The sequence below is a fragment of the Lissotriton vulgaris genome, chromosome 7, assembly GCF_964263255.1.
Source record: "Lissotriton vulgaris chromosome 7, aLisVul1.2, whole genome shotgun sequence".
NCBI classification, from domain to species: domain Eukaryota; kingdom Metazoa; phylum Chordata; class Amphibia; order Caudata; family Salamandridae; genus Lissotriton; species Lissotriton vulgaris.
Genome location: NC_141695.1, coordinates 1,652,944,910 through 1,653,016,998, shown reverse-complemented (window position 1 = coordinate 1,653,016,998; position 72,089 = coordinate 1,652,944,910). Strand labels below are relative to the sequence as shown.

The 72,089-nt window shown below is 43.7% G+C and overlaps 1 protein-coding gene across 1 annotated transcript; it reads right to left on the bottom strand.

The window, feature by feature from the left end:
• Positions 1 to 33,557: 33,557 nt before the first annotated feature.
• On the bottom strand, positions 33,558 to 60,698 carry TUBB1 (tubulin beta 1 class VI). Its single transcript, XM_086932641.1, has 4 exons — positions 60,320 to 60,698; positions 51,934 to 52,042; positions 42,189 to 42,299; positions 33,558 to 36,964 (listed from the first exon to the last, which is right to left on the bottom strand). The coding sequence occupies exons 1-4, from the start codon at positions 60,374 to 60,376 to the stop codon at positions 35,877 to 35,879; spliced, it is 1,365 nt and encodes a 454-aa protein (XP_086788767.1). The 5' UTR covers positions 60,377 to 60,698; the 3' UTR covers positions 33,558 to 35,876.
• Positions 60,699 to 72,089: the final 11,391 nt, after the last annotated feature.

The following is a 72,089-nucleotide window of genomic DNA, read 5'->3' as shown; positions in this document are numbered from 1 at the left end:
CCGGACTCTGACTTGCTGCCCGAGACCCGGTGGCCTGTTCCTTTCCCTATTGCTACCCCAGCGATGCCATTTGACCCGGTGCTTGGAGCTTTCCATGCCCCTACAGAAGTGGAACGGTTCGAACATGTGGAGATTGGCGATGCACCTACAAAGTCGGAATCTTTGGAACTGCAATTGGCGGAACATTTCAATGCTTTTCCCGATTTGGAGACGTTTGCTCGTAATTGTGATCTGTGTGGGACTATGTCGCACCCCCTTCCCAGATGGTCCATCAAGATGGCGGATGGGATAGTGCCTGGTTTTAGAGTTGGGAAGGGGCATCGTTGGACTCGAGCGTCTACTTTGGGACTTGCCATCCTTTCTTCGACTAATAGACTATGTTTCGACAACTTCTGTTTGACCTTTGACAATTTTACGGTGGGGCGCTCTTTATCGGAGGGGATTAGCAAAATTGATCGACGGGGCCAAGGCTGAGACGGTTGTTTGAGGTTTCACAATATAGATTTATCGGTAACGGGACTGCTTTATTTGGTTAACGGAATCCGGGGCGGGATTTCTGGTCTCCTCTGATGTACTGTTTTATTGTGGTCTGCTTGATTGTGTTAACATTGCAGGGGATTTTTCGTTAAGACGGGGAGGGGGGGAGAGTCCGGGAATGCATATGACATAGCCCTCCTCCATTTCTCCTTTTTGGGCAGGGTTTTAGTCCCTTCTTTCTTTCCCTTTTCTTTTTTTCCCTTTGTTCTTCTATATTTCGGGTTCATTTACGGGGCGACAGGCACGCTGCTAGGGGGGTAGGCCGTAGTCATCTGCAGGGGTGCAGGGTGGGGGGTTGGAGGGGGGGAATTTTTGTTTTTTAACTATTTGTTTCTATGGCCTTTTTTCTTCTTATCTTTCCTCGCCTTTTCTTTTGTTTCTTCTTTTTCGGGTCAGCGTAGTGGGTCTATTCTTTTGTCAATTGTCGACTTTTTATCTGTGCCTATTCTTTCACGGTACTTTAGTACCATTGGGCGGGCGCTCTACTGGTGCGAAGATTTATTGTATGCTTGTTGATCCTGAATCGTATGCCTCAGCGCCACTGTTTTGAATGATATGTTTTGCCCGCCCTTTATGCACCTTAGTGATATTGTATGGCACCTGATCCTTCTATCTTTATATTATAAAATGGAACCTTTATTATCCTGCTATTCGTATAGTATGCTATGCTGCCAGTTTTAATTGAAGTTGTGCTGTTTTTGCCTCCCGGAAGGCCGAGTCTGGTTCTAATTGCCTGATTGGAATGATATTGATTAGCGGTCAGCCCTGGTGGTTGTAGGCCCATACTTGTAACTGGTTGAAGTATCAATAAAGGTTTTCCCAAAAAAATAAAAAATAATAACACACATATTTCATATGCAGAAAAAGTATAAATCCACAATTTCAATCTTTAAATAAAATTCTTGTCTTGTTTTATTCAGACTTCTTCCAAACAGCAAACAGCCAACGCGTTTGTCGCTTTAGATAGTAGTCCTGCGACTTTCTCAAGGCTGTGCAAGATAAACATACAAAATTTGTATTGTATTTCTCCATAGTAATTACTCTTTCATGATCAAAAACACAATATAAGATTCCCACAATCGTAGTACTTGTTCAGCAATTGTGGTGAAAAGAACCATTCGCTGTTTTGTTCTTTTAAAAGTATTTGCCACAACATAAAAGCAAATACTTAATTTTATATACATCAGAGAACCACGTGATGGAGAGAGCGGAAACAAAATGTTTCCAATGGTCCATAAGATCTCAACCTTATCACCCATAAGAGGAGCTATTCAGCAGAAAATTTATAGAATCTCAATAGTAAGCCCTTGTTAGAGACCCATGCTCCAGTGCTCTTGATATCCAAAATAGTGATGTATTGTTTCATGCAAGACAAGGAGAGAAGCACTGTGGATACTTAAGATGCGTAGCATAGAGTGTGGTCTCAATATCGACCAGGAACTACACTATTTTCTGGGTGATAATAGATGATTTACATTATATGTATTCAAGAATGTTTTGTACATGTTACAGTATGCAGTTATCCTCTATGATGTATGATCTTAGATTTTGAAAATGTACAATTCCTATTCCCACATGAAAGATGCCTTAATGACCAGGTTTGGGTTAACTCCTGAAATGTATAGACAGAGGTTCAGGGGTTGTACTAAGATTCCTGGGGGTACGTATGTGGAGTATGTAACCTTTTTCTACAGAGCACTGGATGGATGGGTAAAGGATAGTAAGGTGTATGATTTTCAAGGGCTTCTTGATTTAATGGCATGGGAGCACTTGTCGCTTCAGTGTTTTCCTGAGCTACTCCAGCACCTGATTGACAGCAAGGTGTCCAACCCGAGGAAGCTTGCTGAGGAGGCGGACTGCTGGCTCAGCACTAGGGTCCAGTGGGAGACTCAGCCAAAGGTGGGCAGGGTCCCCAGCAAAAGAGTGGGGGGGACAGGGTAAACAGAAAGGGTTCCCTAAAGACCCCCAAAGTAATCCCCAAGGGAAAGGTTCTCAGTCTCCCCCACCGCCGAAGCAGACCGGGCCCCTACAGGTAGACCTGTTCCAAGAGGGCCCTTCAATTGTTACAGGTGTGGTGACCCGGGTCACATTGCCACTGACCCTAAGTGTCGCCTGTTTGGTAAACCAGCACCCACTGGTGCTCCCCCTGGCAAATGGCTAGTGTTAATTTTGGGGAGGAAGTAGCAGTCCCAGGGTTTGGAGATCCTGTCCAGATGACCCTAGTCTCTTTAAGAGACAGTGAAATGGTCCCTGAGAACTATCTTCCCACTAACACTAAGAAATATGGGCAGGTGGTGACCATCAATGGTAAGAAAGCAGAGGCTCTTAGAGATACAGGAGCCAGTGTGACTGCAGTGAGGCAGCACCTGGTGTCTCAAGAGCAGGTTGTACCCCATGCCTACTGTAGGGTTGTCAATGCTGACAACTCAGAGAGTCAATGTTCAATGGTTCAAGTTCCCTTTGAGTGGGGGGTGGGCTCTGGTACTCTGCAGGTTGTTGTGAGAACTTCCATGCCTGTAGACTGTTTGCTAGGGAATGATCTGGAGGACTCCCCTTGGGAAAAGGTGGAGAAAACAGCTCACCTGAGGATGGTGGGTTTGCCTGACTGGGCTTGCGTGACCACCCGGTCAATGGCAGCCAGTAGGGGTGCTCAAGAGATCCTGGAGCCTGAAGGAGAGGCCCAGGAAACGACTTTGGAAAAGGTGATGGACAGAGTTTCTGAATGATGCAGAATACTCCTACCCAGTCAAGAGATCAGGGCTTGATCCATCACCGTTTTTTAGCTCACTGCACCATCCCAGCTCAGAACCTGGCTATATGCAAATTAGTCTGTTCCTGTCCCAGTGCATGATGGCAACAGGGCAAACCAAACTACCAAGCCAATTCTTATACTGGGAAGAACACAAGCTTCCGGGGACCGGTTTCTGGCATTTCAGCCGTCGTCGGCCCGGCTTGCTTGAATCCTGATGGTGCAATGAGCTAGGGACTCACGTCTGAGTATACCCTCCCACACTTAGTGTGGATAAAATCAATTTTAGAAAAGGCCCAGGAACCGGCCTTAGAGAGAAGGCGCAGGGGGCGCGGGAAACCGGCTCCTGGAATTCCCACGGTCCAGGAGGAAGCAGACCTTGAGGGGGATGCCCTGGAGCCTACAGGGGAACAGATTGCTGAAGTGGGGGACCTGCCTGAGCTGCCCCAATGGCAGCAAGAAGGAGGCCCCTCCAGGGAGGAATTCTGCAGGGAGCAGAAAGAATGCCCTTCTCTTGTGGGTATGCGGCAGAAGGCTGCAGACCAGGCCAATGGTGTTCAGTCTGGAACACATTATGTGTACTGGGAGAATGACCTCCTATATTCTGAGCCTAAGGTTGCTGAACCTGGGTTAGCCCGTGCGCTGGTGGTACCCCAGAAGTTCAGAGCCTTCCTACTGGGGCTGGCTCATGATGTCCCTTTAGCAGGACATTTGGGGATGGACAAGACTAATGACAGGCTTGTCACCCACTTGTATTGGCCCAAAATGCACAGGAGCTCAGATACTCACTGTAGGACCTGTCAGACTTGCCAGACAAGTGGTAAGAGCGGAGGGAAGCACAAGGCTCCTCTGCAACCCTTCGCCGTGGTCAGTACTCCATTCCAGCGAGTGGGTATTGACATTGTTGGCCTCTGGACCCCAAGACAGCCATGGGCAACAGGTTCATCCTGGTCTTGGTGGACCATGCCACCCGGTACCCTGAAGCCATCCCTCTGAGGACAGTGACTGCCCCCGTGGTGGGACGGGCACTGATGGGAATTTTCTCACGAGTGTGATTCCCTCTAGAGGTGGTGAGTGAGAGGGGCACCAATTTCATATCCAAGTATATGAAAACCCTTTGGCAAGAGTGTGGTGTAACATACAAGTTCACCACCACTTACCACCCCCAAGGAAATGGGTTGGTTGAGAGATTCAACCAAACCCTAAAAGGCATGATCATGGGCCTGGAAGGTCCAATAAGGCGTAAGTGGGAAGTCCTCTTGCCATGCCTTCTCTTTGCTTACCGTGAGGTGCCACAGAAGTCCATAGGGTTCAGCCCCTTAGAGCTGCTGTATGGTCACCCAGTGAGAGGACCTCTGAGTTTGGTAAAGGAAGGCTGGGAGCAATCTCCCAGGAAACCTCCCCAGAATGTATACAGTTACATGCTGGCCTTCAGAAACCAAACCAGGCGATTCAGACTACTTGCTGAGGCAAATCTGGAAGCCAGCCAGGAAGAGATGAAGCAGTGGTACGACCAGAATGCCACTCTGGTAGAGCTTCAACCTGGACAAAAGGTGTGGGTCTTGGCCCCAGTGGAGCCTTGTGCACTTCAGGATAAGTGGACAGGTCCATTTGAGGTTGTGAGCACAAGAGTCCGGTCACCTACTTGGTGGAAATGCAGTCTCCCAGGAACCCTTTGAGGGTCCTACATGTTAACCGCCTTGCGGTCGTGGCGTTCAGGCTGACAAGGATACACGTTCCCACCGTCCGAGTGCGTTTCCAATCAAGTATACATCGTGTCTAAAGTGGACCCAGTCTTCTACCCTTCGATCACGAATGACCACTAGCTTCGACATTATCTTGAGCAGGATCGCAAAATTCGTCCTGAGAGGGATGTGACTAGTCTTCCTTGGTTGACATTTGAGTGAGAAAATAACATGTCGTTGCGGATTTGCGTTTCCACACAACCTGCTGCTTTACTGAGAACCACGTTGATTGCTTGCCCCTGAAGACGGGAGTTTCCCGAAATGCATTGGGCCTACTTTAAGTTGTGACAAAGTTATAATGTGCACATAATCGACTGACAGTTATGTTTATTTAACTCTGTACAACAGCATTATTACAATGATTTTGTTTTGGAACAAGCAAATACCACGTTTATAAATGTTATTATGTGATTATTGAAAATGTAAATGAATACATAAACAGAATCAACATTTTTTCATAAAGTGCAACTCTTGATTGATTATTGGAGATTTAAACTAGTTACAGTTAAATGTTCTATCATTAATATACTTTATAACACGTTGTGCGTTTGGCATACTAGTGGTGTTTCCACCAGAAGTTATTTCTTTCCCAAGGAGACACCTATCTCACAACTGTTCAGAAAATAGTAAAATGTTGTGAGATTAGGTTGTCCTCTAAGCAAAGCTTCATATTTTGCTGTGTGGATGAAGCTCACTTTAACAAACGTGTTTTGGTAAATTGAACATTCTTCTTCTAATTCTAGTATAAAATAAGGTTTGTTTGACATCTGGAGCAGGAATGTTCTCCTTTCAACAAGAACACTGCAGTGGAAATAAAGCAACTGTTGCCCCCTCAGTTCTTGACTCGCTTTGTTGCGTTTCTGGGTGATGTTTCATGCTTCCCACACAATTGCTGCGTAACATGTTTTTAAAACAGTTGGCTCTGAATTGTTGATTGCATTTAAGACTTTTTGGAAATGTGTCTGCATTTTTGGGATTAGTGTTTTCAAACTTATTTAGGGGCATCTCAACAGTTGTCACCATTATAAGGTGTCGTCATAGCCATCAGCCTTCTAAGCCAATAAGCTTGAACACCAACCCTCTATATCTAAGTTGGCATCACTGTCGCCAAGCGAAATCCGTCTGCTTGGTAGAAGACCTACTTTCCAGTCAGAGTGAACATTGATCTCTCTGGTTTCACAGGTTTCAACCTCATTATGCGAGACCTTTTCAGTGCTTTGACTCTTATCAGACTCGTCTTAAATATTCATTTGGAACAACAAGCTGTGCTTTCTCTAGATCATTGGGATTTTATTCGGGCAGTGATTTTGATATCAAGTGTTTTGCAATGCTATGCAATTGCCTATCCTTAAAGCTGTTTTGTTTGAGTCACCACTGGTGCCGGAATGTGCTGCAACTAACATTTGTGGGACTACCGTTTGTACCGTTCTTGGATGTGTGAATCACATCACAGCTGTTGCATCATCAATTCCAACTTTGGTGCCTAATCTGTCGCCGTATTTACCTACAGCATCTATAGCTTCAAACTTGAAATGTATTATAACATGCCCATCTACAGTAGTTGTGCTGGCTAGTCTTGTATCTGCGACTTGTTCTGATACAAGAATAACTTGGAAAATCTAATCGACTCTGATTATGAATTCCATCTTTGTCACCTTAGATCTGACATTCTCAACTATTGATGTGCCCTAACTTTCGGAATGAAACAAACACAGTAAAACGTAAGAAAAGTGATCATGCTACTGGCCCTTATGAAGTTGTCGATTGCCAGCTTTTTGCTTTTTATACCTTGTAAGATTTTGTTAATATTTGTGCCAAGCTACATAGTCAAATCTGGCTCATCAGAATTGATGTGCCCCGGTATTCAATACTTGCGAGGGAGGTAACTCCTCAGTGTTTCAATGCTTATTTATTATTTTTGGAAAAATGGGAATATGGCAAAACAAATCTTTGAACACATTTTTGATATTTATTTGCACCAACAGATATATGTATGTATGTGTGTGTGTGTGTATATGTATATATGTGTATATATATATATATTTATATATATATATATATATACACGCACACACACACACACACACACGCACACACACCTGTGTGTGAGTTTTCATATATACATACATTCTAGAGTTAGAGATAATACACAAGGGGGCATATTACCAAGCAATAGCGATAATTATCGCTATTGCTTGGTTAGAGACAAAAATTTACCGCTGCGCTGCAGCGATTTTTACCGCAAATAAACCTTGGTATTACCAAGGTTTATCGCAAAAGCGATAAAAATCGCCGCAATGCATGAATATCGCTGAAAAGTCAGCGATATTCATGCATTACCGAGCTAATGCTCTTAGCCATGTTATCCACCTCCCATTGGATAACATGGCTAAGAACTGCTCAGGGCAGGTGTTAGCTTTTGGAGATATTCGCGCTTAGCGCGAATATCTCCAAAAGTTGGTAATAGGAGATAGCGATGTTTGCAACTGTTTTCAGTCGCTAACATCTTGGCACGCCCACTTTGCATATCATTAGTGATAAATATCACTGACATGCAAAGTGGGGCCCAAGATGGTCGCTATCTCCTACTAGCTGTCGCTAACTGGTGTTAGCGACAGCTAAATAATAGGGAGATAATTTTATCTCCGCTTTCTTGGCTTTTAAAGCCAAAAAAGCGGAGATAAACCCCCTTGATAATATGCCCCCAGATTTTGCAGGTCGCATGGTCTGAGGATGCCATTGGGGTTTTCTGGCAATAAAAGATTAAATAACTAGGTTGAAGGATGAGAGGTTTATAAATGTTACCAGAATGGCAATGGTTAGACCTAGATACATTTGGCAATGAAATAATTTTCATATGGCGTGCTTTTACTTTGTTTTAATATGGCTTCACAAGGTGCAGAAGTGATCACTGTCTGTTTGCGTTTTAGGTTGTGCAAAGGCTCGGACATCATCCTCAAACAGAACCTTATAAGAAGTCCTGTGTATCATCTTTAATATGGGCTGTCTGTCTTTGTTCACTTTAATTATCAGTGAAGGATCAGCAGGGCAATTGTAAACCGCATTTTAAAGTGTTTTCTTCTAACATTTACCCTTTAAAATATCTACTGATAAGGGGAAATGTATTATCTAATTTTTGTACCGGCAGGAACATTAAAATACTGGTTTTGCTGGTTTAAATCTGGCCAGGTACCATCTTTAGTTGGAGGCCTGTGTATACAGTGACAAAATGGACATGGAGCTGTGATAGGATATGAAAGGATAGGTATACAGGGTACAAATATTGTGCATAGGTCAGAAAATAGTATAGCCCAGATTTAGTAGGAGTCACCTAATGATGATGTCATCAGCAGCACTTGGACTAACTCTAGCTATTGTGCTAGGCGGGGCAGCAGCATCTTGTCGCAAAGAGATTTGGGCATGGCACAAAGACCAATTTTCTGCACCAAATATCTTTTAGGGTGAAAGTTGATCAGTCTCTGCTGTTTGCTAGTCTTTGGATTGCATGAGAGCCAGCACAAACCTTTAGTAAACCTGGGCGTAAGAATGGTCCATCACTGTTGTCCAGTCACCATGAGCCGACGGCTCTTAATTGTACAGCCCAGAGGAGAGCTACTGGATGTTCAGTGCATCAGCTTTGCCCATCTCCACTTAGCCACCCCTTCAGAGCCTCATCAAATAAGCAGGCTGTAACAGTGTGACAGGAAACAAACTCACCTCCCTGAACTGACTAGCTGAGGGATCTCTTTTCTGGCAGGACACCTTTAGCAATGTAACCTAAGGGGAAGCTTAAGGTTTGTTGATGAAGCCCACACCTATCCTGTGGCCATGATCCACTACACGCATCCTGTGGCAATGGGTCTGCCAATAAAAGGCAACGGTCACCACTGCCAAACTGGGAAGAGAAACCAGCCGTGGCAATTCCACTTGATCGGCCGAGGGAATGGAGGGGTGGCACTGAGAAGCTCTAGTGGCGAGCACCGCTGTTGCTTCAATTTTGTTACAGGAGCTTCCACCCCTCCGGCCCACCGAGGAAAAGCCCAGTGCCTGCTATGGCCAGTCCGGCCCTGAAGGTCACAGACCCCTCAGTGATGGAGAGGACAGAGCTGCCGACTTTCGAACTGTGGAACCAGTTTAGCATCCCAGCCTCAGATCAACGTCCTGATTCTGGGCAAATCGCTTAATCTCCTTGTGCCATAAAGAAGTGTAATATAATCTGGTGCACATTTAAAGCGCTCTAATGCCATTGGGCCAAGTTCACACTATATAAAACTGCCAGAAAAAGGGAGCAGTGGGTCTCTGTTGCTGACTTTGTGAGGCCTGAGAGAGCCCCATGCATTGAGGGGGCTACTGTTACACCACTGCCTGAAGCCTATAGGTGCGGCAGTCCACTAGTGGCATGCAAGTTTCTGTCTCTGGATACACTTTGTGCACCATATTCAAGGGACTTATTGGCAAGTTAAATATACCAATTAGGAATAGGCTAATTCAACCATCTTTAAAGAGGGACACAGGCCTTCTCCACCTGGTTAACGGGGGAAAAGTGTGCAGAGTTCTAAAGGCTTTAAAAATATTGGATCAATCTCAAGGTACACAATCTGGGGTGACCATGCATAAATGGTGGCGTTCCAGTACAAAAGCTATGCTTGACATCAAGCATACAGCCATGCACTTTGGTTGCTGCACTGCAGTGTGTGAAAAATTAGTAAATCTGCTCAGATTCAGGGGCATATTTACAAGATATTGACACAGCGCGGTGCTGCAAGCTATCTTGCAGCACCGAGCTGCGTCATTAGGAAAGTGCAGGGATGCATTGTACTTACAACAATATGATGCATTCCTGTGCTTTCCGCTGGCGCACAATAGGCTGCCTATCGCCAAAGCAGGTACCCTTGTGCCATGGTGCACAGGTGCCTGCATTGCAGGGATGATTGTTATTGTGTAGGAAGGTACACCTTACACAAAAACAATTATTGATGGCATTTTCCCCCTATGTTTGCTGAGAATGCAGCACACATAGAGGAAAAAACGAGGAGAAATAAATGTATTTGTTCTCGTTGCGCTACTTTTACGCCTCCCCTGGGGAGGCATTAGAATATTATATGACGCATTCCAAGGTTTACGAAACCGTGTTAATCTGGGAATGCATCAGAATCTTTAGGTATTGTGTGGGCACAACCCACACCAATGGAGCGCCCCTTTCACCCAGAGTAATGTGTGAAATTGGGCCATATTTAAAAGGCCATGAAAAGCCACACAGTGTGGCTTCTGAAATATGGTCCAGCACACTGCACCTTCGGAGCGTCAAAAAAAGTGATGCTCCAGTGGTGAAAGAATGCTTGTAAATATGAACCTCAATGTGTTGCACCACATACCTATCATGTGGAGAAGTGTGGCTCAGGGGTTAGAGGCGGCAGACCCGGAAGCTGAGATCGGCCCTGGACCAGGGTTCAATTCCCCGCCTCGACTGGGCTTGGGCTCAATAATTCCACAGACTCGATAATTCTCGCTCCGGTGCCTACTCGACTCACGGGTTCACACTCTGCGACTCTGGGCAATAGCTTGCTTAATCTCCACAACGGCCCCTCGCGGCGGGATGCCTGGCTTTCACCTTGTGGATACCCTGCCGGGGTTATCGCACAGGGGAATACCAGGACGGGTTCCCTAAGCAAGCGCTTAGATGCCTGCGATGTGGGTGGTTTGTGCTATATAAATACATGTACATTTACATTTACATTTACATTTACATACCTTCCAAACAGACCTTGCCTGGTCATTTGTTCACCCTCTTTGGCAGCCATGCACACAAACTTTTTATTACACAGTGGCTCCCTAAATAAGATAGCAATCCAAAGCCTGGCCACCCAGATAGGTGCATCTGAGGAGTACACCTTTGCATAGCTGCCTGCAGCCTGCCTATGCATTTTTAGTACTACACGTTTTTTCCCACAGTCCTGCAGCACAAGGCTGTGGGCTGTGTTTGGTCTCTTTTGCAAGCTCTGCAGAATGCACAGGTTACTATCGTGACTAAACCTATTGAAAAACTTGTATCATATATTTTATTTTAACATGTAACGTGTTCCTGAAGGCAGGTGTATGCCTCCGTCCCAGTCCATATTTTTGTATCAAGAAGACCACTAGCCTTGCAGTAGAATATATTCTGTATGTACTATAGTTTCCCCTTTCTGCTGGCAAATTCTGCTAGTGCTACAACGTGTTGTGTTGCAGGGAAGCAGTGGGCTGTCATCTGGCTCAAAATAGCAGGAGGCGTTGTTCAGTAAAGAATTTGCACAGTCATTGGGGTTTTTCCCTTCCTTCAACCCGTTCTTATCTTTATGCGACATGTTTCTGCTTCAGAGTTGCCCCTCTGCTCAGTAGGAAACAGTCTCTCTTCCTTGCACTTTTAATTCTGTGTCGCAGTGAGGTGGGCACAGAACGTACAGTTATCATGGACCAGAATTGCTCATTTTCAATAACCTTGCAAAGTGAGTGCTCTCCAATATGGCGCGACCTACCTTTTATATCCCCTCAGAAGTATGCGGCAGGCAGGGCCTTTTGCACTGGTGGCGCCCAGTGCCACAATCATTTTTGGCGCCCCCACACCATATGACCGCCTCCTCGAATTCTGTCACTACCACCAGTCAAAAGTGCCCCTCATCTCTCCAATAATAAGTTACTGCCCAACACAGCGCCCCCCTGAGGTCGGCGCCCTCTCCACAGGTCAGCGGCAAGTGCGGCCGCACCAGTCGCACTGCCCTAAAGCCGGCCCTGGCGGCAGGCAGCGCACACGCTCCTTCATTACAAGAGAGAAAGGCCTGGGTGGAAATTCGGAGCTGTCTATGAAAGGCGGAGGCTGTCACCCGACTGGCCGAGCTGAACCAATGTGTGTCACGTCACGACAGTTCCCACTGCTTCAGGTGGCAGTCAGCGGTAGATGCAGTTGAAGTGGATGAGCCAAAGACCAAGGCTGGTAGCCTTAAAACTACCTCAGGCCTCTGTAATTTGCAACAGACATTACTGCCACTTCATCTCACGCTTGCACGCTCCTGCGTTCTCCCTTTCTGATGGTTTTGTCGTCTTTCTGATCTGTGCGTTTTTCTCTCTCTTGCACGTCCTAAATGCGTTTCGGTTCGAATATTGAAAATGTGTTGCTACTCCTGGGGTTGAGGTGGAAGCAGCTGTTTAAGTGAGCAGGTACTGTCCGGTACTGAGTACCTGTACTTTTTAGGTCTCGCGCCTGCGATGCATATGGCAAAGCCATATGCCATCGATGCATATGGCAAAGCCATATGCCATCGCGCAGGCGCGATACTATAGTTGCCGGAACTGCTTCCCAGGAGACAGGAGATTTCACAAGCACGCTCTGGAAAGCGATCGGCGCCGGCCGCGCGCGCGTGTTTCCCAATCTCCTGTCTCTCTGGGAAGCACACAAGCAAGCCCAGCAAGCCCAGCAAGCCCCGCCAAGGTAACTTTGAAATAATCTTTATTTCTTGTTTTCTATTCTAACTGGTCAGCATGTTCTTTCACAACCGTATCCTTCTCTGCATATTTCTGTCCGTGGGGCTACAGAATGCCAAACATCGGAGGTTTATAGCCTTTCCTAGTTTCTCTTAACTTCTTCCCACACACTTCGGCCTTTCGTCCTGCCTAAGCCGCTCACACTTTTACCCTGCCTCCCCCTCCGCCCATCACAACATTCTTGCAGGTCTCCCCCTTTCACCACTGTCAGCCATGCCCTACGGCTCCACCCTGGCTCCCTCTACTCAACCACACATCCTTCGACCATTGGATCGTTCCACTCCTCCCCCCACCCCTTAACACTTTCCAACCGCTCATTCCTCCCCAAGTAGTCACTCCTCCGCTTTTCATCCCTCAATTTGTGCACTCACCCATCAGCCCTCCGCTCCCTCCTGCAGTCCCCCATCCACTTATCGCTCTCACCTCTGCACCCACCTCTCTCACTTTTCTTAACTGCTTCTCCTAATCATCTCGCCTCCTCTCTCTCCATTCTACCCGTCAATCACCCGACCAGGACTCTCGCCGGTCTATCCGTCAGTCCCTCACCTATCCACCGATCCCTCACCCATCTACCCTTACCCCAGGGCCGGCTCTAGGCTCATGGTGGCCCTGGGCAGGGAGCGTAGGTAGGGGGCCCCGGAAGAGGGGTCCGGGCGGGGTGGATCGCGCAGGCCAGTAAAGAGGGGAGGGGGTCAGGGAGTTTAGAAGTGGAACAGAGCCGGAGGCCGCTAAATCCCTGCCAGGGGCCACCACGCAAATATGTATCCATCCTCAGAGGATTATTATATTAAGGTTATATATTGGCGTGGTGGCCCCTGGGGTTTGGTGGCCCTGTGCAGGTGCACAGTTTGCACATGCCTAGAGCCGGCCCTGCTTACCCTTCCCTTACGGTGACTATTACTACCCCAAACATCTCTTCCCCACCCGCTTGTTTCTTTCTCAACTCATCCACCTCTACCTCCGCACTGTCCCAATCTGAACTCCTCGCCCACTGTTCTTTATTTCTCTCACTCATCCGTCCGGTTCCTTTCCCTCTCCTGGTACCTCACACTATTGTTACTTTCTTAACTCTGCGCACTGTACCCCATCCCCAGCCTCCGCACCCCTCTCCTATATGTCACGCCCACCTCACTATTGTCTTCCTCCCATCTTTGCACCCTCTTCTCATCACTCACCCTCCACCCATCTCTCACTTTCACCCTCTCCCGTTTCTCATCACCTCCAACCTCTTCTCACCCCTCCGCCCTGCTCCCACCTCACACCCTCCACTTTGTTTCGATCACTCACCCCTGCCCCCCTCCCCCTGTTCCTATCTCTCACCCACCATGATTATGCTTGTTTTTCTTTCTGCTGCATGGTGGTGGGCACGCCCAAGGGGTTACGTAAAAAAAGACCATGCCCTTCCAGAACCCTCACCATTGGAGCTGTCTTATAAGTAACAGCGACAAGATTTCACGTTTTATCTGAAATGTCTCCTTAGGGAAAAAAAACACATCTGTAGTGGACCAGAGGCGTGATACGCCCACTGCGGAGATCTTTGTGGTCACGCCTCCAGACTCCAAACCTTTAAAACACATGTGTGGGGGACTTTCAGCCACAGGTTCCAACGCAGGTAAAACATCTGAGCCGGTAGCCCCATCTACAGTGTGCAAGTAGCATGTTACAATGCGAGTCACTGCTCAAAGTTTCATCTTACCTCAGTTGATAAAATAAGCACTACTGCGTTGATTGGTAGAACCGGTGGCTATACACTATTTACGAAGGTTAGGTAGGAAACTGAAAAATCGGCGGCAGTGGCTCGCGCAGAATCAGTTTTTAGGTGTATCTATATTATTTTGATATATTATGTTGTGTCAAAAAATCGAAAATAAACACTTTTTCCTATAAATGCATTTCTCTTCCTACCAGCAAGCAAGCAGTTGTTTTCCAGTCTCTGTCACCGTGTTCATATAGGACAGTCATAACCTATGCAAAACCATTGATTTTATTTTTGTTTAAATGTAATTCAGTTCCATGTCAAGCCGTGTGCTTCCAGCCTGCAGGCGGCTGCACCGCTCTGCGACCAGACGTTTGAAGCCCATGTTTTGGGCCAAGCAGGACCCCGTCACATTTAAACACAGCCACGTGTATGGGAAATAGATAAAACAACAGAATGCGTCTTGTGACCCTAGAACTGGATGTACAGACGATTCAAGGGCTTCCAAGGGGTTTATAATCCTGCAGTGCCGATCTAAATCTAGCTGCTATGAAGTGCAAATGCGTCATTCATGCTGAAGTAACCAGGGCCTTCCACACATTGGACACTGCGCTGCCTCACACACACACACTGCGCTGCCTCACACACACTGCGCTGCCTCACACACACTGCGCTGCCTCACACACACTGCGCTGCCTCACACACACACTGCGCTGCCTCACACACACACACTGCGCTGCCTCACACACACACTGCGCTACCTCACACACACACTGCGCTGACTCACACACACTGCGCTGCCTCACACACACACACTGCGCTGCCTCACACACACTGCGCTGCCTCACATACACACTGCGCTGCCTCACATACACACTGCCCTCTCTCACACACACTGCGCTGCCTCACACACACTGCGCTGCCTCACACACACTGCGCTGCCTCACACACACTGCGCTGCCTCACATACACACTGCGCTGCCTCACACACACACTGCGCTGCCTCACACACACACTGCGCAGCCTCACACACACACTGCGCAGCCTCACACACACACTGTGCTGCCTCACACACACTGCGCTGCCTCACACACATACTGCGCTGCCCTCCCTCACACACACTGCGCTGCCCTCCCTCACACACACCCCGCTGCCTCTCATACACACACACTGCGCTGCCTCACACACACACACACGGTGCTGCCTTACACACACACACATTGCGCTGCCTCACACACACTGCGCTGCCTCACACACACACACACTGCGCTGCCTCACACACACACTGCGCTGCCTCACACACACACACTGCACTGCCTCACACACACACACTGCGCTGCCTCTCACACACACTGCCTCGCACGCACACACTGCGCTCCCTCACACACACACTGTGCTGCCTCACACACACTGCGCTGCCTCACACACAGTCACACTGCGCTGCCTCACAAACACAGTATGGAGTCACACACTGCTGTGTGTCACTCACACTGTCCTATCACACACACTGCGCTGTTACACACACACTGCCCTGTGACACACATACTGCACTGCCTCACACACACACTGCGCTGCATCACGCACACACTGCCCTGCTACACATTGCACTGCCTCACACACACTGCGCTGCCTCACACACACTGCGCTGCCTCACACACACTGCGCTGCCTCACACACACTGCGCTGCCTCACACACACTGCGCTGTCTCAACACACTGCGCTGCCTCACACATACTGCGCTGCCTCACACATACTGCGCTGCCTCACACACACTGTGCTGCCTCACGCACACACACTGCGCAGCCTCACACACATTGCACTACCTCACACACTGCGCTGCCTCACACACACTGCACTGCCTCACACACACACTGCGCTGCCACACACACTGCGCTGCCTCACACACACACACATTGCACTTCCTCAAACACACACACGCTGCCTCACACACACACACTGCGCTGCCTCACACACACGCTGCCTCACACACAAACACTGCCTCACACACACACAATGCGCTGCCTCACACACACACACACTGCACTGCCTCACACACACACACACACACTGCGCTGCCTCACACACACACACACACTGCGTTGCCTCACACACTGCACTGCCACATAATTGCCCAGCTCCTAATGCAACATACACTCCAAATACCACTCAGTGCCACATAATTATATGCTACATAATTACACTGCACTCAATGCAACATACACTCCAAACAATACGACTCAGTGCCACAAAATTACATATTACATAATTACACTGCACTCAATGCAACACACACTCCAAATACCACTCAGTGCCACATACTTACACGCCGCATAATTACACTGCACTCAATGCAACATACACTCCAAACAATATGACTCAGTGCCACAAAATTACACACAACACAATTACACTCTACTGAATATAACATACACTCCACACAATACCACTCAATGCCACATAATTACATGCTACATAATTACACTGCACTCAATGCAACATACACTCCAAATACCACTCAGTGCCACATAATTACACACCTCATAATTACACTGCACTCAATGCAACACACACTCCAAATACCACTCAGTGCCACATAATTACACACCTCATAATTACACTGCACTCAATGCAACATACACTCCAAATACCACTCAGTGCCACATAATTACTCTACTGAATACAACATACACTCCCCATATTACCACTCAGTGCCACGTAATTACACCGCATATAATTACTCTTCTCAATGCAACGTAAATACACTTCACATAATACCACTCAGTGCCGTATAATTACACACCTCATACTTACACTACTCAATGCAACATAAATACACTCTATCTATCTATCGCACTTACTCTATCTATCACCATCACTCTATCTATCTATCGCCTTCACTCTATCTATCACTTCGCCACAGCATCACTCAGCACCACCACAGCATCACTCATGGGAAATACAACATCACTAGGCGCTACCACAGCATCAATGAACGCCACAGCATCACTCGTTGCCACCACAATATCACTCAGCGCCACCACAGCATCAATCTGTGCAACCATTCAATAACTGGTTCAAATATGTTCTCTCAATGTTTCAAGCTTTATTACAAATGTCATAAAAAGATGTTAATATTTCACTTCTGTTCTTGGATTTTCGTCAAAATAAAATAAAATTAACATAATCTTCACAACTTTTTTTTACAAAAGTTTAAGCTATTGCTCTTATAAATTACAATAGTTTTTATTTAAGTATTAATTATTAAAAAATGTAAAAGCCATTGTTATTTGAAATATCAATACATCTAAGTCACGTAAATACAACACATATTGCATTACAAATGCTATAGGTGTCACATTTGCAAACGTTACAACTATTGGCATTGTAAATGACAAAGCTATTAAGTTTGCTATTTTCAAAACCAACACATAAATAAAAAATGTGTCATTTACAATACTAATAGCTCAAACTTTCCTAATGCGAGACCTATTACATTGCAAATGCTTGTTTCATTTGAAAGAGAGAGTACATACACTTCACAGCACCACTGCAATATATTTAATGGGGGAGTAATAGCGCTTCTCAGCAGCTAGCAGTTACTCTGAATAGTAAGGGCCCGATTCACAGAACTAACTTAAGACAAAATCCTAAACTTACTACTTTTGGTATTCACAGAAGTTAGGATTTTGTCTTAAGACAAACTTAAGTCTGTCTTAAGTTTGTTTTAAGACAAAATCCTAACTTCTGTGAATACCAAAAGTAGTAAGTTTAGGATTTTGTCTTAAGTTAGTTCTGTGAATCGGGCCCTAAGTACCTGCGCTTCTATATTTCCATTTAAAGAATTTTGTAGAAGTGGTACCTAGAGTAGTGTTGTAGAAGCACTGTAACATACATTAATGGCATGTAAAACACACAGGCATATTTACAATATTTTGGCTTAGAGAAGCGCCGCAAGCCTTCTAGTTGCGCTGCCCTACATCAAACAAAAAGGGCAGGAATGGGTGGAAGGTACCAGATACGGCACATTGCTGTCCTTTCTTCTGGCACACAAACTGCAGCCGAGTGGTAATGCAGGCGCCCTTGCACCATGGTGCACCGATGTCTGTGTTTTGGCCTGATTGTTTTTGTGTACACCTTCCTGCACAAAAACAGTCAAAGGAGATGCTTTCCTCGTTCTATGTGTGTTGCATAATGTAATGTAAAAAACACAGTTGATGGACAGAATGTAGAACAATGTCATACATTCACCCCAGTACAAGGATCTGGGCCTAAATCCATCGTTTTTTTTGCACTCCACACCACCCTGGGTTAGACACTGGCTATATGCAAATCAGCTCTGACCCTGTGCCTCATGGGAACAGTCCAGTCCGAACTACCAAGCCATGTCTTTCCCAGACCGGAATCAAGCACCCAAGGACCGGTTTCTGGCTATCAGCCTTCATCAGCCTGGATAGCTTGACTCCAGTGGTGTGGAGAGCCTGGGACTCACGTCTGAGTATACCCAGCACACTCGGGGTGAAAATTGCAAAAAACACAGTTGATGGACAGAATGTAGAACAATGTCATACATTCACCCCAGTACAAGGATCTGGGCCTAAATCCATCGTTTTTTTTGCAGGCTCTCCACACCACTGGAGTTAAGCTATCCAGGCTGATGAAGGCTGATAGCCAGAAACCGGTCCTTGGATCCTTGATTCCGGTCTGGGAAAGGCATGGCTTGGTAGTTTGGACTGGACTGTTCCCATGAGGCACAGGGTCAGAGCTGATTTGCATATAGCCAGTGTCTAACCCAGGGTGGTGTGGAGTGCAAAAAAAACGATGGATTTAGGCCCAGATCCTTGTACTGGGGTGAATGTATGACATTGTTCTACATTCTGTCCATCAACTGTGTTTTTTGCAATTTTCACGCATAATGTAATGTAAACATTTCTCCTCGTTATGCCTGCTTTGAGAAGGTGTTCGTTTTGGCGCATCCCCAGATTCACGGTGTGTTGTAAATCTGGGGCAGTATGAAAAACCATGGATTGCCCCTTCCAAGCAGAGTAAGGGATTGCCTTACTCTATATTTATAAGGCAATGAAAAGCCACACAAGGTGGCTTTGTGTTGTAAATGTGAGCCAGCACACTGTTTTTGTGACGCTCCAAAGGCGTAATGTGCAGCAGAGACATTGTAAATATGCCCAACAGTCTACTAACAGCTTCCCATGGTAATGCCAGCTACTATCTCAAGAGTACCTTTCCACACGGTCAGGACAAGCTTTTGGCATGGGCAAGTTAGGCCCAGGCGCCATCTTCAGAGGGGCTTACAGAGCTCTTTCTCTCTATTAAGGTCCTGCACTTTAGTTTAAAGTCATTCTAATTATTTTGAACGTGTGCCAATTAAACACCCAATCAGCCCCCTCTGTGCCCTCCCATTTACTTGTAAATCTGCCTCAAAGTGTACAGCAGCTGGCTAGTTGGCTTGCCTGAGTTGCATTGCGTCTTATTCTGTCTAGTATGTTCTCTAGGGCAGAATTATTATTATATGACAAAGCGCAACGCAGTAAGACAACTTGCAGCGCTGCGTCAATTGGAGAGGGTGGGAAGGCATCCTATCCATCAAGTTATGGTACTTTCCCGCTCTCTCCCCTCCGCTGGCGTGCTATGTGCTACCTAGTTCCAATGGAGGCACCCTTGCGCCATGCAGCATGAGTGCCTACATTGCAGCCAGGATTGTTTTTGTGTAGAAAGAGGCACCTTCCTTCAGAAAAGCAGGGGCATATTACCAACAACTAGCGATAATTATCGCTATGTTGGCTTAGCGGCGATATTTTTATCGCCGAGCTGCGGCGATTTTTATCGCTTAGGAACCTTGCTATTATCAAGGTTTATCTCCTAAGCGATAAAAATCGGCCGAAATGCATGAATATCGCTGAAAAGTCCGCGATATTCATGCATTACTGAGCTAATGCTCTTAGCCATGTTATCCACCTCCCATTGGATAACATGGCTAAGAACTGCTCAGGGGCAGGTGTTAGCTTCTGGAGATATTCGTGCTTTGCGCGAATATCTCCAAAAGTTGGTAATAAGAGATAGCGATGTTAGCGACTATTTTCAGTCGCTAACATCTTGGCACGCCCACTTTGCATGTCATTAGTGATAAATTTCACTGACATGCAAAGCGGGGCCCAAGATGGTCGCTATCTCCTACTAGCTGTCGCTAACTGGTGTTAGCGACAGCTGGGTAATAGGGAGATAATTTTATCTCCGCTTTCTTGGCTTTCAAAGCCAAAAAAGCGGAGATAAACCCCCTTGATAATATGCCCCGCAATCTCTAAAGACATTTTCCTCTTTCTAAGTGTGCTGCAAAATGGAGCACACTTAGAAAGAACAACGAGGAGAAATAAAGATATTTCTCCTTGCTGCTCCTTTATCTGCAAGGTGTACAATTTTGACACATTCTTCGGTTCACTAGTCATGGTAAATCTGGGATTGCGCCAAAAGCATTGGTGGATGCATGGGAACACCCACGCTCCACCCAGGTAACACCTTTTCGGTGCAGAGTAACGCAAAGCAATGATGTGCATGGCTTGATCAATCTGACTTAAGGATTGCGCTGCACTTGCGTCACCCTGCACGACGCAAGGGTAATGCAATCCTTTGGTAAATCTGGGCCTCAATGTTTTTGATATGTATGATGTTGGTGCATTGGTGTTGTGTAGGCAATGGATGTATGTTCGATGTGTCTAGTGTTGTGTTGCATTTGGATGCAGTATCTTAGTTGATAGTAAAGTGAATAATGGTGTGCTTCGTGGCCTGTGATTGATGGATACCCGTTAAACAGTTTGTCTGTGTTCTCCAACTTTAAGGTAATGAGAAAATTAAAATGTTATCTATATTGCTGGGTGCCATATTTTCAGATCTCCACTTCTGTAGCAATATGCAGGCAAACAGTCTCAGCATAATAACATTGCTTTTAATGATTACTTTATTAATCGGTGTATCCTTTATTAAAAGTGTTTTGATTTCTAATGAGCTCGGTCTTTGCTTCATCATATCCAGAAGTCGCCCATTGGGCATGCTAGGCTCTCAATCATCTGTTGTGACGGAAATTATTGACGTTCTACACATATCTGGAATTCTCAATGAGGAGATGACGTGATCGGATCGGGTAGTCTTTGAAAAGTTTGGTAGTCACAGGTAAAGTAGTAAAGTAACTGAGCTTATAAAGCGCCTGGTTACACTAGCCAGTGTGTCCCCGCGCTGTACCGCTGAGGAACCCATCCTGGCCTGTTCCTGTGAGGCGCCCACTCCTGGGCACCCCAAGGTGAAGCCAGGCATCCTTAGCGATTAGGGCCAGTGTGGAGATTAAGCAAGCTATTGCCCAGAGTTGCAGAGTGGGACCCATGATTAGAATAGGCACCATGGTGAGAATTGTCGGGTCCGCGGACATTGAGCCCAAGACCCGCCGAGGCGGGAATTGAACCCTGGTCCCGGGTCAGATCTCTGCATCAGGGTCTGCCGCTCTAACCAGTGAGCCACACTTCTGATAGGGATACGAGATACAGGATTCAACCAAAGGCCCTGCTCCGTGCCCAGCAGCCACTGATCATTCCCCTAGGCGAGCAGGAACTAGCGGCGGGGTGCTGGCCCCAATACGTGGCCCACAACCAGGCCTTTTACTTAGCACTCAGTGACAAGGCTGCCAGCATTTCCTATTGAACACCGTGGGCAAATGGATTCAGCCAAGGCGGTGTCCTAAGGCCTTGTCCTTTGCCCAAAGGCCACTGGGCCCAGTCACAAGCCATGACTCATATGACATTATAGATTTTTTTTGTTATATTAACTGTGACGATATTTGGTTGCTGACAGTCGTGCTGCAGCCTTACAATTGTTTTAATGTTGGTGAGGAAATATGTTTTAGTGAGTGGAACTACAGTACCCTATCTTGTCTATATACCTTCTGTGAGGACTTCTAGCGCCTGACAGTAGAACTCTAACCTGACTTCTCCCTTTAGAAACCAGAGGAAACCGAGATGCAGTGTCATATACCCAATGCACAAGTTATTCAATAAAAGTAAACAAAAACTCATTAGCAAACCCCACACCCTCCAGTGCACAAATGCAATTACCAGCATTCTCGAAGAGCCCCAGAGACATATGTTTAACTCTTGGACAGGAAAGACATTATCAAGTGAAATGTATTGGTATTGTTAGTTTAATAATGCAAGCAAGCTTTGGTCCTTTGTGCCCTGTTCTTTTATTTCTTCTCTTTACAAATTCCAGATATGAACATTGCCAGCTGAGACATGTTTCATCTTGATTACGGAGTTAACAAGGATGTTGGAAGTTTATACATCATCATTTAGAATTTGCTTGTCAATTAGCTTGTTATTCAACAAGTTTACCGACTTGACATCTTCACCATATTATGTATATGTAGACTGTGATTTGGTGTGAGTAGTTATGCCTTTAATTAAATAGAAGTTTTGATGTGTTACCAGTGCCTTACCATTGCAATGAATACCTTCGAGGTATTCCAAAATTCCCACAAGGCAATGTACATATGGCATGTATTAATGAACTATGTACAAATTACATGATGTTTTTTGTTAGTTTATGCATGTTAGTAGTTACCTTTATATTCTCAAGTAGGATAGAAATAAAGTATCATGTTCAACATCTCTATTTAATGTCTACAAGAATCTGGATCAATTCACAGTCAAACAGTAGAAACCTTTCTTCTCTTTATAACTTCGTCAATGACATGCGGGCCCAGATTAGCAGTGCTGAGTTGCACAAAGGGGAAAACAGAGTGCAGAGCAACATTCACTGAGAGGGCCTGTTGCTGCTGTAACAGCCTGCACCAGTGCATACACAAGCTGCCTTGCGTCACGCACAGCCTCACACCGTGGCAGAGAGGAGAGTTTGCATTATGCAGAATAGGATTTGTAATTGAAGCATACCATTCCAGTACAAATTGCTTTACATAAACAATAGCAAAAGGGTCGGGTGCACTGGATGTGTGCATGCTGTGCACTGCAGTACAAATGCAATCCATTGGTTTTCTGGAGAAATGAACACATTTCCTTTTCTTCATGCCTGCCTCAAGTAGGTATTCATAGTTGATGCAAAGCCTGGCCTGGCTATCTTAGGAGACAGAGCTTTGTAGTGAAACCTAGGGGTGTGTGCTGATCTACCACTGCAAGGCCCCCTTGACACAAAATAAAACAAAGGGGCATATTACCAAGCAATAGCGATAATCATCGCTATTGCTTGGTTAGAGACAAAAATTTACAGCTGAGCTGCGGCGATTTTTACCGCAAATAAACCTTGGTATTACCAAGGTTTATCGCAAATGCGATAAAAATCGCTGCAATGCATGAATATCGCTGAAAAGTCAGCGATATTCATGCATTACCGAGCTAATGCTCTTAACCATGTTATCCACCTCCCATTGGATAACATGGCTAAGAACTGCTCAGGGCAGGCGTTAGCTTTTGGAGATATTTGCGCTTAGCGCGAATATCTACAAAAGTTGGTAATAGGAGATAGCGATGTTAGCGACTATTTTCAGTCGCTAACATCTTGGCACGCCCCCTTTGCAAAAAAAAAAGCGGAGATAAACCCCATTGATAATATGCCCCAAAGTGGCTTAGGCACTATAAAAAAGTGCAAACATGTTTTGTGCTGGATAGTAGATTGAATGCCCCACTTTGCATGGTCTTGCATCGCTTCAATCTGCACTGGCACTGAAGCAAAGTCATAGTAAATCTGGTCTCTGACTGCTAATAGTGGTATTGCAAACGTGCATCTGCATTAAACATCTCTGTTCGTATCTATTACTCCAGAATGTGATTGCAGGAGAATGTCATCTATATAACTCTGAGTACACAAGGGGCAGATTTACAAGCCCCTTGCAACACATTTGCACCACTGTTGCATCTGTGACGCAACGGCGGTGTAAACCATGCGCCACATTGTGACTTATTTACAACGTGATACATCTAGGCAGATGTGTCACGCTGTAAAGCACTGCGCCACATTAAACCTGATGCAGTTTTCATGTTCCGTCGCAGGGTGGGCGTTCCATAGCAGGAAGGCCTAGAAAAAGTGACGCAGTGAAATCTACAAGACTTCACTGAGTCAGTTTACGACGCCGCTGCGTCAAACTCTTACGCCTGCTTGAAGCACCACGTTAAGTATGGGCGGCCTCTGAGCATTGCAGGAGTTTTGTCACATTGCGACACAACTCCAGCAATGCGCCGCACTTACGCCACAAGATGCCACACGCATCTGCCTATCCTTGCGCTGCATTGTAAATGCGACGCATTCGTGGTGGCACAAGCGGAGAATTGCGTGTCGCATCTATTCTGGCGCATCCCTGATGATTTGCAGAGATGCGCCAGACCTTGTAAATATGCCCCCTACTTACGAACAGTGGCACTGCAGACTTATAGCTACATTTAATGTCTGTGAGGACATGCTGTGTTTTACACTGCACCAGCCTTTATTTTCTTTACAATCTCAGCACAGAAGAGACATGTAACTGCTAAGAATGATACTGCAGACTGTAGTTCCCATGCATTCACTAGGAGGAAATCGATGTAGGGAAACCACAGCCGGTATACACTATGGGGCATATTTATAAATATTTCACGCAATGCAGTAAGCCGCCATGCTGCACTGCGCTGCTTGAAAGGGAGATGGCAGGAGTGTGCCATATTTAACATTATATGGCGCATTACTGACGTCTGCCTTCACCGGCGCACAAAATTCTGCCTAGCGCCAACGCAGGCACCCTTGCACCACCCTTACACCTTTCTACACAGAAAACAGTCCTCGGGGGCATTTTTCTCTTTCTATGTGTGCTGCAGGGAGGCGCTGTATTCAATCTATTGGAAATTAAGTTGCAAAAGAGTAGATCACTTTCAAGACGAAGAAAGAAAAAATGAAACCTTGGTTGCGGCACTGGATGCTGTTGCAAGCCATATTGACTTACCTGCTTGTCTATGCACCTTATATCTACCCTACCTCAATTATTACCTACTACTAGACTATGCCTAAAAGCATGTTAAGCACTCCCCTTTTATTACCCCTTGTCTTTGTAAAGCGCTCTGATATCTGCAAAGATCTTGTTCGCGCTATATAAAACTTTCTAAATAAATAAATAAATAAATAAGACGGATTCCAAGGTTTACCACTGACAGTAAATCTGGAATGCGCCACAATCCATGAATGGATGCGTGAAATACCCTCACTCTACCCATGGAGCGCCTCCCTGAGGACGAGTAACGCAAGGCCGGGCCTTGTTCTGCCTTGCATTACTCCACAATTACCAAGCCACGCTTGGCCATGCAAGGTGGCCTAGCATACGATGGTAAATATCATTTCAGGTGTTTTGTCGGTTTTGCGTCCCCTTGCGTGGCACAAGGGCGGCGCAAACCCATGATAAATATGGGCCTATGTATCTTTTGTGAGGATTTCTACTTAGTGTCTCAAAGACTGGACCATTTAGGGGGAGATTTACAAAAAATTCATGCAGTGCAGCCCCCCACGACGCTGCGTTGCGTGACAGGGAGGGAGCAGGAGAGCGCTGTATCTTCAGAGATATGGCTGTCTCCTCCACTTTCCCTAGCGCTGATTACAGCTGCTGTGCGCCAAGAAGACACCTTAGCGCCATAGCGCAAGGGTGTGTGCATTAGTGTAGCATAGGTTTTGTACAGGAAGGGTACCCTTCCCGTGCAAAATACGATGATGCCCAGACACAATGCAAAGTTGTTCCCACTTTGTATGCACAGTGCAGCACGCATGCAAAGTCGGTAAAGGAAGGAGAAATTACAGCATTTCTCCTTCCGTGCACCTACATGAAAAGGGCACAGTGTGCTCACGCTAAACTCAATCAACTGTATTTACTAAATTGGGTTTAGTGTGAGAAACCTTGGGTGGGTGCATGGGAACACCCATGCTCCACCCTTGGTACGCCCCCATGGCACTAAATAATGCGAAGCAGTGCTGTGCGCTGCTTCGCACTACTTTCCCTTTTTTCCAGCGCTAAATAAGTTACAAAAGGTGTGTGGTTTTTAACTGGATACTTACTTATTTGCCACTCTCAAAATATATTGCACATCGCAATGTGTGTTGGGAATCTAAGTGCCTCTGAAATCCATTGTCTCTGCAGCAGTGATTGGGGGTTTGTTCTCCTTGTTATCAAATCGAAAGAAAAGTAAGGAACCTTCTACTTTTAGCTGCCTCCAAATACCGCTAAGGTAACAGCAAACAGGCAATGGCCCACAACTTTCTGTGATCACGAAGCAGGTGTGTTAGCATTCTATAGAAAGCTACAAGACATACAACTAGACATATATAATAATAACGGGGCATATTACCAAGCAATAGAGATAATTATCGCTATTGGTTGGTTAGAGACATAAATTTATCGCCGACCTGCGGCGATTTTCATCGCAGATAAACCTTGGTATTACCAAGGTTTATCGCAAATGCGATAAAAATCGGCCGCAATGCATGAATATGGCTGAAAAGTCAGCGATATTCATGCATTACCGAGCTAATGCTCTTAGCCATGTTATCCACCTCCCATTGGATAACATGGCTAAGAACTGCTCAGGGCAGGTGTTAGCTTTTGGAGATATTCGCGCTTAGCGCGAATATCTCCAAAAGTTAGTAATAGGAGATAGCAATGTTAGCGACTGTTTCCAGTTGCTAACATCTTGGCACGCCCACTTTGCATGTCATTAGTGATAAATTTCTCTGACATGCAAAGTGGGGCCCAAGATGGTCGCTATCTCCTACTAGCTGTCGCTAACTGGTGTTAGCGACAGCTGGGTAATAGGGAGATAACTTTATCTCCGCTTTCTTGGCTTTTAAAGCCAAAAAAGCAGAGATAAACCCCCTTGATAATATGCCCCAACATTATTATTTAAAAATGCAGCTCTAGGTAAAACTGAAGGGTTCTGTCTACACTGTGCTGTGCTGGCTTTCAAGCACATATGCCACACAGCTTTACATCAAATCGACAATTTGTTGAAATCATCAAGTACTTATTTTTCCATTCTGTATCCTATTTACAACGTAACATATTTTTCGATTAGCACCAAGACAATGGTATGTCTAAATTTCTCATGTTGCTTAAAGTTAAATGCATAATATTCTTGATATGGGCTCTGATTACAGGTGGTCAACAAATTGCCACCCTGGCCGATCGCATTTATCACACCTCGTAATTACCAGTTGTGATAAAGGCATCATTTGTTAACTTTCGGCATATCACACCTGCTGGGATTTCACTTAGGGATAAGGCCTGCTATTTGCCATCACACATGCATATTGATGCATTAAGCCTCAAAATCTATTTGTGTTCCCCAAAAAGTTGCACTGCGCAATAATGATCGCATCCATTAAATTCTGAACACCTCTGTGTTGGATTTTATCTGGTGTGACAACCATCGCTTCAGACAGGGCCATGCATGATTAGACGCATGGACTTTGTGGCTACAAAATGTTTAAATCTATATGAAACACATCATGTAATAACATCAATAATCTTTTTATAAAAACAATAAATGCTTATTCTTTACTCACAAATTAAAAAAACAACATTAAAACAAACCCTACTATTTTCACTAAGTTGATATGAAATATAAATGAAACATAAGTTATCTAGTCCAGTTCATAAAATCAATGTAAGTTCTGTTCTTTACACCATCTTAAAAACATTAAAACCTTAATCCCAGTTTTTAGGTCGAGCTGGAGAAAGCAATGCGAAGCATTGCGTCCAGCTCGACAACTAATGTCTCCCGCCTCCTGGGAATCCGAGACAGGGGTCTGGCACGCGCGGCGATTGTTGTCTGTGGGCGCGCACGTCCAGCCCGGCGCCGTGCACATCTCCTGTCTCAGATTGCCAGGAAGTCAGCCATGCCTCTCTCAGTCGCGCGCGCACACACACACACACACAGCCACACTCACACACACAAGCAGGCACACAGACATGCACGCACACACACACACGCACGCACACACACACGCACGCACACACATACTGCATATACACACACACTGCATATACACACACACGCGCACACTCCCCCCTCTTACCTCACCGGGCTCTTGTCGCTGCGCTGGTGTCATCTCTGCACTCCAGCTCCTCTGCCAGCACGACGCCGCAGAAACACACACACGCGCGCACATACATGCACGCACACATAGAGCCCCCCGCGTACACACATGCACGCATACACACACTGCATACACACGCGCACGCTCACACACACACACGCACACGCGCACACACCCCCCCACGGGCTCGCGCACACACACACAGCCCCCCCCTCACCCCACTCACCGGTCTCTTGTTTTAAATTCCCAACATTGGATAACTGTCCAAAAGCATTCAAAAACTCAATCAGCTATGGGATGAGGGGACATGCTAAAAGCAGCTGGACGAGTCCAGGCCTCTATTAGCGCGTGAAACGTAAAAATTCGGACAAACGTTACCTATGTGCTTGGGGGGCACTCGCTCCTGTTCGCGCTCATCCAAAAAAATCAGGGGCGGGAAGACGCTGTACGTGTTTTCGACTGTCTAGCCAAACGCCAGCCATATAGTTCAAACAAAGAACTAGAGCTCCTACCACTTCTACTGAGACTTGCACATGTTTTGGGCCTCTTTTGAAGGTCCGTGGTGCTTGTTTTTAGGTCGCGTGTGGCTGTGGGACCAGTATACAGAAAGCAGACGTGCTGACTATAACGCAGGCAACATAGCGCCCCAGAGAGCGAAGCATTATTCCTCAGAGCCGTCGCATAGTATAGACGTGTTAATCATGACCCACTTATGTTTTATTTTATTTATTTAAAAACAAGCTATTTCCCACTTTTTTTTATTTGTTAAAAGGGGATGCTTGCGACTTTCTTTGCTTTACTTTAACATGGGTGTCGTGGGGCTGGGGCCAACGTGTGATCTGGCACCGGCATATCTGAGGGAAACGGGCTGCCTCCTTTCAAATATCAGCTGCACTGTGTGCTAACGCGTATCGTGCAGCAGCATTTATAAGCTTGTGTTACCCAGTGTGGGGGCCCTGATGCGCTGGTCTACACGAGTACCATACTACACTGTGTAGGGGGTGCGGTTGGCAGGGTATTGTCTTTGTTTTGATCCTGTGTGGGGAGAGTTTCTGTGTCATGCGGGAGGACCACGAGGTGCGGTTTTGGGTGCAACAAGCCCAACAATGTTTGTTTCTTACTGTCGCCTGGTTCTAGGAGTATATCAGTCAGCACAGAAATTGTCAGCGTGACCCCAGTTTAGCTCTACTAGTAAACATTGATAGTCTGTATTATTAAACGCAATAATGAATGTCCTAAACAGTCATTTTGCATTTATACATGCCAACATCTTAATTTTGAAAAACTGGAGATTTTGAAATAAAATCGGGGGCTAGTGTTTTTGACTTCTGTTGAAGTGCAGGGCGGAGGCAGCTGAAATAAACCCATTTGGAACACACACAAAAACGGGAGTCTCACACCTGAATCGGTCCTTTTGGTATGTAGCATGCAACCGCATTAGTGGGATGGTTGTCCCAACAATCACCGACCCTAAATTCTCATAAAAGCGTAAACATCACATGTGCACAATACACTGCTGTGACAGCCGCTTGTGTACCAAGAGCTCCTTCCTATAAGGGCCTCTCGTGAACAGACACCGGCTGCATGGGCCGCTTGTGACCTGAAGCACAACAGGAGATAAATCGTCAAATACAGGTTAGCTTTTTTATTGAATTATGTATTCTTAATAAAACGGGTCCTCTTTTCCCAGATCCTCGCTCCTTCCTGCTCCTTATGTTTCCCATCCCTCACTTCTTTAGCTTTCTCCAATACCATGACGTCGCTCAGATTCGAGTCTGCCCATCATTTTTATCCATGTTCTGTTCCCTTCTCTTCTTCTTTTACAATTCCTAATCTTTCATGCCTTCCATCTCTCACTAACTCTTCTGGTCCTAGGATTTTCCTCTCTCATCCCTAACGCCCGATTAGTGCACCCCCTGCAGTCATTCCAACAATCTTTATTCACGCCTGTACCTCCCAATCTGTTTTCATGTATCTTTTCTCTCTACCTCACCAATCACAACATTCATGCTCATCTCTTTACCTCGCTTCTCCGTTTCCCTTTCTCTACACACACACACACCCAGACCCCTCACACCCACACCCCCCCAAACACACCCAACCCCCCACACACACAATCCCCCCACACACACAATCCCCCCACGCACCCAATCCCCCCACACACACAATCCCCTCCACGCACACAATCCCCCCACGCACACAATCCCCCCAACAGAACCCCACACGTACACAACCCCACACGCACACAATGCCCACCCACACAACCCCCACACACTCAACCCCCCACACACAACCCCACCCCACCCCCCACACAGACCCCCCCACACACAACACCCCCACACACAAAACACCCCCACACACACAACCAAACACACACAACCATCTATCTATCTATCTATGGCCCTCACTCTATCTATGGCCCTCACTCTATCTATGGCACTCCCTCTATCTGTCTATCTATCTCTATATATATATCTCTATATATATATATATATATATATATATATATATATATATATATATATATATATATATATCTTGTCTGTCTGCCTATATATCTATGGCCCTCACTCCATCTATCACGCTCACTCCATCTATCTATCGCCCTCACTCTATCTATCAATCGCCTTCACTCTATTTATTGCCCTCACTCTATCTATCGCCCTCACTCTATCTATCGCCCTCACTCTATCTATCGCCCTCACTCTATCTATCGCCCTCACTGTATCTATCACCCTCACTCTATCGCCCTCACTCTATCTATCTATCGCCCTCACTCTATCTATCTCCCGCCCTCACTCTATCTATTGCGCTCACTCTATCTATCGCCCTCACTCTGTCTATCTATCGCCCTCACTCTATCTATCGCCTGCACTCTATTTATCTATCTATCGCCCTTACTCTATCTATCTATCGCCCTTACTCTATCTATCTATCGCCCTCCCTCTATCTATCTATCGGGCTCCCTCTATCTATCTATCGCCCTCCCTCGATCTATCTATCGCATCACCACAGCATCACTCAGCACCACCACAGCATCAATCTGTGCAACCATTCAACAACAACTGGTTCAAATATGTTCTCTCAATGTTTCAAGCTTTATTACAAATGTCACAAAAAGATGTTAATATTTCACTTCTGTTCTTGGATTTTCATCACAATAAAATACACTGAACATAATCTTCACAAAAGTCATTTACAAAAGTTTAAGCTATTGCCATTATAAATTACAATGACTTTCATTTAAGTATTAATTATTTTAAAAAATGAAAAGCCATTGTTATTTGTAATATCAATACATCTAAGTCACGTAAATACAACACATATTGCAGTACAAATGCTATAGGGGTCACATTTGCGAAAATTAAAACTATTGGCATTGTAAGTGACAAAGCAATTAATTTCGCTATTTTCAAAACCAACACATAAATCAAACAATTGTCATTTACAATACCAATAGCTCAAACTTTCCTAATGCTAGACCTATTGCATTGCAAATGTTTGTTAAATAATATAATCGGTTTTTGATCAAAGCACAATAAGCCAGATTTTAACATGAACTTTACAAATGAATATCAAAACAAGTTTTCTCTTCTGACGCAAGCCCTATTCTTTAAATAGATATTTAAAAGCAATTCTTAAACAAATAGTGCTAGATTTACCAACAATTTGCCCAAACTTTGAATCACAAACGTTACGAAAATCAACACAAAAGGTTTTTTGCCAGTGCAAAACTTGATGTGCCCTGTAAATTGCCTAAAAGTGAACCAAAGAAGCGCAAACCACATGGGAGTTCGCGGGCAACTACCTATGCTTTATGACGTGAAACCCTATCTCCCAAATATATGAGACAAGGTTTTGCATCAAAAATTAACACCATTTGAAAGCAGGCATTAAAAGGAGAAATGTTTTCATTTCTCCTTTCCGACTTTCCATGTGTACAGCACACATACAAAGTAGGTAAAGATTTAAAATTTGTCTAGGCTTAGCATTTTGTACTGGAAAGGCCTTTCCAGTACAAAACCTATGATAGACTCGCACACACTCTTGTAGTATAACGCAAATGTTTCATAAACCACTGGAACAATAACCGTTACAAGTTGGTGGAAAGTCAAAAAAAGGAAAAAATAATAACACTGTTTGAATGAAAGAATTATCAAATTTATTTGTTGGACATCTCATAACAATATTAATTTAATTACTTCTTCATTTTAATTTTGCAAGTTCGTACCTTCACATAGTACATAACATTACTTCCAAAATATAGTGTTACTAGTTTAAATGTTTCTTATGTAGTACAGTCAACCAATTTATAATTTCAATACAGTCACTTTCCATTCATATCAAGTGCAATAATTGGTTTCTTTAATGGTGTACAGCCAACACATGTTTTGTGGCTTAAAATGAATTAAGAATTAATATTTGCAAAATAATTTCTGAGAACATTGCTGTCTATTGAGATTGTTTTTTTTGTATTTGATCGATTAATTTGAGTTTTCCAATTATTTTGGAAATATTAATTCTTAATAGCCCTGAAGAAGCGGCAGTTCACTTTCAGCCACATATTGACTGTAAAACAGTAAATAAACAGAATATAGCACATGATATGAATGGATAGTGACTCTACTGAAATTTGAAATTAATAGACTGTACTTCATCAATAACATTTTAATTAGCAACACTGAATTTTGGAAGTAATGTTATGTACTACTTGAAGATAAGAACTTGAAAAATGAAAATGAAGAACTAATTACATTAATATTGTATTTAGATGTTCAACAAATACATGTAACTGTTCTTTATTTCAATCAATAGTATTATGTTTTCCCTTTTTGGACTCTCCACTAATTTGCAACATTTATTGTTAGTGTTTCATGAAATTTTGGTACTAAGGTTGTTTTTCCCGGATCTTGTCAACCCAGTGGGTTGAGTCCAGCTGAGCGATTATTACCCAAAACCCTCTGGTTTGGGCATTTTTTATGTTGCAAAGGTATATGGGTGGCACTCGGCAGCATAATTCTATGCCGGCACTAGGAGGAGCGGAGGAGAGAGCCATATCTCTGTAGATATGGCGTTCTCCTGCTCTCTCCTTCTTTGCTTTTTTAATCAGAATGTGGAAACACAAAAAACCAGAGAACATCATAATACAACAAGCCAAAGGTAAGTAAAATTGTTCACTTCATATCGTGGAAATTAATTTGTTTTTCATTATTTTCATTATGCATTTTTTTATCCATGTGCATAGTTGCAAAATGACTCATCCTGCCACTTGTAGTTCTGTCATTCTAAGTATAGGTTTAAAAGTAAAAGCATGGAAAATAGAGGCTGAAGGTTTCGTATGGGGCCTCCTGCTGGTGTTTGTATTAGGGCTGAGATATCACACCAGTGAAATTCCTGAAATTCATGTTATGTGGCATTTGTGAAATTTATCAACATTTTTCATGATGCAATTTGCATAAAAAAGTCACCTGAGATACCGACAAGCTACATTTTGCATTAAAAGTATAAGTTTATGTGATTTCACAAAGGTTTCATGGAATTTCGTAAAAAAGTTACAAATACTAGACACCTGTAGTACACATGTGCCTATATGTATGGTGTACGAATTTCACATGATTTGAATTTGCATAATTATGCAAAATTTCACAAAAATGGCTCAGATTTATAGATAATTGTGGGTAATGGGCCAAGGATGCATTTCATGCAAAAAAGTGCAGTGAACGCAAGTGCTGCAGACAGTAGCCACTCGCGTTCTGGTTGTTTGTCGTTCCAGTACATTTGCGCTACCTCTTTTGAGCAATTAGCCTGTAATTACACGACATGGGGGTAGAAGCCCAATTTTGAAACAAGTGCAAACGCCAAATAGGGAAAATGATATGAGGATATACCAGCATAATGGAAATTTCGATCTGGCCTGTGCTTGTTATATAAGCTTCTTGGGTTTTTCTGTGTACGCACATACCTTTTCAAAATTTGCCATTTTCTAATATGGTACTCTGAGCATCATCCGTTTTTAAACAATTTACTTGAATGGGTCTGGTACTTGTAGCACTGCATTTATAATAGAAATACTACTACATATCCCACAGAGCAAAGAAAAAAAAGCAGGACTTGAGCTGCTGATGCCTGACAGGACAAATTCCGGTCTCTTTGACATCACCTTGTGCTCGCTTACCACACATTGATATGTGCTCCCTGTTGTCCCAATTCTACACCGCTAAAAAGACAGAATGGAGTACGCCAAGAGTCATAGATGCCTGAATCAATCAAGGGACTCTTGATTAATTTGTGCATCTACAACTGTTATTGTACTCCATCCCGTCTTCTTAGCTGCGTTGACTGTTGGCATACTCCATCCTGTCTTTTTAGTTGTGTTAACTGTTGGAGTACTTCATCCCGTCTTCCTAGCTGTGTTGACTATTGGTGTACTCCATCCCGTTTTCTTAGAGGTATATGGCTTGGGCTCTGATCTGCACTCAAGCATTCATTGTTTCGTCCCATTAAATGCATTTAGTTGGGCTTCTAGGTTTTATTTTGGGTCCTTAATTGATGTTAAACCAACACTTTGGGCCAAATGTATTAACATCCCGTTTTGTGAGTTCTAAATAGCGATTTTTAAGGAATCGCTATTTAGAAATCGCAAAATGGTATGTATGTAGAAATTCGCTTCTTTTTAGCGATTCCTTAAATGCAATCGCAAGATAAGGAATCACAAATTTTGCGATTCCTTATTTTTCAAGCAGATTCCCTTGATTCATACCATTAGTCCAAATTTTATTCGCAAACGCCGAAATTCTGCGAATTTCGTCATTTGCGAAGCCAATTTGGCTTGCTACATATGGCCCTTTGTCCTGAAGAGGGCTTCACGTACTTTTTAGGTAACAAGGAACCGAAATGTCGATGTACCGCCCACTACAGCCTCTCCTATATGGACTATTGATTTATTCCATATCAAAGGACATCAAGTTAAGACATCAGGACTTATGTAATCAGCTGAGTGGTCACCAGTACTGACTGAGGTCACTACTAAAACTCTTTGAACTTTTGTGACTAGTATAATAGCAAGGGGGTGCCGATGTATGTGACCCAATAGAATGTATTTATGTTACATAAATATGAGTGGATTTCACATTGATGTATAACTAAGTACGCCTACTGTTTTATACCATTGGGCAGCTCTTCAACACAGTATACGCAATTGATTTTAAATTTGGCATCTCAGTACATTATGGGCTTTATATTCCAGTCAATGTATTTGAGAATAAAGACATAAATACCAGCATGGATTGGTTTGTAAATGGAAAGCAGAAGACATGGCTGTCTCTGAAGCTGTCTGGTTGACCCAATTTAGAACTCGCATACTTAACATATTTCTGATAATGAAAAGTTTCTGGACTCCTAATAAGAAGGACTAAAACAGCCTCTGAATTTTGCTCATTGAATGCTGATCCAATTTCAGACTTATATGAATGCAGTCCGAAAAAAGTCCATTGTATTCTAGAATTCTTTGCCGAATCTAAAACACTTTTTCAACTACTTCTGTTACATGCTCAGTTTCCTCTTCCTCCTCTTCAAAATCCCCTTCTATGTCAGCTGTAGCTTCCTGATACTGCTGGTACTCGGACACGAGGTCGTGGCTGTTGCATTCGGCTTCAGTAAACTCCATCTCGTCCATGCCTTCCCCTATGTACCAGTGCAGAAAAGCCTTTCTCTTGAACATGGCCGAGAACTGCTCACCCACTCGCCGGAAGATCTCTTGAATGGCGGTGTTGTTGCCGATAAAAGTGGAAGATAGTTTGAGACCACGAGGGGGTATGTCGCAAACTGCGACCTTGACATTGTTTGGGATCCACTCCACAAAGTAAGCACTGTTCTTTGTCTGGACAGCTAGCATTTGCTCGTCCACCTCCTTGGTGGACATTTTCCCTCTGAAGATGGCTGCAACAGTCAAATAGCGGCCATGACGAGGGTCGCACGCCGTCATCATATTGCGTGCCTCAAACATTTGCTGGGTGAGTTCGGGCACAGTGAGAGCTCGGTACTGCTGGCTTGCACGAGATGTCAGGGGTACGAACCCAGGCATGAAGAAATGTAGGCGAGGGAAGGGCACCATGTTTACTGCCAGCTTCCGTAGATCTGCATTGAGCTGACCAGGAAAACGTAGAGAAGTTGTGACGCCACTCATCGTCATCGACACTAAATGATTGAGGTCTCCATAGGTTGGGGTGGTCAACTTCAAGGTTTTGAAGCAAATGTCGTACAATGCTTCATTGTCGATGCAGAAGGTCTCATCTGCGTTCTCAATCAGCTGGTGAATGGAGAGGATGGCGTTGTATGGTTCGACTACTGTGTCCGACACTTTGGGCGATGGCATCACGCTGAAGGTGTTCATGATTCTATCAGGGTACTCTTCTCGGATTTTGTTCATGAGAAGGGTGCCCATGCCAGACCCCGTTCCTCCACCTAGTGACTGGACAAATTGAAATCCTTGCAGGCAGTCGCAACTCTCGCATTCGTTTCGAATAACATCTAACACTGACTCCACCAGTTCAGCTCCTTCGGTGTAATGGCCCTTTGCCCAGTTGTTGCCAGCACCCGAATTCCCTGCAGACAGGAAACAGTAAAAGAGCCAGTGAGACACTTAAAAAATGTATCTAGACAGAAGAGAATGAAACACAAAAAGACAATTCTCACAGTTTGCAAACCTACATATTTGTAAAGTCATGCATCTCGACAGGGTGCAAGTTCTCAATAAATAACCAGGTCACTAAACAGCATGGCATCATAGCTTCACTAAACACCTCCTATAATGAGTATTTGGACATTTTTAAGTCTATAACAGTTTAATATTTTGTAGGTTCAGCTTGGCAGCATTCTGTCTACTTACCTAGATAGGTGTACTGCTATGCGTACATTTCTATACATCTCCCACAATGCTCTGCTTCATATTATATCTTAACATTGAAGATGTACACACATATTTTGATATCCTGACATCTGAGATCCATGTGTGGCTAGCCGGTTACACATTCAGATTGGTTAATTCAGCTATTCATCTTTCTAAGGTCCATGAAATGAGAGTAAGCTTAAATTGGATAGCAGCCACATGTGTAAAATGTACTTTGTGACCACCAGAGGGTGGGATGTTAGGGTCACCACCAACTTGGCAGCTGTTGGGCCCGCTCTCCTTGCTGTAAATGACACCCTAAGTTAATTATGCCCACTGTTTCACTTGTTATTGGAGTATACATAATGTGGTCAACCCGCTCACCATAGAATTACAACCAAAGTGATTTAACTACATTATTTAAACTCTTGCTGTTGTATTTCGCCTGAAATAGGTCTAATTTACAATTGAAGCTAACCTGCATCCTACTGTAATGTACAGAAATGTACAGCATCAGGGTGGAGGTCAACACTGCTCTGTGATGTGATTTCAAGTAGGATAGATGCAATGCAGCCAGTTGCCAGCAACTTACACTCTGTAGCAGACTAAATCTAAAGGAAAGCTGCCATGCTTGCATTGACATTCTCTTCACTTGCAGGTTCTCCACAACACGAAAGCTAACACATCATGGTTGAAACTACCAATGTATCGGCCCCTGAATGTGGTGATGATGCTCCAGACAGTTAGTTGCAGGTGGCTTTTCCACTGGGATGACAGCACAGGCTCTCTCCACTCCAAGGTATCCATTGAGATGGAGACACCAAAGAAAAAGTAAGAGCTGCAAATTGAAAACAGGACTGGCACAAGGAAACTTCTGGATCCATGAGAACCAGAGGCAAGGGCGAGCAAACCCAAGAAACAGAAGGTGATGGAAGAGGTAGCAAGAGCACTGTGGACTGGGAGTCACTGGGGCGGACTAAGCTCGAGAGCAGGGAGGTGTCTGACAGTCCAAGAAAGTATGTCAAGAACTGAGGGGAAGCAAAAACATAATTAACGTTGGGCATACCCCCAGTGTTAGGGTTATTGTAGCTGCTCAAGTCCCTGTGTGTGAACCAAACAAAAAGAGTGAGCGGAGGAGGCAATGTGTGTCGTGGATTCTGTTCTCCAAAAGGAAGAATAGGGGCAGACAACAGGAGCCAGGTAGGTCTACTAATGTTTCTTTTTTCATTACCGCACTCCCTCCCTAGAATTTGTTCTTCTACTGATGTAAGCGCTAGCCTCTGCCCATTTTGCTGTGTTTCTGTCCTCGCTGTGTAAGTTAGGTCCTTTTTGCCCACATACTTCCTATCCTGCTTTCTTCTCCCGGAAGCGGTCATTTACCAGTAAGGTTGCAAGACCCCTGGACCCTGATCTTTTCCCAGGATCCCAATGCCTACTCTAAAATCACAGGCAATCAGTGGAAGCTACCTTAAATAAAATTTGGTGAGGCGCGAAGGCGCATGACTCACTATAAATTCGGGAGCACGACCGGTACAGCCCTTCTCTTGCTGTCCACGAGCAGGAAAAGGAAGGACTTCCTCCCACCCGGTGGAACTCAACACCAACAAATCCTGGAGCTGCTCTCGTGCGATGAAAGCAGCTCCAGGATTGGTGAGAGCAGCTTCGCCCAGCGCTCATTTTGAGACTGGGGGCCTGTGGCAGCAATCCCCAGGTTGTTTCACAGCCTTTGGATTGCTGCGTCTACAGTGCGCATGTGGCTGATCCAACATGAGTACTGTAGACCCTTGCTGTCATCCTGCATTTACAGGATTCAGCCCTGCCCCCAACCTCGTGCTGTACACAGCGCAAGCCGGTGCGGTAGCAAATAAATACAATGGCATTGGCACGCCATTTTATTCATTGGTTTTTGCCTGCTGCGCTCCAAGCAGACGGGGTGACGATCCTCTGCTCCTAAGGAGGAGCCGCCCCTGCAGGCAATGACACTGTAACAGTGAGCTACCAGCGCTGTATTGCCCTAGAATTAATTTGCTATATTATTAGATATAACTTACTTGGGGGCATATTACCAAGCAATAGCGATAATTATCGCTATTGCTTGGTTAGAGACAAAAATTTCTATAAACACATCATTGGGGAGGGCCTAAGGGATATTTAAAGACCACGCATAGGTTGTATCCCCTGTATACCAGAATATGCTCAACCTGAAAACCTATGGGTCTAACTTCTTATTCATGTCTCAGGAAAGGAGCTATGGTCTCAAATTATTGAGAGTACCAGCTCAAGGCGTCATCCAGAAGATGGTTGCCCCTGTGTTAGCAAAATAAACACCCGTGTTGGATTCCCATCAATATCATGTATGACCAATATTCTCATGTGGTCCTCCGTCCTGGGTACAGTGTCTCTAGATCATTGAGACCAAGTAGTACCGTCTGTGGACACATGGTTTACACATGCCAACACAAGGAACAATCATAAGGATCTGGTCAGACGTGTAGGTGCAGTGCAACAAAGAAAAGTGTGTGAAAAAATTAAAATAGGATAGAGAATCTCATTCCAACTTTATTCTACCAAGACCTCTTCCTAATTAAAAACTAAGAACAGCGCAAAACTATACTACTACTGCAGTTTAACAAATATCTGCATAGGGGCCGACATGTTTCTGCCTAAGCGGGAGTATGACCCTAGGCTTTCATCAGGGCCTCTGTTCTCTCAATAGTGCGACTGCAAAAAATGTGTTGGTGCGAAACTCAAAACAATAATTATGTGATATTCCAGTAAAGGATATGAGTCTCCAAATACTGTGGCTTCACTCCTCCATGACACCTGGTAAATGTATTAGATCCAGGGTGCCCGGGTAAGAGACCTCACCTCGTCCTGGTCCTGGCTCAGGCGTAGTGAGACCCCGCTCTGTCCGGCGTTGTCTCTGGCAATAGCTGAGACAGGGGGAGGCAAAAATTTACAGCTAAGCTGCGGCGATTTTTATCGCAAATAAACCTTGGTATTACCAAGGTTTATCGCAAATGCGATAAAAATCGGCTGCAAGCATGAATATCGCTGAAAAGTCAGCGATATTCATGCATTACCTAGCTAATGCTCTTAGCCATGTTATCCACCTCCCATTGGATAACATGGCTAAGAACTGCTCAGGGCAGGTGTTAGCTTTTGGAGATATTCGCGCTTAGCGCGAATATCTCCAAAAGTTGGTAATAGGAGATAGCGATGTTAGCGACTGTTTCCAGTCGCTAACATCTTGGCACGCCCACTTTGCATGTCATTAGTGATAAATATCACTGACATGCAAAGTGGGGTCCAAGATGGTCGCTATCTCCTACTAGCTGTCGCTAACTGGTGTTAGCGAGAGCTAGGTAATAGGGAGATAATTTTATCTCCGCTTTCTTGGCTTTTAAAGCCAAAAAAGCGGAGATAAACCCCCTTGATAATATGCCCCATGGTTCTGCAAGGTTCATTCCACCAATGTTAGTAACATAAATTGATAATGTAATTCACCTGCACCCAGTTACCAACAGTAGCAGAGTTAATACACCGAGTACTGTATGCTACTCAAACAGAAAACAAATTTAGGTCTGCGGCGAAGTCCTCGAGTGGGCATAAAGGTAAAGAATACAACAGCCTTGTGTAGCCATACTAAAGGCAGTACAGCAGCATATTTGCTAACATGACACAACATATTATTTCCCCTTTCTGTGGGTTAGTTCTGCTGGTGGAGTTTTTTTTTAACCCATTCTACCATAATTCTTCTGAGGTGGGATAGCGTCAATATAGAGGTGAAAAACATTGTTATAATTAAACTACTAATGGTTACATCCAGTATTGGGATACGCCTGCCACCTATTGTAACTTTAAAGTGAATATTTAACTTTAGTATGTGAGCTGGTATAAACTTGAAAACTGGGCTAAACCCAGGTGCGGCTCATCCGCTAAGGCGTAGGAGTGTCTCCCCACTGCTCTGTGAGCCGTTGATAAAAGGAGAAATGAAATGATAATAACAAACTTTATTATCATTTTATTTTTCCATCTGTCTCTCACCTAGGTAGGGGTGAGGCGGGGCTGCACGTCACCGGAACACTCTCTTTAGTACACATGAATGTTTTGTCGGCCGTCTCAGGTCGACCAAACCTTCATACGCACTTTGCATATTCACCAAGGCTGCATTAAAGTCTGGGTGGAGAACATGCCCAGGCCCCCAGTCCCTCTCTGAATGCCGAACCATGGCGCTCAGACCATTCACAACGCTGCTGTAAGGCAGCATTGTGATTGGCTGGGAGAGACTGGGTGCTTCCTGCTTCCTTTATTCTCTTGGACTCAACCAAAGAGTCAAAGAGAACGGAGAGGAAGCAGCTGGCCGGCCGGCGTGCATGTAAGTGCTGTTTTTTTCCCTAGATAGGAATATAAAGGCCCTTAGAATATCAAATCGTCAATATGGTAATTCAGTGGATGTGCCAAACCTCTATGACATACATAAATTCTTATATAACGTGTATGGCCATAAGCCTTTGAAATTAATACAATGGGACTAGCCACATTAATTTCAGTGAGGGAAACCTAATTGGCTGCCCTTAAACATGGACCGCTCAACTACTTGGTTATAATTGAGCGATTGCCCAGCACTGAAGAACATCCATTTAGTGGACATTGCTGCATTGGTCATTATGTTAATTACCTTAGAGAAGAAAAGGTTGGCATGGTGTTGACAGGGTTAGAATCAGGTTGGACAGACCCTGTACTTGGTTCGTTAGCGAAGCCCACAGTTCTTGCATTAATATCAAATCATCACCTGACAGATAAATGGGTTTCGATGTTGGTTTTGTAGTGAAGTCATGGAATAATGAAAACTTCTTGAAATATTCAAAGGAAAAGCTTCCTTATACAGTATTTACCTACCACTCTGTAAATCATAGCTCTATCATTTTGAATACAAACCGTGAATAAAGTTATCAGGCCTGAAGAGAGCTCCTATCCTGCTAGATCGTAAGCTGTCCATGGTTCCTGGCTCCAGATCGACCAAGATGGCCCGGGGCACATACTTGTGCGCTGAAATTAAGAAGAAGGCTTTGAAAACATCCATATGTTTTTAAGAACATCAAATGCAGAGCAGTCAGTCTATAAACATTAACAATTCAGTCACATGACACTGATATATTTTGATGGGAGTTCGATTTTTATGCAGTTCAGGCCTTTCGTGCAAGAACATTTATATAAATTGTTCTAAACAAAAAATGAAATCTAAAATTATTTTAAATAATGACACCAATAGGTATTTCTGGTAAAATTGAAGGGCCTAGGCCATGTCTAAATATGTATTTCAATAGTAATATCGAAAAGATGCCTGGAAGACCATTTAAGGTAAGTAACACTCTTTAGCTTCAAGTATTTGTACATGCAACTGGCAGGATCACAGGAACTGCTCCCTGCTTAATACAACGATAACATTCTGAACAGAATAAACAACATTCTTAAACTATCATTTTTAAGATATTTATTACCTCACACAACACTGTAAGACCCAACACATCTTTCCCATTTAGAGAATAACACAAGACCCCAAAATACTAAAGAATAACATAAACAAATAGATATAGTTCTACTCATTAACTCATAATCCCTGAACCTTACTGGAAGCGATCTTCTCTGGTAAAACTCCTATAAGGTTCCAATTGGATGTTAATAGTTTCTTGTTTATGAGAATCACCATGAACCTTCCCACTCTTTCTTTATTCCAACACTTTCCATCAACCACCCTTACAGGATGTTCAAGCACCTTGACCCCTCTTTTGGGCATAGGGAACCAAGAACCTTCCTTAATGATACATCCACTTCTCCTTCCTTCACCCTGCAACAGCCTCCCTTATGATATTTCTCTTTGGCCTTCCTCATTTTTTCACGTGCACCTTGGAATAAACTATCTGGTGATAATTTTCTCCATCCATTTTCTGGTTATTTATGAACCTGGAAACCTTTCCTTCAATAGAAAGAAAGGAGAAACTATAGTGCCCACAGTTGGAGTGATGCGGATTGCCCACAGTAAATTCTTAACATCTTGTCTCCAAATAAGCCCACCCAGCAGTAACAACTGAATATTTTCCTTTATCACTCTATTGCACCTTTCCACAAGACCATTGTTTCTAGGGTGGTACAATGAGGTACATACATTTTTATGACCAAGATTCTCAATACAGAAAAACTTCAAAGTGATTATAACTAAAGCGTGGTCCACTGTATGTGATAATATCATCCAGTATACCCTCTCAGAATTAATTTCTCAAACACTTCTTTCACCATGGCAGGGGTAATGCTGTTCACAAACACTACCTCATGCCACCTAGAGTAGTAGTTTATAACTACAGTTCCATATTTGACTTGAAGAACCATATTTAAAGGTCTAATTTTATCAATGGGCAATTTGCACCAAGCTTTATCTGGCACAGGATCAGAACTCACAGGATTAGAAACAGCATTTGCATCTTGTCAGTTCTCATTCCATCCTCATCACCAATGAAAAGATGCCAAAGACACCATTTGAGGGAAGTAAAACTTCTTTACTTCAAGTGTCTGAACATGCGACTGGCAGGGAAATAGGATCAGTGTATCTGCTCCATACACATTCAACAGTAAAATTCCGAACATCATAAGCAACACTACACTTCTCATAGTTCTTTATTAGACCCAACATATATCAAATGTTCTTTTTAGTACTGTTTGTGAAGTGTATATTAAAATTCTCAAATCTAACCTCTAGCAAAAGAAAAAAGCTGAAGTTTAAAAAGAGAATTTAATGGACACAGTAGTGAAGGAGGGTTACCGCCTAATTTACATAATGTGTTTCTTTCAGAATGCATTATCATAATTGCTTTTATGTTTTCAACATCTGTTATCGTTGGTGTGCAGATGAAAAAATAACTAAGAGGTTTTGTGGATTACAGCTAATAAGAGAAATGTTCTTCAACAACCATTATACCCACTCCAAATAAAACAGAGCCTGAAATATGTTATCAGCCATTTCAAATCTGAACATCTCATGGCCCAGCTTTGCGAGTGTTGGTGGAATAAACATTTTCAGACAGGAGGCAATATTTTACATGTTTCTGTATTTTAAACATTATCTAGTAGTTTCACGTTCAGTACATTGGTCTGTATATACCCCTTGCTTTGAAATCACCAGTACACTAGATCCTGTAACTAGGACTCCCAGTTCCATAGTATTTATTTATTTATTTTCCATCTGTATTTTCCACATTTAGCCATTTATTTCTAATTTCATATTTTAATGACTTCATTTAAAAGTGTTTTATGTATGATATCACAGTGTATAAACCCCAACTCACAAAGGTAAATCCAGTCAGAAATTAAGGTTTAAGACCGTATTTCGATTTTTTTTTTTACTGCCAGGGATTCACAAAGAGAGTCTTAGCTGGTGTAAGCCCATTTACATGAGTGGAGACGTCTATAATGACCGCAGAGTTCTCCACACCAGTAAATTGCACTTAATGGTCATTCCAAGGCGTGGTTCAGCTTAGAATTTTGGGAGATTGCACATTTGTGGGTATTCAGAGAGTCTGATCAATCCCATTACCACCTTCAAAATCGGCCTGTAATTTTCATATTTTCTTTACGAATCATACCCCACAATGTAATCAGTATAATTTTCTAGGGCTCACTATTTCGCATGAATTGTTGAACCACGGAAATACTACCAACTCCTGTTGTATTATAAAAGTCGAGACATAAAGGTCATCTTCATACAAGTCACACAGCCAAACTAGGAGCTCCCCTCTTGTCATGATCTGTATAGTACCTTATAAAGAATGCCTAATACATGAGGCACATTGCAGTTGTATAGTGGATGGGATCGCGGTCTAGGCTTTCAGACCCTCCCGCCCTCCCTGGTATTTAAATCGCACTTGTGACGCTGCTCAGTGTTTGATTATTAGCGAGTACTTCCTGAGGCGGAAAGCCGGGAAAGTTTAGGCGGATGACAATATTGTAGCCAAATTGTGTTTTAACTTCTGTATTTTTTAAACTTTGCTCATTTGCTAATTTGCACGTTTCCTTTGCTTACTACCTCGGACCGCACAGCCGATTGAACGCTGTTGCGGCTTGAGCCGGGGGGGAGCCGCCATCTTAGGGAAGTGCAGGGATCGCGGTCTAGACTTTCAGACCCTCCCACCCTCCTCATGTATAAATGTGTGTCATTTCCCGTCCGCGCAGCGGGCGGGCGGGCGGAGCGGGCTCGCGGAAGGCGCACCAAAAGCGTGCCCATCTGCGCCCATACGGGTCCCGGGGCCAGAACCCCGTGTCTTTTTCCTGTTATACCTCATTCTTATACCGCCAAACAACTACTTGACTTAAGACCTTCTGGCACTCATGTTACGACCTCTCTTGATATGCTTGATCGGTTCCCTCAGCATTGCTCTCACTGCCCATTTTACTTGGATACTCCTCTCCTTTGTAACAGCCAAAAACAACAAACTATTATCTCTTCTCCTCCTGGTTTTGTATTTCTAAGTCAAAATTGTCGTTCCTTGCCCAAACATAAACGAAATATTTTTGACTTGCTTATCGATGAAGCGCCGGATGCGCTCTTCGTCACTGAATCCTGCCTTCACGATAGCTCCGGCCCTGACATCGCCGAAGCTTTGCCGACTGATTATGCTATTGTCAGAAATGACCGTCCTAGAAGGACGAGGGTGACGTGGCAATCATATTCAATAAAAAATATCAATGTCAGTCGGATCCTGTCGTCTTGGGCGGCTGTGAAGCATTGCATTTCAAGCTTGCCCTAAATCCCAAAAACATCCTCACAGGGCTCCTAGTGTATCGCCCCCCGGGCACTGTAAACTCTTGGTATACCCAATTCCTGGAATATATTGCATCGGTTCTTGTTTCATCCAGCAATTTTTTAATTGTAGGAGACTTAAATTTACATTTAGATGACCCTAATGATAACCTGGCAGGAAATTGCATTGCTGATCTAGCCGCTATGAACTTAACTTTACACAATAAGGGTCCCACCCACAAAGGTGGGCATCTTTTGGATCCTATCTTTTCTAACACCACGCAACTATTATGTCTTCCTGCACTGCCAGTTTCTTGGTCTGATCATTACCTCGTCAAATTTACTATAACAAGTAATGAAGCACAGACCCAATTCAATCCTTCTGTGAACATCAAAAAGCGAGACTGGAAAAATTTGGATATTGCTGCTTTTAACAAAAGCCTGTGCGACCTTATGCCTAAATTTCCACTCAACTTGGATGACATGGATGTGCCTGCTAATTCTGTGAATTCCTGGCTTCTTGAGGCTATAAACACCTGCCTCCCTCTTGCTAACAAGAAAACTATTGTTCATAAATCTCCTGCCCTCTGGTACAATGAAACTCTTCGTTCACACAAATCCCAATGTAAAAGACTAGAGCGTGCCTGGAGGAAGGATTACTCCATCACTGCTGGTCTTACATATAGAACAGAATTAAAACTTTATCATAAGGCTTGTGCTCACACCAGAGCCACCTATGTTAATAACATGATTACTGAAGCTATGAACAAGTCCAAAGTACTACTTAATGTAGTAAAAGGTCTTGCCGGCTCACAGACCTCTGCTATACCCCCACCTCTTTCTAGCAGGAAATGTGATGAACTTGCCCAGTACTTCACTTCTAAAATTGAAAATATCTACCAAGATATTGCAGCCCATGATAATACTAATATCCTTACTACTCCATCTTCGACCATGCATATTGATGCAGATTCTTGTCTGCCCCCCACTACTTCTTGTCTACCTTCGGCCTCACTGATGACTTGGCCTGATCTCTGACCTACTACTTTATTGGAGATCCTAAACAACATTAAATCGGGTTCCCCCATGGATCCCCTACCAATTTCGATTTTACGTAAGCCAGAGCTCCCTCAACTTAGTATGATTTGTACCTTACTCAATTTTTCTCTTGACTCGGCCACGGTTCCCAACTGTTGGAAGCACGCAATGGTTACTCCGCTACTGAAGAAACCCACTGCGGATCCCAATGTTGCTTCAAATTTTCGCCCTATTTCACTGTTGCCTGCTTTTTCTAAGATTCTTGAAAGGCATATTCATTTGCATTTATCACGCTTTGTTACCATTAATAATCTTCTTCATCCCTCCTAGTCTGGTTTCCGTCAGGGTTTCTCTACTGAAACCACTCTATTGGGAGTGACTGAGAATCTTCGCCTACTATTAGATCGAGGTGAAACGGCTGCACTGATATTGCTTGATCTCAGTGCAGCCTTTGATACTGTATTGCACAGTATCCTTCTGAACAATCTTGCCTCCTTTGGCATTAGTGATAAAGCCTTGCACTGGTTCTCGTCTTTTCTCACTGACCGAACTTTTCAATTTTTTTCCAATACGTCTACATCCAACACTTACCTCTCTCCACATGGTGTGCCCCAGGGTTCAATTCTTAGTCCTCTTCTTTTCAATCTTTATGTTGTTCCTCTGGCCCATATTGCCCATTATTTTGGTCTAAATCTTTTTACTTACGCTGACAACTCTCAGATTGTGTTTTCCCTATCCCAAGCTGATCCCTCCTCTCCTTCATCTTTGCAAACGGGTCTCAGCGAGATCTCCCGTTGGATGAACCGCAATTTTCTCAAACTAAATAGCGATAAGACGGAGGTGCTTGTCTTTGGTAATAAGCCTGATCTATGGAGTTCGAGACATTGGCCTTCGACCATGGGCGGCTTACCCGTTCCTTCTGAACGAGCGCGAAATCTTGGGGTCATTATTGATAGAGATCTATCGATGAAAGACCAGGCCAATAAAGTTGCAGCCACCTCAGGTGGCTGAGAAAAATCTTCTGGATTCTGCCTTCCGACACCCAGAGATCCGTTGTGACGGCCCTGGTGACCTCTAGATTGGACTACGGGAACGTGCTCTATCTGGGGGCTACCAGGGCGGTCATGCGCCGTCTTCAACTAGTTCAGAATGCCGCTGCACGGCTTCTCTGTGATTGTCGGAAACACGATCCTATTACTGAGCGTCTTAACCCTTTCGATGCTGATGACGAGCTCAGCTCGTCATCACCCACGGGTGTCGTGTGCTGATGACGAGCTGAGCTCGTCATAGTGCCACTAAAATGGCATTTTCCAGCACACAGCGGGAAAACGCCTAGCAGCCAAGAGGTTAAGGAACTGCATTGGCTCAACCTTGACAATCGGGTAAAATTCAAGGCATTGTGCTTTATGCACAAGATCAAAATTGGAGTCGCCCCTTCCTATCTCCAGTCCCTTGTTAAATTTTATGTACCTGCACGTTCTCTCCGTTCTTCTTCCCAACACCTGTTCTGTGTTCCTAAGTTCAGGCTTTCCAGAGTAGGTGGTCGCTCTTTTGCCACCTTGGGACCCAAACTCTGGAACTCCCTTCCCCTGGACTTGCGTATGGAGCACTGTCATATCCGCTTTCGTAAAGCCGTAAAGACCTGGCTTTTTGTCCAATAATTTCCCTCCGGACTGTATTCTGCTATTACTGTCATTCAGCGCCGGGAAACCCTTACGGGTAGCTGTTGCGCTTTATAAGATTAATAAATAAATAAATAAAAAATAAATAAATAAATAGTACACAAATTTTAGGAGGGTATATTGGCTCACAGATATTTAATTGGGGCTTCAGTGCAAACAATCACTCCATCTCTTAGGGGGTATATTCACAAGGAGCCACCTCCGAATTAACGGCACAATTTTGCAGCCAAAGTAGTGATAAAATTACCCCATCATTCACAAGCTAGTGCTAACAGCCCACAGCACCAGTTTACCCGCGATAGCATCTGCAAAAAACATTGCCACAGAGGACCCCCGCAACTATCGCAAATGAGATGCAGAGTAGACGTTCCCATGCCAAAACCCGCGACAACACCACTCCTCAACATTCACAACGACCAGCCAAATCGGCGATAAGAACACAAAACACGCGATAAGGCGCGTTAGCAGCAGGAATTTTACACCAGCTCCTCTTCCCCTTGCCCTTCCCTGAACACGGGGTTCCATGCTGGACCTCCGTGGGGTTGTGGGGTTCGGCTTGTCCTCTGCACTCGGTCCGTGTGTATCCATGGTGCTACGCAGTTAGAATTGGTTAATTTTTTTCCTTTCTTTTATAGTGAATTTTCCCGCATGACTGTGGGATTTGCAGGCCTGTAGCTAGTTTTCTCTGATTTTTGTCCTGCGATTTGCCTCATCGCATGTTTTTTTTCATTCACGTGTCACATTTTTGCGGCATGGCGTTGATTTTCACACGGACCTTTGACGCGTTATGTGGTGTCTACGCCTGCTACCGCCTTGTTGTGAATTCCACTTTACACTGGGTTATTTTCCCACGATAGGCTACGATGTTGAAAGTTGCGTTACACTATTCTTGCAGTAGTTATCACACGTTCATATGAATATACCCCTTAGAGCATTATCATTTGTCTTTGGTGGTTTGGCGATGGTCATATCAAATGATTTAGAATAATTTAGTTTAAATTCTGATTCTTCAGAAAATCATATGGATTCTGTCTCCCAACTTTGGTAGCGGGTGTTCCTGTTGAGGCACAGAATAAAGTTTATCATTGGGGAAAAGTGGTAGTCTGTGATGACTACTATTAAGTCTTATTTATTTAATGTTTAAGAAGTTCCATAGATAAGCAAATATAGGAGGTGAGGTGAGCAACCATGTCTAGTCACTCCTGCAAGATATGTTTGCTGAGAATGTACAATTAATTTTAAGGCTGGATTTTTGGGTGAAGTTATTCAGCTAACAGAATTGTTCTATCAAAACAGGGAGGAGTTTAACTACTATTTGTCGTCTATGAAAATTCTGAAATGTAAAGTTTGGTGGAGCTAATTACCAAAGCTAGGAGAAATACACACATAGCAAGGTCCTATTAAAAAATAGATGTTTCCCCTGTTTTCTGCATTCATGCAACACTTGGTAAAACAAATGCTTAGTGAGTCGCAGTCCAGGCAGTTTTGTCTTCAGTAGAAGCATGCTAGCACTGAGCTTGGCTGAAATGCCTTATAGGTCTTCCTGCGGTCATGTTGACTAACATAATGGATTCTTCATGTTTTAAAACTGGGGCTCAACCACATGAAGAGTTATTGTGTTAGGTAAATGAGGAGGCTTTCACAAATCTATAAGAGCAACAGCAGGCTTTCCATGCAAAAGAGAGGCTAGCCTGTTTCTCAGATATGGGAGATTTTGATGACACAGCCGTCTAGAGAAACAAATTATGTGGTTTAGAGCGAAGACGTGACAGTGAAATGAAGGAATGGTGAACGTTGCCAAACGCAGAGGTTCATCTCCGGCAAATAGAAGGCTATCTTAAGAATGGAAATCAGCAAACAAGAGCCCTCTGTCTGCACCAAACCTAGATCCATTCACAAACATACAAGAATGAATGTGCGCCGCCTTCCATTGAATGCTACACTTGGCTCGGCCAATCAGAAAACTTGGAATGCGAGCAATAACGGCTGTCGTGAATAAGCATTCTAAGGGTCTGATTTGGGCGATTTTGGCGAAGGGCAGCACAACAGGCATCTTGCTGCGCTGCCCAATGCCGACATTTAAAGTGAAAGGGCAGGAATGTACTGTATATAAGCTATACGGTACATTCCTGTCCTTTCTACCTGCGATGGCACCGTTTCGTCACCCTAGTGCCAACGTAGGCACCCTTGTATCATGGTGCAAGGGTGCTGCCATTGAATGCAGGATTGTTTTTGTGCCGGAAGGGGCACTCTCCTTCGCAAAAACATTCCTAAGAGGCGTTTTTGTCTTTCTGTGTGTGCTGCGGAATGCAGAACACATGAAAAGGAGGGAAAACCAGGAGAAATAAACCTATTACTTCTTCTTACGTCTCACTTCGGGAGGCGTACGGATTTGGTGCTTCCTCAGGTTTACATCACTTTGTAAGTCTGGGGCAGAGTCGAATTCCATGGATGTGCCGTGGGAATACCCACCGCAACGCCCATGGAAAGCTTCCAGGGTGCAGAGAAAGGTGGTGCATTGATGTGCGCTGCATCGCCTTACTCATGATGTATGAGGCCACTCAAAGCCACGCAGGCTTAGCTCCTGAGGTCTATTTTTTGTAACTGACAACCAGGGCAACTGGAATTATGTGATTGTGTGGCTGCTGCGATTTTCGCATAATTGTAGATTTGCAGCATTTGCCACATAATCTATCATCTGGCGCATAATCTGCAGAATTTAACAAAAAAACATTTTGTTTCTAGCTCAAACGGTTCAAAAGTTACTAAAAATGCAACAACACATGTTGCTGCGCAGTGGAAGGACCTTTGCAAAGCTGGACTGGTCACCTTTCTGTTGATATTTGCTATATTTGGGTGTTAAATGTGTACTAATGTAATGCAACCAATGCCCAGAAAGTATTTCAAAGTTTAAAAATCACAAATTAATAAAGTAATACTATTTCAAAATGTGGTGCATCATGCAGCATAATGATCCTTTTCTTGCTTCATAATTTACTTAACTCTGCCACATAATTTGGTCCTTTCTTGCCGCATAATTCTAGTGGCCCTGCTCACAGCCCCACACAGTTAAAAAGATCCCATTGTATTCACTGTTACCCATCAACACTTCTACATGGTGGGCAATTAATACCCGTAAATGCCCTCACGTAAATTAAGCTGGAGTACTCACAGTAAGCTTCATTGAAGTAGACATTGATGCGCTCGAGCTGCAGGGGGGAGTCGCCCACGTAGTTTCCGGTGGGGTCCATTCCATGCTCATCGATTATCACCTCCCAGAACTGAGAATGGTAAACAGGAAGAGGCGTCAGTGGTGTGGGAGGGGATCCAGAGCGATCCTTACCGAGACTTCAGAGACACAAAGTCAACCATAACTCAAAGGATACCATTTTATTTAATTCAGTATGCTGATCAGCAGATGGGAGGTATCATTTATAGAGTGCGCACCAGAAACTGTACTGTGCCATGAAACTGAAATGATATATTTTATCACCAACCTCATCAGGGGCTTAGCTTCTGGGGGAAGGGTTGGGGTGTTACACCCCACTAAAAATTGTTTTCTGTAGTAAATAGTAGGGTACAGGTGGTTTCAGGCGGGTATTGTGAGGTATCTGTCGGATTTCAACCTGGATTTTTACATGCCCACACAGACTCAAGCTCTCTCTCTCTCAAAACGTGATTAGTTTGAAAACTATTTGGGGCATATTTACAAGCCTCTATCGCCACAAGAACATCGGGGCATATTACCAAGCAATAGCGATAATTATCGCTTATTGCTTGGTTAGAGACAAAAATTTACTGCTGAGCGGCGGCGATTTTTATCGCAGATAAACCTTGGTATTACCAAGGTTTATCGCAAATGCGATAAAAATCGGCCGCAATGCATGAATATCGCTGAAAAGTCCGCGATATTCATGCATTACCGAGCTAATGCTCTTAGCCATGTTATCCACCTCCCATTGGATAACATGGCTAAGAACTGCTCAGGGCAGGTGTTAGCTTTTGGAGATATTCGCGCTTAGCGCAAATATCTCCAAAAGTTGGTAATAGGAGATAGCGATGTTAGCGACTGTTTCCAGTCACTAACATCTTGGCACGCCCACTTTGCATGTCATTAGTGATAAATATCACTGACATGCAAAGTGGGGCCCAAAATGGTCGCTATCTCCTACTAGCTGTCGCTAACTGGTGTTAGCGACAGCTAGGTAATAGGGAGATAATTTTATCTCCGCTTTCTTGGCTTTTAAAGCCAAAAAAGCGGAGATAAACCCCCTTGATAATATGCCCCATCATGTTTTTATGACGTTCCTTTGGCGATAGGGTCTTCGCCTTAATTATAAGGAAGGGTTAAGCCACTTAACGTGCCTAAACGCTGCCTTGTAAATATGGCACTGTTTCACGCTATACTAAGCGTCAAAGGGGAGGTCAATGGGGGCTGTGGGGAGCGTTCCACCGCAACACCAATTGAATTTGACGCTGTCCCCTATTTACAATTGTGCCGTAAAAAGGAGGCAGCACCAAAATTAAGAACAGGGAAAACCTGGTCTTAACATTGCGAAACAAGGAGAAATGCTTTATTTCTCCTCGTTTTTGCTGTTTCTATGTGTAGTGTGTTGTGCAGCACACATAGAAACAGCAAATTGCCATGAATGATTGTTTATGTGCAGGAAGGTGTCTATACCTGCATATAAACAATCATTAAAAAAAGGACGATTTGCAACTTCAATGCGAGCTGCACAATGAAGCATACATTGAAGTTACAAATTGCCATTATGGATTGTTTATGTGCAGGAAGGAGCACCCTCCTGCACATAAACAATCATTCCGTCAATGCAGGCACCCTTGCACTGTGGTGCAAGGGTGCCTGTGTTGGCGTTAGGCAGCTGAATTTAGCGCCAGCGCAGGGAGAAACGCAGGGTTACGCTGTATTATTGTAAATATGGCGCATCCCTGCATTTCTAATGTGACGTAGAGCGGCGTTAGCAATTTTGGAGAGAACCCTAGCTCCGCAACTTTCTTGCAAATATGCCCCTATGTGTTTTAAGTACCCCTAGCAATCCTCTCTGTTTCCACTGCCTCTTAAGCCCCCCTCGTGTGCTGCTTCTCATAATGTATTTTAACAAGATATGCCAGTGTGATTGATGGTAAATCTGAAGCTCCCCCCCCCAACCTCCAATCTTGTTGACCAAGCTACGCCCCAGACCCTCATTAATACTAATTTCATCGATGTTAAAAGGACCAAAGCATGAGTATGCCCAGCCAGAATTCGAATCTGTGGTGAGGTTAATGTGGAATACCTTGTGTAAATCCAGTTTCTGTGTGTGTTTTTTCCCCATTTATTGATGTGGAAATACCACGTACACTAGGGTGTTGTATCCATGCTGTAGTGTTTTACAAATGGATGTCATGAATTACTCAAGAGAATCGTTCAGAGTAGCTTTCAGACTCCTAAATGCCTTCTGTGAATACCGAACGTCTTAAAATTAGGATTTTTCTCAATTTAGTAGTAGTAAAGTTAGGACTCCTAACTTTAGAACTCCTAAATGCCTTCTGTGAATACTGAAAGTCTTAAAATTAGGATTTTTGTCAACTCTACTACTACTAAACTGAGAAAAATCCTAATTTTAAGACTTTCGGTATTCACAGAAGGCATTTAGGAGTCCTGAAGTTAGGAGTCCTGAAGTTAGGAGTCCTAACTTTACTACTACTAAATTGAGAAAAATCCTAATTTTAAGACTTTCGGTATTCACAAAAGGCATTTAGGAGTCCTAACTCTACTACTCCTAAACTGAGAAAAATCCTAACTTTAGGACTTTCGGTATTCACAGAAGGCATTTAGGAGTCCTAAAGTTAGGACTCCTAACTTCTGTGAATACCGAAATGAGTAAGTGTCTTCTGTGAATACCAAAATTAGTAAGTGCCTTCTGTGAATACGAACATGGTAGTAAGTTTAGGATCTTGTCTTAAGTAAGTTCTGTGAATCAGGCCCTAAAAGCTTCCTCCAGGAGGCTGATTTATTCTTTTTTGGCAAAACGCAGCACAGCAACCATAACTGTTGCGTTTCAAGAAAGGCAAGAAAACAATGCATAGCTATTTTAATAAATATAGCCTGCTTCTGCTCACTACCCCGCGCTGGTTCATAAATGGGTTGTCTAGCACCGTGCAAAACCTTTCCACCATGGTGCAGAAATATGTATATATGGGGACAGATTTACAAGCCCCATGCGCCTCATTTACGCCACCGTTGCGTCACTTTTGTGACACAGCGGCAGCGCAAATACTGCGCCATGGTGCGGGGTACTTACAACGTGACGCATCTGGGAGATGCGTCACGTTGTAAAGCCCTGCACCACATGTAGGTGTTCCTGAGCAGGGGGGGCATTGCGGCGCAGGAACGCCTCCTAAAAGTGGCTGAGTGAAATCTACAAGATTTCACTCAGTCACTTTTAGGCCCATGCTGCGTCAAAACCCTGCGCCTGCCCGAAGCAGGCGTAAGGATTGACAAAACATTAACTACATAGGGCCCCCAGAGCATTGATGGAGCTGCATCGCGCTTGCAATGCAACTCCAGCAATGCGCCACTTTTACGGCACAGATGCGCCACGCATCTGTGCCGTTTTTGCCCTATGGTGCACTGCATTGTAAATGCGGCGCATCCATGATGGCGGAGCTGTGGCGCACAATAACTGGCGCATCCCTGCTGATTTGCAGGGATGCGCCAGTTATTGTAAGTTTGCCCCATGGTGTCTAGCATACGTTTGTGCTAGATGCATACTGTTCCATTCGAAAACTGTACGCCAAAACAAAATTATTCCACACATTGTGTGCTGTACAACGAGGAACGCCTACAATGCATGGAACGTTTGGCGAAAAGAAAACATTTCTCCTCGTAAGCACCTGCTTCGGGGATGTGTTTTTGTGTTTGTATTCAAAGCCCAACCTGACCATCCTAGTAGATCAGGCTTTGCGTCAAAAATCGTAAGTGCTTGCAGGGAGCCGCTGTAGTAGTAAGGCACACTTGACTAAAAGATGTACAAAGCAACACAGCACTATTTAGGCTGAGAAAAATTTAACATTTCCAGAGCAAGATAACTTTTGCCCTGGAAAGAAAACAGCCCTCATGAGCTTGCAATAATACTTTGCATCACTTTGCCCCAGCGAAAACCTTAAGTACACACAGAAGTCAAAGCACCTCATTCCAAACATGATCATCAGACAAACAAGTGGGAGAGCTCACCGCAGTATGCGTGTGGGATACGCATTATTTTAACATTCATAACAGAGCTCTGTGCTTTAACCAGAGGCGGCCTTAGGCATGTGCAAGCTGTGCACCTGCACAGGGCCACCAAACCCCAGGGGCCACCACACCAATATATATCCTTTATATATTAATCCTCTGAGGATGGATACATATTTGCATGGCGGCCCCTGGCAGGGATTTGGCGGCCTCCGGCTCTGTTCCACTTCCAAACACCCTGAATCCCCCTCTTCACTGGCCTCCGTGCCTGTGTTCCTCCTGGTTCCTGATTGGCTTTTTTTTTTCCCTACCCACTGGTGGCCACGTTGTGTGTCACAATACTCTCCTCCTCCTAAATGTTATGGTTCTGAGACGAAATTCGGAAGGGTAGGATCAGCCGCAGGTACTGGTCATCTAACGCCTTTTCTGGACGTTTTATTAAAACACCTTCCTGAGCTCCGGGGGGCTCTGCCCCACCCGGACTCCCTCTTCCGAAGCCTCCTACCTACGCTCCCTGCCCAGGGCCGTCATGAGCCTAGAGCCGCCCTGTTTAAACACACTTGGAAATGTGGGCAGTATCGCCCCAGTTCAAAAACAACAGTAAAGGAAAGAGATAGCACCCTGTGAAAGAAAACCCTTTAACTTAAAACATTGAGCTAAATTAGCCTTTATTTGTCAACTTCAAATTCAACAAAATGCTATGAGGATCACACCCGGAAAAAAACACATTTGATACCTTTATCTAAAAGAAGCAGTTGTATGTACAGCCTGGCCTCCCCTTATCGCTGCGGTGCAGTCAGCCTCTTTCTGTACCCCAGCCACACCCTGCATGGCCAGCCTGGTCATCTTTAAAAAAGAGTCTCGAATGGGACTTTAAAGATGGCGCCCCGAATTTACATCGAGGATTTCTGCCAGTGCAGCAGCTTCCATTTTGTATCTGTGTTCAGTGTTAAATTATTTCTGAACTCCGCCCAAGTCTTTTCCTCTCTGTCATCTCGGTGAGGTTTATAAACATAATGCTCGGGCAGGGAGCCAGGAATCTCTATACAAAATCAGCTATTACCTTAAGCAGAAGTAAGCAAGCCTGAAGTGAGCAGTGAAGCTGGCGTATTCATACTTAAGTATGAACTCCACCTTAATTTGCATAATATTACTGTCAATGATAGTGTCAGTTTATATAGCACATATCTCAAACTGAATGGTCTATGGCCCTTTAATGATGAGTGCTAATATTGCCCAAATTGTTTGGGTTCTGGGCATTAGTGGCTGCTTTGATGGCCTTAGTTTATTTATACCATTTGATGTCTGAAATTTTGCTTCAAAAACATGGCAAATGTTCAAAGAATTCACGCAGAGCAAAGTAGTTCAAAGGTGCTGAGTATGTTGTGTGAAAGGGGGGGAGCAAAACGATGCCATACCTATTAAAATATGCCGCTGTTTTCGTCTCTCCGGTGGCACACTTTAGGTTGCTTTGTGCCAACAGACACAGCCTTACACTATAGTCAAAGGTATGTCAAGTAAATCATTTGTTTTGTGGTAGAAGGGGACTATTTCAGTACAAAATACTATACATTCTTTGACATAGTTTAACAAATTCAGAACTCTGTATGTTTGATGTACTGTACAGCACACGTGCAATGTTAGATACGTTTTAAGAAAAGAAAACTTTTCTCTAAAGTTATGTCTGCCTGATCGAGACTTAGCACAAATCCCTGGCTACCAATGTTAGAAGATAGGAATTTGCGTCAAACCTCTTGGTGATTGCATGGGTACATGTTTTACGCTTGAAAGTAAATCCCCAAATCAATACTTTGCACCGGTTTGTCCCTTTCTTGTTATGCAACCGCAGCACACAGTGTTGATATATTTTGGCCCCATTGCCTCTTATTTCTTTAAACAAAATAAAATTGCAGTTTTCATGCTTTGATGGTGTCAATGTTATGAATATCTCTACATGGAAATTGCCAGATATTCTATTTCTGCAGTGCATAACATTACCTTTATCATGATTTTTGCGTTGGCGATAGAGCCCCTGGCAGCAAGGGTTCAGCGGTACCACCTAGTGCGGGGCATCAAGGGGACAGGAGAGGGGGAAAAACGTATCTCGCTCTATGCAGAAAATATACTAGTCTTTGTCACCCGACCTTACAGCACAGTGGCTAGGCTGCTTCAGCTATTCTGGCTCTTTGGTAGCTACTCAGGTTACCAGATCAACTGGGACAAGTCCCTTCTTCTTCCTTTGTCGGGCGACACCCCACCTAGATTGGCAAGAGACACATCCTTGACGGTGCAGAATCGATTTAAGTACCTTATTATCCAGGTCTCCAAGGAGCCTAATGACTTCATAGACGATAATCTACTTCCACTGATTGAGAAGCTTAATTTGGATGTGGCGAACTGGAGAGACCTCCCATTGTCCCTGATAGGCAGGGCGGTCCTGTTTAAGATACTGGTCCTGCCAAGTTTCCTTTACGTTCTCCAAAATTCGCCCTACAGGGTCTCTCCCTAATTCTTTCGGAAAATCGATGGGGAGGTGCACAAGCTCCTCTGGGACAGGGGAGCTCTAGAATTGCATTTTATAAGTTGAGGAGGGGGGTGTACGATGGGGGACTAGCGGTCCCGGACATTAGGAGGTATATTGTGCAGCGCAGCTGACCACGATTAATGTGTGGGTGTATGCTGACAGAGAGGAGCTGGCTTATCGGGTAGATGGCCAGGCAGTGGACGAGCGGGGTTACCCAGTGGCGCTATAATGCAGGATGGGAATGCAACAGATGCCACCGCACATCCAGACATTGATACGCATATCGAACGAGGTCCACTGCTATCTGAAGTGCACGGGCAAACTGACAGGGAAAACCCCCCTGTGGACAGTGGTCTATTAAAAACCGGTTGGGAAACCTAGGGGGTATCCGCAAATGGGAACTTCTATGAATAGAAACACTGGGAGACATTTGGAGAAACCAGTCCCTGATCACTTTTGAGGATTTGCAAGCAGAATGCAGTATGACGGAAACAGAAAAGTTCAGCTACTTGCAATTGGGTCATGCACTAAAAAGACACATCACCGAAGGGGAACAATTACTGGAGTTTACGCCCCTGGAGTATAGACTTCTACTAGACCCTATGGCATCCAAGGCAATCTCTCTTACATGTAAGATCTTAAATAATTCACCAGATCCCCTGGGGACACTGAGGGAGACATGGGAAAAAACACTGGACTGCTAGAGGAAGAGGATTATACAGAGGTACTGGCAAGGGGTCATGAGGGTTATGTCTGAAGTCGCTATCCCACTCGAAGCGCGATGGCTTATCCTATATGTGACGGGGGAAGTGGCCTGGCCCAAGTACCAGAAGAAGTGGCTTGTGATGTCAGCCATGGTGGGAAAGAGGAGAAAAGCCAGGGTCTGGAGAGCGGACCTCCGACCTAGTCTGACAGCCTGGAAACAAGACTTGGACTGGTGTAGTCAAGCCGAGAACATTGTATATCAAAATCACAGCTGTCCCAAGAAGTGGGGTAAAATGTGGGAGAAATACAGAGGATATTAGCGGGGTAGCCCCGGATGTCTGGAGTGACCCCCATCACTCCCTGGCACATTCTCACACACCGACCCCGGTCAGGGTGCTCATCTGGTGGGATCAGCTTCTTGGAGCCCTATTGCTCAAAGTCCAACAGTGTTAGTGTGTCTAGAGCTGTATTCAATGCGAGATTGGAAAGAATATGTATTGTATCTGGAGCAAAATGTTGAATAAACAAGTTTATTAAAAATATTTTATATATTTTTTTACCTTTATCTGTTATTTTATGGTTCTAATCATGCCAATGCAGCTGAATGGTTTTCTTTCCTACCATAGCACATATTAAAAAACATAAACATGTATTTCGAGATGCTATCCCTGTTGGCTATTGTGTGCAAGCAGATAAGATAGCTTCTGGGTTAACACTGGCCACCAATTTGGTATTCTACCAGAATATCGTATCCAAAACATTGTGCTACAAAAACTCAAAAATGTCGTAGCCAAAAATATCCACTACCAAAATGTTGTGAAGTATATATTGGTAAATGTACATTTACTAAACTGAATGGCACGTCTATTCTTAACTATATATATCTACATTCCCAATATTAAGGGGCCAATATTTTGGCTTTGATATTTTTGTACCACAATATTTTTTGTTCGAAATCCAACCGCACCACAGCATAGTATATAGTATTAGGGCGACTGAACAAACTTCCGTATATACAGAATGCTAGAAGATTAACAGCCTGTCATGTTAGACCAGTTCGCTCCATGTGTCCAAACTCTCGCGCGCTCTTACCTTGGCGCCAATTTGGTTGCCGCACTGGCCGATCTGCAGGTGCACGATCTCGCGCATGGTGCTGGTCTCTGATTGGCCGGTGGGTGGAACAGGTGCTGCGGTGCGTCTTCAGAACAAGCCCCGGCTGAGGCGCTGGAGTGACAGTGAGAGGGGCCGAGGGAGAGGCTTTTATAAGATGACGTCACCAGCACTGGCCTGCGCGAGCCTACCACGCCCTGGCCGTCCGTCAGCACAAGGTTCTCCTTCACGAGAGCCTGCCGCACCCCTTTATCACCACGACGCCATGATAGCTATGTGTGAGGGCCCAGCCGTGTTATCTTTGGGGTTCAATAGGGCCAGTGGCCATAATACGTGTTCCTACTGCCGCTTTCTTTTCACCAGTGCGCAGTTCAATAGTACTCAGAAGAAATACTTATTCTCGCACTGTTGAAATTACCAGGACACGGCCGATAGATAATACATAGATTTCTGGGGCACGTGGAAATAATGGGCGTAGTTTATAATGATCTTGACTATTTTCGAATTCCCTGCCAGCCCTCCCTGGACTGGGCTTCGTGTCAGAAGCGTCCGCAGCCAGATGATGGTGCACTTTCCATTTGCAAACAGCTGTGTGTACAGATAAGACGGGTGCACGTACCACGCATGGCAACCGGCCGCTGAAAGCCCTCCAGAATAGGATATTTAAACACAACTTTTGCATAGAAGTCAACAAGCTTTGCAAAGTGTTCGAGCCACAACACCAGTTGGATGCGACAAACAGGAAAAGATAATAATACGTGGGTTAAAAAGAAAACGAACAGTGCATACTAATAATAAGGTTGACGTGCCATGATGAAATGTATGGAAGAGCGTGTGTGTGTGTTTGTAGCCACTAAACTCCAAAGACACTGGATACAGATGAGTAATGTACAAAGGAGGAATCCTTTGTTCCATAATAGAGGGTGTCTTCTTTCTACAATCCAAGACACACATATATGAAGCACAGAAGTGTAGTTTGTTCAGCATCATGATTTGTACATTGGTTCATGGTAAGACTTGCAGTATTAACTTCTAGGTCTGAGGTCACTCGCTTGTTAAAGACAGTATTTAGTTGCTTCTCTGTCTCCCTTGACTAACAGTCCAGGCTGAGCTGCCAGGTCCCCTCTAAATGCAAGTACAAACCAGCTCTGAGTGTCCAACAATATAGACCAGCCCTGCCATCACGTATCAATACTTAGGGGCTTATTGACAAGCCCCTTGCGCCACCCCTACGTCACTTTTCCCATGTTAAAAATGACGCAAAAGTGGCGCAAGGGCCTTTAAAATAAGCCCTGACAGTCTTACGAGGGTTTAGCCGAGCCATGGGGGAAACGCCTACTCTTATTGTAAATGTATATAGCAGAGCGGCTAAGAAATTTCAATAGTGTCTCGTTAAATGTAGGCCAAGCAATTACTTTTTTATACATAGCGAAGGTCCACTTGGAAGTACCAGTACTTCCCTGCCCAGCGGAGAAATTATTATTTGATTTTTGTATAGCTAGCTAGACCCGATGGTATCAGAGCGCTTTACTAAAACTATGTAACCTCTGCTGAGAACTGCTGGTACTCTTGTTAAATGAATAGCAGCCCTGACGAGAAGTGTGGGCAATGCCCCATAAAAGGATAATGTTGGCAATATGAAATATTCTTTCCTTTCCCCGACCATTGTGGTACCTTGCCATCTTGTGACAGGACCAGAGATTGCTGCACAAATCTGTTAAAAATGCCTTGCACCTCAATAAAAAGAGTGTCGGGGAAAAGAATGCTGTGCACTGTTGGCATCATGCATGTGTGTCCATGCTGTGTTTAGCCACACTTATCTTCTCGCTTCAGGTGTTCACCTTCACCTGTTCTCACATGAAGAGGCTAGTGGTGTAACAGTTGTGATTGGTCCTGTGGTGCAGGGGTAGGTAGGTAGGAGGCTGTTGGAAGTAGGAGAAAGCTTTGGGCTAGGAGTAAGACTGTCACCATAAATGTACCTTTATGATTCTCCCATGCCCCGGCACATATATCTCAGCAAGAGCAACACAGACATGGAGGAGGAAGGTGGCTTTGAGGAGCTGATGTCTAGGCAGACACCTTTTGGGAGATACAAGACATCTTGGGAGAGTTGTGCGTTAGTTTAGGGTGCAACATTGTGGGGCATATTTGACATTGGCGTGCAGCAAGTCACCTTTCTGTGCTGCACTGCATGACAGGGAAGGGACAGGAATGCTCCGTATTTAAAAGAATACAGCACATTCTTGCCTTTTACCCAACGCTAATGCCATTTTAGCTGCCTAGCGCCAACACAGAGACCCTTGGACCCTGATGCAATTGTGCCTGTGTTGCATGCAGAATTGTTTTGTGCAAGAAAGGGCACCTTCCTGTACAAAAACAATCCTGAGAGGCGTATTTCTCTCTCTATGTCTGCTGCAGAATGCAGCACAAATAGAAAGAGGAAGTAACAAGGAGAAATAAAGATATTTCTCCTCGTTACGGCTCTCCCGGGAAGGTGAATCTTTTTGGCGCATTCTCAAGATGACCAGTTCTGGTGAATCTGGAAATGCGCCAAATACCATGGGAGTTGCATAGGAGCAGCCACGCAACTCTCATGGAACGCCTCCCTAGCAGAGTAAGGCAACACAGCGATTTGCTGTGCGTTGCTTAACTCGAAAATTATGAAGCCACTTGGGGCCATGCAAAGTGGCTGTGCGTGCTTCATAAGTCTCATTTTTTAATTGTGTGCACGTACCACCGTGCGTGGTGCAAGCACGATGCAACTGCGGTCATAATTATGGCCCAGAGAGTATAATAGGAATGCATGTGGATCAAAAACTCTCCTGATATGTCAGATGGGAACATGTTTGCAGAACGCAACTGAAGCCACCTTTGCTCTGGTAGTGTGCACTGACATTCTTAAAGGGAAACAGGTAGTGCACGAAGTAAGCAATGTTGAATACAGCAAGTGTCCATTTGGCAGTAGTGGCTCAGGAGGCCATCTTGCTTCTATCAGTGTCACTATGGGTGATGAAAAGATTTAGGGCCCGATTCACAGAACTAACTTAAGACAAAATCCTAAACTTACTACCATTTTGGTATTCACAGAAGGCACTTACTCATTTCGGTATTCACAGAAGTTAAGAGTCCTAACTTTAGGACTCTTAAATGCCTTCTGTGAATACTGAAAGTCTTAAAGTTAGTATTTTTCTTAATTTAGTAGTAGTAAAGTTAGGACTCCTAACTTTAGGACTCCTAAATGCCTTCTGTGAATACTGAAAGACTTAAAATTAGGACTTTTCCCAACTTTACTACTACTAAACTGAGAAAAATCCTAATTTTAAGACTTTTGGTATTCACAGAAGGCATTTAGGAGTCCTAAAGTTAGGACTCCTAACTTCTGTGAATACCGAAATGAGTAAGTTTCTTCTGTGAATACCGAAATGAGTAAGTGCCTTTCGTGAATACGAAATTGGTAGTAAGTTTAGGATTTTGTTTTAAGTTAGTTCCGTGAATCGGGCCCGGAAAGAGGAATGAAGTTCACAGGGCCTATCAAGGCTCTGAAAAAGAAAATAAAAGCAATTCAGCCTGCTTGGGATTCTTTCATCTGAATGTACAGGTCCTGAGTACTATTCAACAACACATTCAACTAAGAAACATGGGGCCTAATTTGAAAAGGTCTGGCGTAGGGCTGTGCCGCAAGTCTTTTTGTTGTGCTGCCCTATGGCAAATCAAAAGGGCAGGAATGCATTGCATTAACCACATCGCTGCGGTGGTTATTTTTCCGCTGTGCCGCTTTTTTCTAAAAGCCGCGTTACATGACGAGCTCAGCTCGTCATCCGCACACGACTACCGTGGCTGATGACGAGCTGAGCTCGTCATCAGCAGCGAAGGGGTTAATAAAATACAGCGTATTCCTGTCTTTGTGCCTGTGCCGGCGCACAAATTAGTGCCTTGCGCCAATGCAGGCACCCAGCGCCATGGTGAGATGGTGTCTGCGTTGTTGGCACCATTGTTTTTGTCCCGGAAACAGTTGCTTCCTGCACAAAAACAACTGTTATGCCTTCCCGGGGAGGTGCATGGTTTTGACACGTTCCCAGATGTTGCTGTGTTGTAATCTGGGAATGTGTCAAATACCATGGGAGTTGAGTGGGAATACCCTAAACAACGCCCCTGGCACACCTCCCGACGTAATGTGAGGTAACGCAGCAACTTGCGCTACAATGCCTTACACCATATCTACAAGGCCATGAAAAGTCAGGCAGGGCGGCATTTTCGTGGCCTCGTAGATATGGGTCTGTGCTCTGCGCCCCTGGAACTTCAAAAAAGTGACGCTCCAGTGGCACACAGGGTTTGTAAATGTCCCCCAGAGGGTTTGGCTTTCTCAACCAAAATCACAATTTGCAGAGAAACAGAAGAGGCACCTGTTCCTGTTGAAATATGCATTTACGTCGTCTTGGCTTGGCTTATCTGTTCTTTTTTAAAAGAATCATTCAAAAATAAGTTAATCTCCGATATAAGTAAGTTAAGCTCACATAATAAAAAGTTGATTACATTGTAAAAAAGTTATAATTTACTTAGTTTAAAATAGGTTCAAAATAAAAACCTTTATCACAAGAACTATACAATATGAAGTACAATTTATGTACAATTTATATGAAAATCAAGCAAGAAATCTACAAATGTAAGCACGCCTATGTTTTATGAGGTGGTTCAACTCATTTCCTGATCATAAGCCACTACTAACCACCATGTTGCCTATCAAAATGTTGACAATCCCGATGGTCGTGATTATAGTAATTCTATAAAACTGTAGAGCATGAACTACAGTCTTAACATTATTTATTACGAGAGTCTTCGTGCTTTTTTTTGGAGGGCGCTGTAAAAAATAAACAAAAAAAAAGTGAATTATGGTCTCCTCCTTTTTTCCAAAATGGTCAAAGGCCAGCTTATTCTTCAACTAATCTCTATATGGCAGACTTTTGGGGCATCATTTATCAATCATGGTTTGTGCAGAATTCTGGAAAACCAATCAGGTTGTAATGTTGGTTTGTGTGAGTAATGCATGGGTGTAAGTGGGCTCCGGGAGAACCCATTACATCAGTCAAGACTGAACGATACAAAGCAAGTTGTGGCAAGTTCATATTCTGTTGCAATATAGAATGGATGTTAATTGCAACGTATGGTCTAGAGACCATAACAAGCAAATTCTAAATGCTTTAAAGGAATACTTGCTACTCTTTGCAATGTAGGAAACCTCTTGGAAATATAATTCTATTTATCATCAAGTTAGTTGCCATGCAACGAGGAAGATAGCATTCAGTAACAATAAACTTTTTAAGTCCAACCAACTGTGTTTTCCCCAATGATTCTTCTTTCATAGAAAAATTAATGCTCAGTTAATCAAAAAGGCATGCTCGCTCTAATGGGGTATCCAAGCAAATGCATACCTTTATACAGTGCAGTACTTTTAGGGTAATTAATTAGCTTTTTTTCTGCATTCACTTCAAATCCCTTCCTTCACTAATCAATCAAAAAGGAATTCAACAACTAGTGATGCTCCACTGGTGTCTTAGAGATAAGTGTTTAACTAACTATAAATAAAGTAAGTGTTTTTAGGCATCTAAGATAGGGTGGTAGACTGCACTTTCATAAAATCACAGGCAACATATTTAATAAATTATTTTGAAAAGTATTTTCTTTATGGTTTGGGCAAATATTAATAATAAAGGTCTCATCACATTATGGAAATCGAAATCCTGAACAATGACAAGTTAGTATGCACAATCCACACGATATACCACCCCCTTTGGAGACAATTTTCTGTCAATCGAACAAATAATGGAGACCATATCAGTTAACTCTGACCAACTCCCAAACCATATCTTTCTTGGGGATTTCAATTTACACTGGAACGACAATAATGACCCTTTAATATGCACTTTTAAGGCTTTCCTCTCTGACCTTGAATTCACAAAATCATGCAACAGGCCTACACATAAAAAGGGTGCCACCCTAGATCTAATCATAGTCAAAGACAACGTCATACAACTGGACGACATATCACCATGCGACTGGTCAGATCATTGTCTAATATCTTTTCTCATCTTGGAAAGTGTTCTGTTTAGAAAAGATCAACTGCTTAGGACCAAACAATGGTCTAGAGATCTGAGGAACATCAGCGTAAAGGACCATACCTCCATGAGCAATATTCTTCTTCCTCCCCCCAAAACAACGAATCTGGATGAACTCACTGATCACTACATTAATTCAATGACAGATATTTTCGACCCACTTGCTCCTATGCATCTCCAAAGAATTCCTAGCAAGCATTTAAAATCTTGGTTTAATGTCTCCCTTATGAGGAACGATGTATAGTAAGGCTTGCTGAAAGATCTTGGATAAACTCTCCTTCCATAACTAGACTCAAGCAGTAAAGGATGACAAGAAGTGCGTATAACAAACATATCCGTAGCGCCAAAACCGATCACTTAAAGGCTCAGCTTGATAAGGCCAAAAACAGAGAAAAAACCTCTTTGAAATCATCAAACAAGCGAACCACTGTACCAATCATCCCTCTGCACTCAAGGACTCATTCCCAAGTGGGGAGGAATTTCCCTTCACACTGTAAGGAAAAGAAAAGAAAGATTGAACTAGAACTGCAACTCTCCTTCCTGACACGCAGAGCCCCGCCCAATCCTCACCCTCTCCAAGGCCTCTTTGGGCGAGCCCTCTTCTTGCGGGACTGGTGTGTTACATCCCAAACAAGCATTTGCGGTGCAATAATTCCTGCATTAGTGAAAGTTTGAGCTATTGGATTTGCAAATGTTAATATTTGTTCGATTTATTTTTTGTCAAAACAAATTTCAGCAGTAGTATAAGGAATAAAAGAAAATCCACGAAGGAAGTAAAGGGTGCAGTACCACAGGCTGTTACTAGGTATCCCTGTGGAGATGTAAAGGGACCTCTAGTAGCCACATAAGGTACTGCACACTTATATTATAAAAAGAAATATTGCAGCTGAGCATACATTTCCATTTGTTTTTATTAGAAGTGAGATTTTAGTTAGCACACAAGCTAACAAAAACCTCACATCCAACAAAAAAAATTGAAATGTGCTCAGCTGCAATCCTTCTTTTTATAACTGCATTAAGGATGCAGTAACTTATGTGTACAATAGAGGTTCCTTTCCAGCTTCACAGGGGCACACAGTAACAGACTGTGGTACTGCACCCTTTCCTTGCTTCATGGATTTTCTTTTATTACTTATGCTACTGCTGGGATTTTTTTGACAGAAAATAAAATCGAACAAACATTATTTGCAAAGCCAATAACGCAAATGTTCTGTAATTCGAGATGTATTGTATTGCATTCCAAATGCTTGTTTCCATTGAATTTTTTCAAGAAATACATAAAACACTGTGAAATCTCCTTGAGAGGGTTCACGTTATCCCAGATCTCACTGGCAAGGTGGGTGAGAGGAGGGAACAGATTGAGTAAAGGGAACTGAGAAAGGAATCGGTTGAATAGGGAGGGAACAGAGAGATGATGTGAGGGTTCACTTTGTAACTTATATGTCAGAGCTTTCTTTTTTAAACTTTTTTATTTCCAGTTGGTATAAGACAATAATACATACTAAACGGAGAAAAACAAATGTTACATGTTGTAATTAGTAAACTTGGTTTAGCATACATCTTACATTGGAGTTAGAGTTTGTTTTTACATACAAATAATGTATAAAACCATTGCCCAAAATATTTTACTGCCTAGATCCAATATAATCCAGATGTTAGTAGACGGGTAGAAAGATTAGTATAAGCCGACAGAGTGTACAGTGAGACAAAAATTCTATTCTAACAGTAATTTTCCCTTTCTCGAAGCCTGATAATTCCTTTGATTGCAATCATTCCAGATCCCCCCAAATTTTCTCAAATTTCTTTAATGAGCGTATACCTCTTGGTTCCGCTAGAGTCTTCTCCATTGTTTTAATTTCTGTAACTAAATACCACCATTCTATAGCATTTGGTGCGTTGCTGTTAATCCAGGCCCTTGCCAAGATTAATCTAGCGCATGCAATTAATATCGCTGCCAATAATGGGCGTGGTGGTTTTATTATATGTATACCAAGTAGCACCATAGGCGCCGTTATAGAGGAGCTTAGGATATTTTTTGTATTTAGGATTTTTCCCACCTCCTCCCAATATTTCCCGAGCATTGGACATGAGAACAGCATATGCGCTAGATCCGCCGCGTAGGCCGCACATTTCGGACACTTGGTCTTATCACCTTGGATGTTACTACTGGACCATTTCGAGATCTTTACTGGCGTATAATAGAGTAGATAGGTAGTTCTATATTGTTGAAGTCTGAGACTGGACGATCGAACAGAGTTGTGTATATTAGTATAAGATTTGATTATTTGTTTCCCTGTAATACTTGTTCCAAGTTTCAGGTTCCATTTATTGGCAATTGACTTACTATCGTCAGAGCTAAAGCTTATAAAACATTTCTAAGCCAAACTAATAATTGCCTTCTCTTTCCTAGAATTTACGCAGTCCCATATGCCCCCGCTAGATACGCTATTGATTTTATTTTTGCGCACCAAGAAGTCGTGTATTTGTATGTATTTAAATCTATGTATTTCCGACAGACCATATAAACACTTAAGGGTGGAGAAATCTAGCATACCTAAAGAATTATACAGATCACAAAGACAAGTTATGCCTTTCAGTTGCCATCCACGTGTTAAACCATCCCTAAATATGTCCTGCAGCCCTGGGTTATCCCATAGTTTAAGCTGGGAATGGTAGATGGTGGTTTTACAATAAGCGAGAATGTCTTTCCAGACTCTAATTATGTCTCGCGCCGTCTTAAATTTAACTCGTTTGTAGTAATTTGGGTCGGTTATGCGATATAGGAATTGGTTCGAGTCATTCTTTGGTAATAAAATGTGTCGTCATTATTTAATAATGAGCCTTAGCCGTCTAACAAATGAAGCCCAGAAATATAATTTTAGGTCTGGGACGTTGAGACCGCCTAGGTCAGTCTGATTTTTCAGTAGTTTTAATGACCTCCTAGCTTTCTTGTATCCCCATATAAAGTTTCCAAATATACTATCTAGTTGCTTAAAAAAAAGCCTATTCAGTGCCAAGGGAATTGACCTAAACAAATATAGGTATTTGGGTATAATTTTCATTTTGATCAGGTTTATTCTGCCTATTAAGTTTAATGGGAGTCGATGCCATTTTTTTAGTGTTGCAGTGGTTGTTTTAATCAGCTCGTTATAGTTGATGTTGTTGAGTTCTTTGATATTTGATATGATTTTGACTCCAAGGTAGGTCGCAACCTTGCAGATTTCAGGAACTGGTGTCGGGGGGTTAAAATTAGTTATTATTTGAGTTTTATGTGTATTTAATTTGTATCCTGATACTTTGCCGAAGTTAAGTGCTTCGAGATTAATGGCTTTTAAAGTCTCGGCTATTTCAGAAGAATAAATGGCAATGTCATCTGCATATGCAGTAATTTTTAGAGTATGCGGGCCAGTCAAAAATGGAGTTATTTTAGGTTGTGCATCCAGAGCTTTTAAAAAAGGTTCAAGTGATAGAGCAAATAATATTGGTGACAAGGGACACCCTTGACGAGTGCCCCTCAGAATTGGGAAGCATGGCGAGATAAGCCCTCCATAACTAATATGTGCTGTTGGTTTGTCGTAGAGCGCCCAAACTCCATTTAGAAATTGCCCTTCAATGCACAGGCATTTCTATCTAGCATCACCAAGAATAAGGATGGTGACTGAGATTGAAGCTAGAATTAAGACTAAGACTGAAACTACTCAACCTTTCTAAAGATTACGAGTGATGGGGACTTAATGGTATCTTACTAATATGTCAGATAGACAGAAATGGAGACCTGGATTTTGATTTGGCTTACTAGATTGTCACCGGTTTTTGGTGGTTTGAGGTGGCTTTGAGGTTTATCATTGATTATTTTTCGTTAGTTTTTTCAGCAATGGCTGACAACTTTGGGGGTGGGGACGGGAGTTGAAAGGAAAAAAAGAAAAAAAAAAAGGGAAAAAGAGGAAAAGTGTGTGTGTGCTCTTCTCCCTCTTCTCTTCCTTTTCTTTTCTTTGTATAAATGAGCAAACAGCTGTAACGTCAGACACTGCTACTCCAGGGGGGATGGGTAGGCCCTCCTCGGTCTCCCTGCCGCCAGAGCTGCCACTCCAACGGCAGCAGTTAGTGAAGGGGGAGGGGGGGGGTGGAGGGGGGGTCTCTGCAGTGGGGGGAGGGAGTGGGGGGGGGTAAAAGTTAAAAATATTTCCTGTTTGGTAGAAAGACATACTCTGAAATCTGTTTTTGGAGGGGAAACTTTGGTTTTCGAAGAACTTAGGAAGAAACGATACAGAAGATTAGACAGATGTGCTGAGAACAATATTGACTACGGCTGCTATATTTTAATTTGGAATGCATAACATTAAATGTCTGGCATGGAACGTCTCAGGCTTTGACCAACAAACGCAAAAGACGCTTAGTCGCAGAGGAGCTACAACTCTATAACCCTCATCTAGTTTTTTTGTCAGAAACACACATCGTAAACAAAGACAAAAAATTGCTGAACCAACTGGGTATGGAGATCATAGTTAGCTCAGCCGTAGACTCACCAATAAGGGGGGTGGCAATTTTAAAGGATAAGAGATTCAAAACTGAAACAATTAAAACAATACACGATAAAAGGGGTAGGTGGGCAATTGCTCAACTAATCATTGATGATAAGAAATTCGTGGTATGTGTGATATACGGTCCTAACAAGGACGAACCTAAGGTATTTGATCAGCTAAATATAGCCTTGCTAGATTGGGAAGGGGAATTAATTATTATGGGAGATTTTAATTGCATTATGAACTGTCAAAGAGATACTACCCGACAATGCAATAACAAACGTATGTCTAGAACCAGAGCTTCAATTCAAGACTTATGTAAGATGCATGGTCTTAAAGATGTGTGGAGGTGCTTATATCCAGACGCTCCTGGTTACACATACTATTCAGCGCCACACAAGCTATGTACTCGCCTAGATATGGCTCTTGTATCAGACCTCTTGCTGAGCTCTGCATCAATAGCAATGTTTCCTCGTATAACATCTGATCTCTTGCAACTGGGATAACTAAAAATGAACTTAAGTCAGCTATATCATCACTACCCTCAGGGAAAGCCACAGGGGAGGACACTATTCCACTAGAAATTTATAAATTATGCTCAGACGAACTAACACCTCTTCTTTTAGAAATCATATTACACATTGGTATAACAGGATCGGCCCCTAACTCATGGAACAAAGCTAAAATAATATTTTTTCACAAAAAGGGAAAACCCAAGGAAGAGATGGGGTCATATAGACCCATATCTTTGATCAATACAGACGCTAAAATCTATGCAAAATGCTTGGCCAATAGACTTGCTCCATTAATGCCGAGAATTATAAATAAACAACAACATGGGTTTATAACAGGGAGGGACACGTCGGCACATGTTAACACCGCAATTACAGCATTTGATATAGCAGAGGTAGAAAATACCCCACTGGCTATGATTATGCTCGACGCCGAAAGGGCATTTGATCGGGTGGGGTGGGGCTACCTCTGGCAGACACTGGGATCTATGGGTTTTGAAGGGCAATTTCTTAATGGAGTGTATGTCAGAGCTTTCAATCCAATTTCCAAGGCACTATTTATTTGAAAATCTGCTGCTGTTCTGTTCTTTCACGCAAAGAAGCG

Coding starts and splice junctions, on each gene's coding strand:
- TUBB1 (XM_086932641.1), bottom strand. CDS start 60,376: ATGCGCGAGATCGTGCACCTGCAGATCGGCCAGTGCGGCAACCAAATT. Junction 52,043..60,319: donor GCAACCAAATTGGCGCCAAG/GTAAGAGCGCGC, acceptor TACCATTCTCAG/TTCTGGGAGGTGATAATCGA. Junction 36,965..42,188: donor GCCTGATAACTTTATTCACG/GTTTGTATTCAA, acceptor TCCTGTCTGCAG/GGAATTCGGGTGCTGGCAAC.